A 72,089-nucleotide genomic window follows, 5' to 3' on the forward strand; every position below is an offset into this window, starting at 1 on the left:
CTTGTATTTATAGTTGAAAATGGAACAATTGATTTTACAAGTCTGAAATATGTTTACACGTAGCAGCTTCTTCTTGTTTGCAGTAGTTCATGTGTACATCTGTTCGTCATGTACATCTGCAATCCAGCAAAACAGAAACTGTGAGAAACTTGCAAAATCAAGTATTAGTCTCTCTCTACAGAGGCCAGTCATAGACATATGAGTTGTCACTGCAATTTTACTTTACCTTTTTTTTTTTTTTGCTCGTGGTCCTGCATGGACAATAAGTGCCATGAATGAGTTTACATGAAATTGTGACCAAATATGAGCTCAGTGCTATGAAATGTACCGTACCTGATTGCCAGTGGAATAATAGTGACATTGCTTCCATGTTCACTTTCATAAACGCTTCACTGGATCGTAGCTCTAGTATTTTGCTTATGCTGACTAAAATCAAAAGCATGACTTGCGTGCCAAAACAGCTTGTGTATGTGATCGCCTCATATGCTCCAGTGACTGTTTGCTGTGACTTTTGATTCAGGCGTCTGAATTGTTCTTTTTTCTGTCACCTCAAGGGAGTCACACCATGGCTTATTGCAAAAAAATGATAACAGGAGATTAGACGATGGTTTCCAATTTGGAGGGGAGTTTGGTTCCTTCTGAAGGTGGATGGCCTTTCAGTTTTCCGGGTCATGCAGCCACCTTTGCCAAAAAGAGTGCCACCTGTTTCATCAGCATCTGTTTGCTTGCACTGCTCACAGTCACGATGTATTCACCTTGGGAGGATGTCAGCAACAGGCCCTTGTTGACTGTTTCACCAAGAAGAAAAGAAGCATGAAGATTTCTTTGTGAGCAGCTTGACAGAGTTGCAGAGAAACACCAAATGGATCACTTGATGCCAGGCCCCAGCATCAACTGGAAGACAGTGTGACCGTATTCAAGGCTTGGTGCAGTATGTGTTTCACATAAGTGTATTTTGGGATTGTGAAGGGAAAAGAAAGTATTCTTGGCAAAAGACACCTTAATATGCCTGCCTTTGGAAATACGGAACAGATATATGGATTTATGCGGATTAACATTTGGGTTTTAGATGTTCCTGATTAAATAACAAAACTTTTGTAAGATTTTGGAAAATATATTTAATTTAATGTATTTCATTTTTTCAGTCCACTAAATCTCTTCTACAGAAGCATAGAGTTTCAGGAACACCACTTGTGTTTGGCTTATTTGAGCATTAACGTTTTGAGGGACCTATGAGGTCTTTACTTCTCCAAAGGAAAGAGCTGTTTATTTTTTTTACTTGTACAAGCTTATTTGATTATATGGCTTTCTTTTCTTTGACAATTACATGTTTTGAGCTACCATAGTTTTAAAAAATGGAGGAGAGAGGGAGAAGAATGATGATTGCACAACAGTCACAGCACATTACAAATGTTTTCCCAAATATATACAGTATTTGCTTCAGACTTTTAATTACTAATCTTTAATTTCTGTATTTGGAACACATTTTAATGCTTATGCCTTATGTTCATAAGACATATTTATAGTGAATCTGAGAAACTAATTTATGTTGTTTACTGTGCCACCATCCATCTTTTTAAAATATCACTGACTGTTAAAATTGGTTGCTACATTTTTATGTACATTCATGAGAATTTGTTTTTTTATGCCTGACCAAATAAGTTAAGCATGTAACAATAATAATAATGCTAATAATAATGTTATTAGGATGGAAATGTCTTTATCATGTAATCATCAGTTTCTGCAAACTATAGTACCAACTTGGAAACAATGTTAAAGTGATTACACTACCAAATATTAGCTCAATACTGCCTTATATCCATGAGTGAATAGTGTCTGCCCTAGAAACCTTAACATTTTGTTTTTACTTAAATTTCATATTTCAGAATATCAGAGCTGTCACAAAATGGACTGTATTTCTAATTTAAAACATTTTTTCCAGACTTCAGCAGACTTTTTAATGGCAGCTTTAATCCTGAAGCATTTATCTTAAATGTTTTAACAATAGTTTTGCCAGAAGTTCATTGCTGAGAGCCTGGAAAAATCAAAATGTTTACGGAGTTTAGAGAAAGGGATCTTTTTCACTCCAAATGCTTTCTTGTGTAGCTTTTTTTTATTGGAAGCTACGCCAAGTACATAGAAAAGCACAATACATTTCTTTTAAAAGTAAATTAAATAAATCAAATTATTGACAAAATAAAACTTCTAACTTTTAACAGTCCAAAGCATAACCTTACTGTATATTAACCCAATTTCTCTATAATTTATTATATAGAGACATTTATTATAGCATCCCAATATAATATGTATCAGTTTTAAATCTGAACTTAGAATAACAGCTCTTGGAAAACATCTTCTGTAAACAAGGTACCTGTAAACAGGGAAGTACATTCCAATAATTTTCTGGAAGTTTATTAATATTGTGAGTTATTACAGCTTTAGTGGCTCAATTTCTGTCTTTTGTTTTCATCTGGGGAAGTATCCCTATATGTATAAACAGAGCCTTGTTTCTGCTTTTTACCCAGCGTGCATGCTCAGGCAAGGCAGTCTGGGTGTGAAAAGTTCACATGTTCCCATCTAGCCTCTTCTCTTTGTTCTTCAGTTTATGCAGTCTCTGGAGTTGATGTAATTTGAGCACAGAGGGAGTCTAGATTGGAATACAGGACATGTGCATGCATTCCCTGATGCCTAAGATACTGCCTGTAAGCATGAGGATTTGAGGGGGCCACAGGGGTAAAACTGCTGAACTTTTGGGGGAACCCTTGGCAGGCAAGCACTACACTACAAGGAAGGATTTTACATCAGAGTTTTCCATTCTTTCAGCTCCTATTTTTAGAATGAAATTAAATTCAAACACTGTGAGCAGAACACACCAGTTGACACAAGATATATTTTGCTCAGTACATGAGCAGACCTTTGACAGGCATACAAATAAAACATGATTTGAGTATGTAGGAAATTATCATTGACATGTCTGGCTGCAATTGCAATTATGGTGGTGATTCTTCCCAGCTGCTATAATGACAAGGAAGTTATGGCAGCTGAATGGATGGTCATGAATGCTTATCTAGCAATGCTCACATATTTCTTACATGAGCCACCGTTCAAGTTTTATTTTTTTTTAAAACGATGTTGCCCATACGAATTTGGCATATATTTACATTACAGCCTATTTATTAATTTTAATTTTGATTAATTACCAATTAATTCAAATACTTTTGCTTCATGTAGGAGAACTCCATTCCATTATTAAAGTTGGTACCATTCGGTTAGATCTATGCTGCTGTAATCTGACCAGCTGGATTATTAACAGTAGTGAAAAATATCAGGTACTACAGTGGTATGTGATTCGTATAGAAATATATATTTGTATTACCTGAGAAGAGCTCAAATGTGCTCAGTTCTGCCAGCACAAACACTTTTTGAAGACTTGCTGTGCCTTTGCATGGACCTGTAATGATTATTTTGGTGCTAATGTTTTCTCTTCATACAGGATGTCGTCTCCAGTGTAGGCATTTTGGCCTAGTCATTACAGCTGTAGTAACATTATCTTTTGTGTTAAAGTGTGTGGAGTTTTTTTGCTAGTTTGATCTGTTTTCCTTTCAAAAAGTGGAAGCAAAATGAGCTTACATAGGCTCAGCATCCCTCTGCTTGTTTTTTTTTTCTTGGTGATTACTCTTTTTCTTTGACTGTTTGTTCAATACTTATCTGGTGCTTGTCTTCATGGGGTTTTTTTATTCAGTTAGTGAAGAAACAGTATACGTGAAAGCAATATTTCAGATTAATCTTCCTTTTTATTTTCATAAACTAGGAACTGTTGTCTCTGTCAAATGTGCTTCAAAACAAGTGTAAGGGATAAGATGGGTTCCCAAAGTTATGTAACAAAACATATTGTTTACTTTTTGTGATACATTAGCAGCTTTGGAATTATTGGAAAACATTACAGAAAGGCTGGATTAGATCATGAGCTCTGGTCACCTACTTCTTGGGCATGTAGTTTCTTCAGCTGCTTGTGCAGAATTCTTCCATCTACTTGTGCATTCACAGGTTGTTTTTACTTAAATTTAAAGTGGGCAGAACTAACCCTTTCACTGGAGCAAATGGATACATGGGTGTTCCATGCATGCACTGAAGCACCTCAGAGTTACAGAACTGTCAACACTGATGTCTGGCTTTGTAAACAATAATAATACAAGGACTTGAAATACATTGTCCTCTGAAGTATTATGTACAGTATTGAAAAGTTTTGGCTTTATACAGTATTGTTATGTTATTGTTTCATTTTGTGTTTTTGGTTTTCTTTCAGTTAATGACTCCACTAATAAAATGTTGCCTTCTGGTGCAATGCAAATAATAATAATAACAACACAACCCAGATGTTTCAGCTGGTTTAAAAACATACAACTGACAATCCAGTAACATTCTTGAAGGTCCCTTTTCACTATTTGGGTGCACAACTGGTTAGTTTATACAGGGCATTGCTAATTACAAGAATATGTTGTACTGGTTTGGGTTAATGAACTGTTCTGCGGGATTATTTTAAGAGTAAAAGTCACAGTAATTGACACAGTTATGTCTATAAGGTTCTTGATGATGGCTTCCATTGTCTTTAAAGGCTTCCTAATCTCCATTATTTAGGCATTTTTATCTTCATAGCTGTATATTTTAACTTAAGAAAAGCATTCTAATTTTCTCACAAGCTCTACTTTTCAAGGGATGCATGAAAAGGTAACATGATTTCCTCTTGTTCTAGACAACAATGCATATTTTTGTTCAACCAGTATATATAAACGAAAAGCTAGCATTTTTCTTGTAAGGAAGTTTGGCATGCTTCTCAAAAAAAAAAATCAATTGTTGGCTTGGCATTATAGAAAAATGCTTATCACTTTGATCCCACAACTATTGCTGTTTGAACATATTATGTGAAAAGTGCTGTCAAGTCGCAGGTGACCTATGGTGACCTCAGTAAGTGGCTTTCTAGGCAAGTGAGAAGCAGGGACGATTTGCAATTGCCTTCCACCACAGATTTTCCTAACCAAGTACTTACACTGCTTTGCTTCTGATAGGATCTGGCTTTACCATACCACCTGCCCTCCCTTGAACATATTACAAAGTTGCAAAAAGAAAACAATGAAAGGGAGAATGAATATCCTTAAGCAGATTTTGTATCTGTATTTTGTATCCTGTTAATTATGTAGCTCAAAAACAGAATTATCATTCTTTGGAGGTCAGGAGGCCCTATTTAACCTGGGACTGGTTAACTTCAGCATGGTACTAACTTACAGTTAGTACAACTTCTAGTGGAATTTCTGCTCTTGGTACATCTCTGAGATACTTTGGCAACATTTGATTTAAGGAAAAAATTATGCTTTGTGTATTGTAAATGTGGGCCACAATCCACAAGGAGGTTTTCCTGTGCAAACCCAGTTCAATGAATGAGAACTGCTCTGATGTGCACTCTAATTGGGTTGGATCCAATCAAAATTTTCACTCAACCATACCTAATTCCCTTCTTTTTAGTCTGTCTCCTACATGGCTTTCGTACATCCAGGTTTCATGATTCCCCAGTTCAGCCTATTTTGGTGATCAAAAGGGTTCCTCTTTACTTTTTCACCAGCATAAAAGGGTGGCTAGATCTAGCTCAATCATCAAGAGTGGGGCTTTGCACCAAATAACTTCTCAAGGGATTGTGCTTGCACATTGTGGATATTTTGTCTTTGTACATTTTGGGGAAAATATCATTCAGCCTAGTAACAATTTTTAAAGGTGTATGTATCTATTTTTTGCTTTTTCCTTTGGGAAAATATTATATTTTTATTTTTTACTTTTAAAAAATTGATCTACATGTTCAGTTCTTTTTGTATTTCATAATGGTCTTTCCTTAGCAACAAAAAAAAGAATCTCAATTGAAAGGGAATTTTAGCTGCTTGTTGGAAACATTATAACAGGTCATTTTCATATCATACATTCTGTCATATCACTGTAAAAATAATGTGACTATGTAAATAATTGCAAAATTTAAATTACCATTTTACATTTGTTTCACATTTCTACTTCATGATGGGCTCTTCCTCAGATTTAGTTCAGGTCTGAGCTTCATCACACTGAGTTCTTTCTCCTGATTTGTCCTGTTCGTTTCAGTTTTTAAAATTTCAGTTTATTTGAGTTTTGTATTGGTTTTTGTTTCCAGGTTGTGAGAAGTTGATCTTCAGAATTATTTTTACACTATTTATGAATTATTTTCATAATGTAAAAAGTGTGTAATTATTAAACTCTTAATCTTACCACAGAAGCTGATTTTTATTGTTACAAAGTCTTTTTCCCCTCTGTCTTTGGATTGTGAAAATTGAAAAGATGTAAATCGTATGTCCTTGCTCTCAATAGCATCCTTCTAAAGGACATCCTGTTAAAAAAGGAGTAATATATTTTTAAAATCTATTGGCCTAAAATACCATATTCAAATCATACCAATAGCATATCAGATGCTTTCTTTGCCCAGAATAAAGAATCATGAAAAGGTCTAAATCCACACATCCCATTAATTATGCAGGTGTCCCCAACCTTTCTGAGCCTGTGGGCACTTTTGAAATTTTGACACACCACAAAATGACTGTCATGAAATGGCTACTGCAGGAGGTGGAGTCAGCTACAAAATGATCACACCAGTGTAATTTAAGTTACACGGTGAAGATCCTTGTGCTTTGGTAGCAGCCACTACCAAAGCAACATTTTTAAAAATCTACACAGCCAATCAAAAGCCTTGCTCAGCCAAAGCCTCCCTTGACCCACTTATCTTCTAAAAGCCCTTGGTGCCCTGATGCCTGCAAGCACCACACTGGGTACCCTCCCAAATTTTAGCATTCTAATCATGAGCTTCTTTCATTCTTTGCTTCCATGTTAACCACAACTCTCTAGTCAAAATTCTCTCTCAAATCAGAGTAAAAGAAACAAACACAAGATGAGCCAAAACTGATAGGTGCAGTAATTTTTTTCTGTGATCTCTTCAAAAGCTCTGACAAGCATGTCCACACACATCTGATAATAAAATGGTCTTTGTTGGAACTTGATGGGAAACAATAAAAAGATCTACCATGAACAATATCAAGAGAATTAGAAAATGTGGTGGAAGTAACAGGGTGGCAGCATTAGCTCCATAGCCCCACAATGCTATTCTCATGCAGCAAATGCAGACTGCCATAAATAAGCCTGCTCTTCCATTGCCTTCCACGTTAATCTCAGGTGAGACGAAGGCTGAGGGAGTGTCCTGTCACCAAACGCTGAAACTGAAGCTCCATCAGGTGTCTGCTGGATTGTCAACAACTGCCCAGCAAAAATTCTGTAACCATTCTGGCTTCAGGTGTATGTATGGCTTCCCTTCCTATAAGGCTGAGAAGTGAACTTGGATACTAGGCAAGTCTGAGTTTTCATATCTATGCCCATGTTTTACAGCAGTCAATAAAAGAAGGATGCTTAGTTCTTGTTTTCAGCAAGAGGAACTTCACAAATGCATCATCTTACCAATAGCTAATGACCCAGTTTGTATGCATCCTAAATACTTTAAATGCAGTGTTAATTGTATATACTCAATATTGGCCCTTTAAAATCTGCAATTATGTTTTATCCTATAAACATTTAGAGCATGGAATCCTTAAAGGACTGTTGGATACCCTCTCAGTTTGTCATAAGCTTTGTAACCTTTTGTATTAATTGGACTGCACTGCATGCCTAGTGTAATATCCCAGTTTTTCATCACGGATTTTGAAAGCTGCCTTTTACCATTTTCTTCTATTCAATAGCTGCTTTCCACAGGGTATAATACTTACAGGAGCACAAAGGCCACTCTTGCTTCAGAACATCATGGTTTAATAGCACTTCAGTGAAATTATAATTGCACTGCAGTAAAGATTTCACACAGATCTGAAGGTAACTTTTTACTTGTTCTGTTCCAACCCCAGGATTGCCATCTAGTGGCTCAGTTCTAAGGCCATTCTAGAATCAAGCAAATGATGGTGAAAGGCATCCATTTGTATTTGTACATTCTTTTGCCTGTTTCTGTTATTTGCTTGGCTAATGCCCCTTCCTCCAAAACCATTCCTCCATAGACCTGACCACTGGTCTGTCAAGGTCAGGATGGTCTACACTGGCTGGCAGTAGGTCTCCAGGTTTAGGCAGAGGTCTTTTGCAACACCTACTACCAGATGCTTTAACTGAATATGCCAGAAACTGAATCTAAAGGGGCCTTCTGCGTGCAACACAATTACTCCACCACTGAGCCATGGTCACATCTCCTTATAAAACTTGGTGAACACCCATGAAGCTGCCTTATACCCAGTCAAACCATCAAGGTCACTACTGTCTACTCTGATTCACAGGAACTCTTCAGGGTCTCAGGTGTTTCAGTTCATGTACAAAGTAATCTTTTTAACTGGAAAGGCTAGATACTGGGCATGGAATCTTCTGGAAGCAAAGCAGATGCTCAACCAGTGAGCCACACACCTATGTTAAAGTGAAAGAGATCCATGTTAATGTAAATTCTAGTCAACATAAATTTCCTTTTCTGACTCCTGACTCACAAAAAGCAAAAACAAAAGCATCTGTAAAAAGATACCCTTGCATTCTTACCTCCTCTGAGGAGTGTGCAGAAACAGCCAGTAGATGGAGCAGTGAGAGACCAAAAGTCAAAAATAATATAAAATCTGCTAGATCACACACAAACGGTCCATCTTTTCAAGCATTCCATTTCCCAGAGTGATCAACCAGACACCTTGAAAGGCCTCTGACTGGCAATCTAAGCACATGGCCCCCACTGACAAGCTGAAAATTTTTTCCACTAATTCTGAAGACAAGTAGCTTTTGTTACATGCATAGTTGGCAGCTGCCTGTGGCATTTTCTTTACATAATTTGTATCAGAAGTAAATAAGCATTTGAGCCCAAATGCCGCTTCCCCAGTAGTAACAGCTATTTGTGTAGATGTTCATGTGCCAACAAACAAAAAAAAGGAGGAGGAGGAGTGTCAGTGTTTTATGTCACCAGATGGAATGGGAGCCAGCTGAGCTCAATGGCACTGCCAGTCCCTCGGTGTTTACTTCAGGCCTCTTTAGTTTGCATTGCTTCTCCCTATTCTACAAACATTTTTGTAAATCCTACCAGTTTGTTTTTAAGATCAAATTGCATTCAAATACCTTTATTCCTACTAGGAAAAGATCACAGGAAGAGCTTTGTTGGATGAAACCAATGGTCCATCTAGTTCCGCATCCATTTCCCCACAAAGTCCAACCACATACCTTGTGGGGACAAGGCCTACAAATGTAACACAGAGACCAAAGCCTGTCCCTGTTGCCGCCTCCCCCCCCCCCCCCCCCGGAAACTAGCAGTCAACAGTAAAATGGAGGTTCATTTAGCCATGGGTAGATATATCCTCTTTGAATTTAGCTAATGCCATTTTAAAGCCATTGAAGTCCAGACCATGACTACCTGTTGTGATAACGAATTCCAAGGAAGAGAGTTCACGTCATATGTGGCAAACAAACACTGTTCTCATGTTGCTACCATAGTTCTAGATCATATATTTCTGCATATGAATAACATATGACTGGGGGGAAAGAACAGGGGAACTAATATCTAGACATTCTTAAGAACTTTTTTTTTAATTCCATCAGATACTACTGTAAGCAAAATTAACTTACAGAATGATGTTTGCTCTCCCTGTTTCACAAACAAATAACATGAAAGACCTTGAATTCACTGAGGATCCAACTTGATAGGATTCTGAGCAATCTGGAAATGGATCTTCCCCAAAGTGTTGTTTTTTTTAAATGGCATACTGCAGTTCAAATGCCCCATGGAGTTGCTATTTCTTTTATTAGGAGAAACATACAGGTCACCTATTTTCTAGTTTTAAAAATAAACAGATCCTGTCAATGATACAAAATGAATTATGGGGATGGTGACTTCCTTATTAGAGACAGGGAGACCAAGGGAAGCGATTCAAAACAAATAATTCATTGGAAATTCCTTTCTGAAAAGCTGTCAAGAGTCACCTCTATGGCATATATTGTTACCTGATTATCTTAATGATGCCCTCTGTAGAACTCTTTTATTTAAAGAAGACTAACTGGAAAAGACAATAATGCTAGGAAAAGCTGAAGGCAACAGAAAGAGAAGATGCCCAACATAAAGTGGATTGACTCACTAAAAGGAGCTAGACTTCAGTCTGCAAGACCTGAGTAAGGCTGTTAACGATAGGACATCATTTGGGTCACCTTAAGGCAGAAGTGACTTGATAGCACATAGCACACAATCATCAATGGAAGTCCTATGTTTCTTGTGTTCTCAAGTTAATGTCTTTCATCAGAACTAGATTAACTCTATCAAGAAAAAAGCAAACAAGCCCAACCCCTGGAAACAAGTAACAGCAAGTTAGCATGCCACTCACTCATCTTGGGAAACAAAGTGCTCTTGTATCACTGGCTTATTTATCTATATGAATGCCTGGAAAAACACTGCTTGGCATAAGCATTTAAATTCCAGGAGGAGATCTGCCAGTAATTCTCACTTAAATTATTCTCCAAAGTTCTTTGTCAATTACTTAACATGGTGGGTGCATATTATTGTATGACTTGATGCATTTGTTTATTTTAAAAAATTATGCCACCTTCCCATCCAAATAGGGTCTCCAAGGCACTGAATATGAAAACATCTGAACATTAAAACAGCATTTAAAATAATATATATAAATCAATTAAAATATGTAAACATGCAATACCAAAACCAGGGATAAGAATCAATAGCAGTTACTGGGGGTATACCAGACAAACAAACAAAAGTCCTCACTTGCTGGAAGAAGACAATGATAGAGAGTTTTGCATGCAGAAGGTCTCAGATTCAATCTCAGACATCTCAGACTAGAGGATCTCTGGCAGAAAAGACCTCCACCTTTGAACTATTGCCATTTGCCAATCAGAACAAAGAATATTGAGCCTGATGGACCAATGGTCTGACTTACTATAAATCCCCCCACACAGCCATATCATGTTAATTTTCTCCATATAGGAAAGAAGCACCTCTGAATTTCCCCTACATTTCACTGGGACTTTCTGCCATGTTTCAGTTTTCTAGTTTAAGTCTCATGTTTTCAGCCTCTCACAGTGTTTAACCTTACACAGGATATATGACTGACAGAACCTTTTGCTTGACTCTAGCCTTGAAAAGTTTTCCTCTTCACCTTACCTAATGAAATGGGTAAATTTTCCTCAAGTTTTTATACAGAAAAGGTTTTTAAATATTTCCTCCCCACTCTAAACCCAATCCAACCTCCCAGACAGGATTTCATCATCCTTTCTCTGTCCCCTAGCTGTCATGTAGGGACTTTTTAAAATGTGCTGGTTTTAACAAGGCAGTAAAAGGAAAAACCAATGTTCATGTAGAGCCAAGATCAATAAACTTTATGAAAGAACTCATCATCCAGGCAAACCTCCCTGCACGTACAGTACACATGACAAGGGTATTTGCGCGTGTTACTTATTCCCCAGAGGTCACACTATCTTTCCCTATTTTAACCTTGCAATAAAGCAGAAATCAAATAATTAGGTCTGGAAAGTAATTTTTAAAAAACATAGTTATGGAAATGTGTGATGTGGAAATATGGGCAAGAACCTCTGTTACAGAATAACAAGTCCTGGTAAGGATGGTGGGGGAAGAACAACTGAGGAAAATGACAAAATGGCTTCATAAAGCAGAACAAGACAAAGGAGGTAGAATTATGGATAGACTGGGTTGCCAGCTCCAGGTTGTGAAATTCCTGGATACTTGGGGGTAGATCCTGAAGAGGGTGGAATTTAGAAAGGGGAAGGAGCTCAGTGGAGTATAATGTCATAGAGCCCTCCCTCCAAAACAGCCATTTCCTCCAGGGGAACTCTTCTCTGTAGTCTGGAGAGCAGGTGCAATTTCAAAAGATCTCCAGGTGCCACCGGGTGTTTGCAAACCCTAGGGCTAGACCAAAGTTTTGAGTGCCCATTACAAACTGAGAGACATTACATAACAGTGGTGTAAAGAGCCAGCTTGGGATAGTGGTTAAGTGTGTGGACTCTAATCTGAGAGAACCAGGTTTGATTCCCCACTCCTTCACATGCAATTGCTGGAGAAACCTTGGGTCAGTAATAACTCTCTCAGAGCTGTCGTGAGTTTCTATCAGAACTCTGTCAGCCCAACCTACCTCACAGGGTCTGTTGTGAGGCGGGGAAGGGAAAAGAGATTGTAAGCCACTCTGAGACTCTTTCGGGTAGTGAAAGATGGGGTATAAATCCAATAATCATCTCCTCCTCTTCCTCCTCTTCTTCCTCTTCTTCTTCCAGGAGAGGCAGGTGGTAATAACATGGAAGGTGAAAGAGCTGAAACTGCAACCCTGAGGATGTTACAGGGAAATTGTTTCATCATAGTGTCTTAATGCAATCCAACAGAGAATTTATTATGAACAAAGGGGAAGTAAAAAGGATGGGAAAGTTGCAACATGGCTGACAGTCACCAGGAAGTATGGAATAGCTCTTTAACTTACTGGGAAAGTTCCCAGGGGGCTGCTGACCTGGGGAGCTGCTGACAGCCTACACCCATCGTCCATGCCATCAAATCCCAGGTCTGAGCAAAGTATGCCTTCAGCACAGCAACAGCTGCTTGGCTCAGCATCTTCCTGGACTGTTTTAACTGGTGGATTATTGTTAAATTGTTCCCTCATTACTGATATTCTGGGGAACAGATGCTATATTGCACAGCACATAATCACTCAATTTGCACTATTCCCCCCCCCAAAAAAAAGTAAAGGGGAGGGACTCAGTGGAAAAGCTGAGTGGACAATCCCTGGCATCTCCATTAAAAGCACCAGGCAGTAGGCAATGTGAAAGACCTCTACCCGAGAGCTGCTGCCAGTCTGAATATACAATACTGACACTGGTGGATCAAGGGTCTAATTCAATATAAGGCAACTTCATGAATATTCATGTTTAAAAGGTTTCCGAAATCAATCATGTGAGTAAAACTTGTGCCTTGCTGTGATGGATTGTCAAGAGTTAATGCCTCACAGAATGTGAGAACCTCTGAGTGGAAGGCTATTCAAATGGAATTCTGTGGAGAGCATCAGTTAATAAATGGCAGTTGGGAACTGATAGTTGAAGAAGAGGGAGTTTAGCATTGGCTGTGGACTGGGAAGGAGGAAAAGATGGTGCGAATGAATCGACAAGGATTCTCATTCAAGCTGAAAAAGGAAATTGCTTCTAGTTAAGAAAAGTAATTCCTGCCCAGTGAAAAGGAAGCTAGCTTTTGAATGAGGGATCCCTGATGTATTTATAGAGAAGGATTTTGGGAACTTGGTTGTATGTTCCTGCCTTCTAAACTGGAATATAGTCAGTGAAGTTTAGAAAGCTATGCTTGCGAGTTAAAGCAGAAACTGAAAAGAAAGCCTCTCTCCTCAGTTTCAAAAATCTTGTTGAAAAGCAAAAATGCTTTCTTGTTGACAATACATCTAGATTTAGTGTGATTACAAAGTTTTCTCGGTTTTTATTATTGGTTCATCTCATACATCCTCCCCCTGATTACACCTGACCTTTCTCCGTCCAAGTTAAATAAAATATGCTGTTTATTTTGAAATTTCAAAAGTCTCTTGTGAGCCATTTCAGAAGTAGAAGATAAGAAGGTGATTTTGTCTTTTCCCTCAAGTCCCTGGGCTGGGCCAGCATCAAAATATATAATAACATGACAGGGTAGGACAGCCATAAATCAACAAATTAAAAAAAGGCTGCAAACAAGAGAGAAGGGGAAATCCTGTGTGAGGGAGGGAAGAGGGCGAGATCACTATACTTGCACAATTATGAGAGATGCAGGTTAGGAGGGGTGCTCATGTGCCTGCTTCCCCATAACACATTGACACTTCTTAATTCAGTGAATGGGTAAACTGATGAGACCAGATGGAAATTGTGTTGAATTTTGGATGAGTTCCAAGACCTGTGTTACAATCCCAACTTTTCATACTGATCAGGCAAACCCGATCCATTGCCTTAACCTCCCAAATACTTACCACAATTTTTGTGTGTATATGGAGGGGAAATCTGTACACTGTAAACAAGAAGAACTGAAATGCTTCAGTGCTAGCTGATGGACCTTTCTAAATTGGCAGTGTAACTGGCTGGTGGTGCCTTCTCTATGTTTTCACAGGTCCTGGGTTAATGTTGCCATTTACCTACAGAGGGCAGATAGTGGCAAGAAAATATTTTTGTCCTTATGTGCCCCTTCCAGTTCCTTCACAAGCTTATTTTCATAATAAAGCATGGAAAAACAATGCCTGGGCTTTGTTCATCTGTGTTTACATTGAGTTTCAAAAGTTTGGAACTGGATCAGCAGCAAGCATGTGAGGCCACATCTCTTGCATCGTAATGCAGTTCTAAGGTCACTCTTCTAAAGGATACTGAAAAGTGGAGAGGAGGAAATTACAAGCAGTAAGAACCAGCTTGAGGGAATCTCCTTACTAGACTGTAAATTGTGTTGCTTTTGGGTAGCCTGGAGCAGCCTAGCCAAGCCCTGGGTACATTGCTGCTGGGAAAAGAATGATGTGAGAGAATCCACTACACAAATTGTTCTTGCTTCCTCATGATATGATGGCAATTTATAGATTATATACATTTTGTTTGCAAATTCTTATATTTTAAAGAAGGTTCATGCTACCTCTCAATGGGTGAGATAGTGCATGCACCAGGAAAAAATGGAGAGAGAGAGAAGGGGATAGGAATAAGGATGGTGGGGGAGTGGACTTTTTGTGGAGCTAAAAACATGATTATCTAGGTTCTGTACTAACACTGAAAGCAGATACCTAACCTGAGCCCCAGCAAAATCTACTCAGTGTATGTGAGTTTAAGGAGAGAGATCGGGGGGTGGGGGGATGACTTTGTGAGGGCTTGCTATCAAATATAATATAGTGTGATTACCACTACCATTCTCCTGAGCCATGGTTCAAAGTGACGCTCTAGGATTCACCAGAAACTCCACAGTGAAACCACAGACATCAGTTTGGGCTTTGCCTCAGAAAGAATATGCTTTAAGTGCCAGTGCAGACCCTAGAGAATCACTCCTTAACTTTACAAAATGATTGTTAGAAGTGACTGTCAGTTGGGGGCCCCCACGTCTCTGCCCCTCAGTCTCCAACTAGGTGCCAGCCAGTGGCTGACACCTCATAGTGTTATCAATCCCCAGTTGGGGACAGGGAATCCCCCAGTATAGAGACCCTCCCCCTACAGGGTTCTCAGAAAGTGGGGGCAGGGAGGGAAATGTCTGCTGGGCACTCCATTATTCACTATGGAGACCAGTCTCCATAGGGTATAATGGAGAATAAATCCATGGGTATCTGGGGCTCTATGGGGGCTGGTTTTTTTGAGGCAGATGCACCACATTTTCAGCATAGCATCTGCTTCCACTTCTCAGAACACCCCCCCCCCCAGTATAAAAAAGATTAGACCAGAGAGTCCAATTCTTTGAGCCCCAAAAGAAGGTGCTCCTATCCGCCATTATTTCCAATGGATTGAAGGCATTTAAAAGGAGTGTGTTCCCTTTAAATGTGATGGTCAGAACTCCCCAGTTGTGCTTGTCACAAACTTGCTCCTGGCTTCACCCCCAAAGTAGCCAGATATTTCCTGAGTTGGATGTGGCAACTCTACACCTCTGTCTACCCACATACTGATAACCTACAAGTTATTTTTTCTCAAACCAACGCCATATCAGGATAAGAAAACAGCTTAAGCCCCCACATACTGCTCTGCACTGGGCCTCTGCATATCTGGTAATTGTTTCAACATGGAGTTCTCAACACACATCTGGTTTATTGGACCTGTATTTGGTGTAGGTCAGCCCCAAGATGGACAGTTCTCTGCTGTAACAAGGGGACTATATTGGAGCAAGAGATAAGGTCAACAATTTGTAATTAAATGGGCCCAGCATTCAGAACTTCATTCTTCTGTTGTCTTTCTGCACAGAAATCTGTTGAGCTACCTATACATTTTTTGGATTACTTTATTAAATGTCAGTTGGCTAAGCAACACAAACAAGGTAGAAACAGGAGATGTACTGAATAACCATACTAGAGCTAAGCTGGACTGCTAAGCCTTGCTTAAACTGTGTTTGCCTTACCATTAGGCTTGCCAGTCCCCAGGTCCCAGCGGGGGTTCTTCCGCTTTCCCAGGCTTCTTCCCACTCCCAGTCAGTTGGCCGGCAGGGGGGGGGGGAAGCCTCACCCCCACAGCCACCATGTGACTTTCCACCTCTGGAGCCTTCAGTCTCTGATTGGAAAGGCTTCCTCTTGGGATGGTGTGTCTGTGTTACTTTAAAGAAGTTGGCAGCAACTCGTGAGTAGAGATGCCAATCCCTTGCTTCAGAGTCACCAGAAATGGGGCGGGGGGGAGGGAAATGTCTGCTGGGCACTTCATTATTCCCTATGTGATCGATTCTCATAGGGTATAATGGGGAATTGATCTGGAGGTATCAGGGGCTCTGGGGGGGGGGCTGTGTTTTGAGGAAGAGGCACCAAATTTTCAGTATAGCATGTAGTGCCTCTCCCCAAAATACTCCCCAAGTTTCAAAAAGGGGGTCCAATTCTATGAGCCCCAGAAGAAGGTGCCCCTATCCTTCATTATTTCCTATAGGAGGAAGGCATTTTAAAAAGTGTGCTTTCCCTTTAAATGTGATGGCCAGAACTCCCTTGGAGTTCAATTATGCTTGTCACACCCTTGTTCCTGGCTCCGCCCCAATGCCTCCTGGCTCCGCCCCCAAAGTCCCCAGATATTTCTTGAATTGGACTTCGCAGCCCTACTTCCCATAGGAAAAAGATCCCATCTTGAGCTTATTGAGCAAAGTCACAAATGTACTTTAGTACCCTCACATTAGCACCAAAATAGGTATTTTCCTATAAAGAAAGGAAGCTTAGCTATTGGAATTCCTGTCTGTGAGTACCAAGCACCCATCAGTGGATTTTCTGGCATCCATTTGCTTCTTCCTCAAGGCATCTCTCCCTGAAAACAGAACTTTCCTCCATCTCATTGGAGCTAAAGGTGCATCAGAAGAACTCAGAGGCATCCCCTTTGTACCTGCAAGAAGCACCCATTCAAAAACAGCCACTTCCACTGTAGGAAAATCCTTGGCTTGCATCTTCCCAACGTTTTGTGATTGGCCCCAGTACCCCATGGCAGTCATTTTGTGAATGCCCTCCATTGATATTTTATAGTGGAGTCCTCTAAATTCCAGAACTACCCTCAGAATGAATAGGATTGGAAACATCTGAAGTAAGGTAGAGCCTTTAAGAAGTTACCATATGAACCACTGTGGCTGAGGTAATATAACAAAAACATGTGTGCTTTTATTTGCCATTGCTACAACACCCTTCCATTGTACTTAGTAAAGCAGTTTAAATAAAAAATGTAACTAGTAATGTGTGCAGTTTGACTTGATCCCAGTGGGGTGCATCTGGAACACTTTGGACTACTTGAAGCAGTGCAGTGAGTGTAACAAGAATTGTCATACCAAGTTGTTGGAATTTCTGATTGGTGTAAGGCATCATATAGGGCTAAAATGTTTGGACTAAAAGGTCATTGAGCTCAAGACTGTTGATGGGACCAAAAGGAAATTGAAGCAGGGGGCTCCAAATATAACAAGAACACTGGCAGAAGGAAAAAGAGATTATTCTGATCATGGATGAGGTTGGAAATGAATACAGCTTGTAAACAAGCCAAGCTAAGGAGACACAATTTGTATGCATGGAGGAAGTACTGGGCACTTCAGACCCACTAGATGAGCTTAAAAAGCACCGGAACATCTGTGTGCAAACAGCTGAGAGAACGAATAGGGCTGTGGTTTGAGGATGCTAGAATTCCAGGTAAAACCAACAGGCAACAGTAGCGCAGCTTCACACTCAGTTCCAGGAGCTGGCAGCTGCTGTTCATACAGAGCCAGGTTTTAAAATGAGGTGTTGCAAGAATTGGTGACTGAACAGAATACTAAGATTAAAGAAGCACAGGAAAACCACAAAAATGCCCTGCTGCCAAGACAAGTTTGTCAATGATGCCATCTGAAAAGTTCACCTCAAGAGGTAGATTTCCAGGTACAACAGTGTCCCTTCTGCCTTTCCACTATGGAAATAAAGCCATCAGATGGGGTTCAGCTTCTCGGAAGAAGACCATGAGCCCTAGAGGCAGAGAAGGTGGTTATAGAAGACAAAGATGGGAGGGGTGTAGGACATGTTGGCCAAGGGGAACTGCCTGAAAGAAGATAAACTGTTGAGAAAATCAGAATCCTGGTCAAAATTACGAACTGCAGGGAATGAGTAGAGAAGGGAGGAGGGGTGGACAATCAGAGCATGGATAATCAGAATCAGGGTCTCTGAAACAAAGACTCAAGAAACAATGGATAGATACAGGGGAGACCAGGCAGTTAATAAAGGGCACCCCCCTACATTTCCTATTGCTGCCATAAACCCCCCCCCTCAATACTATTGGAAGAAATGGGCACAAAAGCTTATACCCAGAATTAAACTTTGTTGATCTTAAAGAAACCACTGGACTCAAACTTTGTTGCATTGCTTCAAACCAACATAGCTACCCACCTGGAAGAAAAGAGTGTTTACATACTATTGCTCTCATCCACTATTAGGGAATTGAAGGGGGGGGAAGGCCTCATTGCGACACAGTGAAAGCATTATCCTGGCACGCCCTATGCAATATTTAATTGGATACTGTGTGTAAACACATTTGCTCTAATGACAGTGTATCCTAGCTATTACACTTTGCTTCACATTTGCTATATGTGGCTGGATGAAGAAGCACATACACATGTTACAAAAGCACATAGCTTCCACTGAGTATACCACCCTTCTCAGTATTAATGATGACATATTTTACATACAATAGAGGAGATGAGTGTAGTGTAGTAGTCAGAATCCCTAAAATGAAGGTTCTGAGACAGCATTGGTTACAAGCTAAAAAGAAGCCCAAGAGATTCTGAACGAGGCTACAGCTGAGATGCTGGCCATTTTCACAAGTCCATTCCTTTTGTAGAGTAGGACTAGCTGATAATGCTTAGGCCTGTGTGAATCACGCAGTGTGGTCTGAATCATGGGCAAGAAAGGGGTAAACTAATTAAATAGAGAGGAAAATGTACACTCTATAATAATTTAGTCATAATACTAAAAACATTTTGGAGTGTAGAGAGACAGTGTCAGCATGACATATGAGGATCTAGAAAACCAAGGTTCAAATCCCCACTATGCTGTAGAAACCTGTTGGGTGAGCACATGGTCCAATCACGTACTATCAGCCTAACCTACCTCACAGGGTTGTTGTAAGAGTAAAATGAGAATGATGTTAATGCTGTTTTTGACTCCATCATTGAAAAAGGCATGGTATAAATGAAGTTAATGAAATTTTTTAACAATTAGCTAGGTGAGTGAAAGTATAAATGAAGCTATGGGCAGAGCATTATATTTTCAACGGACTGGGCTTTGTTTGAGGTTTGGGGTTTTTAACAACAAATTTGTTTGCACATGTGAATCCCTTAATTCCCTGAAGGAAATCTAAATCTTCAAAGAACATGCCTGTAATTTGATAGTAAAGTGGACTGAAAGAAAATTTCCCATCCAGTCTAGCAACAGAAGCTTTGTAGTGTTGGCACCAGTACAGTAGACCCACAATGGAACCTGCGGACTGGTTTAGGATGAAGGTACCCAGTGAGGTTCAGGCTGTATTTTACATGTTATTTAGAATTTAGCATCCCAAACACTGCCTACAAGTGGGAGCAAACTGGGCATTGAAGTGACTGGGAATTTTTTCAATGGGTTGCTCCTTTGAAGGGTCACTTGGGCCTGTACCTGCTGCCCCAGGGGAGCCTTCTTCTATGTAGTAAGCCTTGTATTTCTTGGAGGTCTCCCATCCAAGTACTGACCATAGCTGACCCTGATTAGCTCCCAAGCCCTGACAAGCTCAGGCTAAACTTGACTAATCAGGATGCTTTTCCAGAAGTATAGTAGAAAAGCTCAGCATAACTCAGTGATGTACTTTGGATCAGAGTTGCCAAAAAGTAGGAAATAGGCTCATGGGGTTAAATTCTGAGATCCTTGTTTGTCTTGGGAGCCAATGGTGCATGGTTTCCATTTTTATTAGAAGCGGAAAGTATGATCTCTTGGGTTAGTTAAGAAGAAGAAGAGATTGGATTTATACCCTGCCCTTTACTACCCCAAGAGTCTCAGAGTGGTTTACAATCTCCTTTCCCTTCCCCTCCCCACAACAGACACCCTGTGAAGTAGGTGTGGCTGAGAGAGCTCTCCTAGAACTGCTCTTGAGCAGAATAGCTCTGTGTGAACTGTGACTCAAGGTCACAGCAGCAGCTGCATGTGGAGCAGTGGGGAATCAAACCCAGTTCTCCTAAATAAGAGTCCTCACAATCACTACACCAAACTGACTCTCAGCCTAGCCTATTTCATAGGGCTTTCATGAGGATAAAATAGGGGAGTTTCTTGGAAGAAGGGTGGGGTGTAAATATGAGGTATGAGGATTTTTTTAAAAATCCATGCTATATATAGAAAATTAGCACATTCATACTAACATGAAATCACATGATTTGGTTTCATAAGACTTTTGAGCTGGGTCTGGGTGGTGTGGGCAGGGCCTGGCCTGAAGGAATCTTTGTCTGAGGGCCTGTGATGTTTTTCTGCAGCTCTGTTTGCGATTGCCATTCCCCACTTCACTGAGTCATCTTGTTTCTTCCAGATTTTGGTGGAACATTTAGTAATACTTCCCTTTTGAGGGCCTCACGTCATAACTTAAACTATAAACCTTAAAATAATGTGTTCACAGATTAAAATTCTTCCATACACTGGCATTCTTGACAAAACTTCACACCCAGATTAACACATTGTTTAAATGGAGCCAAATGTCTTTCTTATTACAGTCACAGCTAATCCAAGCATACAAAACTATGGCTTCAGAATGCCATCTTAAACAGAGTTAAAATAGTAAAGGTAGTCCCCTGTGCAAGCACCAGTTGTTTCTGACTCTGGGGTGACGTTGCATCATGACGTTTTCATGGCAAGTTATCTTTTCTTTATGTAACTTGAAGCCGTGATGTACTAAACTGCAAAGCTAGAGCCTTGGCTGATTAAAGTTTTTGAAACTGAAATGGTCCCTTGAATTGACTTGATTTTTCTATTGGATTTATTTACATCTTGACTAAGACAACCTTTGTAATGAGATTCTTTATGCAGCATGACGAAATGTATTTCTAATTGGATATAGACGTTTCCCTTTAAATGTCATAAACAGGTGAATGACAATAGCAGGTGTGATTGGATTAGGTGTGATATGCAGAGGGGTAGGGACTACCTTTTTTAGTAGGTGTGCAAAATCAGCATTGGTAATGAGACAGGAAACTTAGGCTTCAATGTAGTCCAAGAGGATGTCTTGAGCTTAATTGTCAGTTGCAATTCAGCAGTCTCCGTTTCTAATCTCCTTTGAAATTCCATTGTAAGAGAACTGCTGCTCTTAGATCAGCAAATCAATATCCTGGAAGATTAAAATGTTCCTCCACTTTTAAAAAAAAAACATTGTGGTTTCTAATGTCAGATTTATGTCCATTTATTCTTTGTCATAGGGACCGGTCTCTTTGTCCAACAAAGAGGGTGAAAGGGCATTGCTACTCTCTTGATGGCAAAAATCACACCAGAGAATGCAGAGGAGTATGCATCTGAGATGGTAGGGCTGATGTTGCTGGGTCTGGTGATGCTGTTGCTAGAATCTAAATGAGGACAAAGTTGGCATCTTGGTTTGCTGCAGGCCTTGGTGCCAGAGTCTGTGTAACTGTGAAGTAGTTTATCACTGTGGGTGGGAAGTTGTTTTCGGTTAGCAGGCTGTCTGTAAGCAAGAGAATAAATAATTTATTGTATAATTGTGGAAGGTTTTATCTATTATTTTAATTGTATTTCTAAGCATTGTGGGCTGCCCTGAGCCCTATTTGCAGGGAAGGGTGGGATAAAAATCCAACTAATAAAATAAATAATAAAAAGCCACACATACCCAGAACTAAGTGTCACTATCCAGCATGGATTGTAGGTCATTAATAATAGCACAGCGCTGTCAGTCACGTGTATCTGATGCATCCTTTCCTTTGCTTTTCATAACTGCGTATGAACTTTGCTTAAGCTCAAACTAAACATGTTGTAACCATGTCTTCCTGAAATGGGTTTTGTTTTGGTTCTTTGCTTTAAGAAGCAGCTGAGGAGAGCTGATTTAGATCAAGGAAGGCACTGGGCAAGAAAAAGATTGACTCTACCCACCACCACATTTTCCTGATCAGCACCCCAGGCTATGCTTGCCCTGGCAGAGGGAAAAGATAGGCAAAAACAACAACAACAACAACAACACAGGGAAATCTCCTCCTGTCTTACCTAGCACCATCTGAATCAACTCCCCCCAGTGTTCCCTCTAAGTTGAGATAGCATGAGCTAGCTCACAGATTTTTAGCCTCCAGCTCACACATCGCTGACATAGGGGTTAGGGGGTTGGCCTTACAATGGCTTTCCTCCTTCCTCAAGGGTCGGGGACAAAGGGTGGCGATCGGGAGCGAGCGGTCCCAGAGGCGCGCACTAGACTGTGGGGTGCCCCAGGGAGCAGTTCTCTCCCCGATGTTATTTAACATCTATATGCGCCCCCTTGCCCAGATTGCCCAGAGGTTTGGGCTGGGTTGCCATCAATATGCAGATGACACCCAGCTCTATCTGCTAATGGACGGCCGATCTGACTCCGCCCCAGGGAATCTGGATCAGGCATTACAAGCTGTTGCAACGTGGCTTAGACTGAGTGGGCTGAAGTTGAACCTGACGAAGACAGAGGTCCTTTGCATGGGCTGCGGTGCTCTAGGGAAGGAAATACCTCTCCCGGTCTTCGACGGTGCGCCATTGAAAGCAGTGCACCAGGTAAAGAGCTTGGGTGTTTTACTGGAGCCTTCATTATCAATGGAGGCCCAGATAGCAGCCACTGCCAAGTCAGCATTCTTCCATCTGAGGCGGGCAAGGTAGTTGGCCCCTTTCCTAGAGCGTCGAGACCTAGCAACAGTGATCCATGCGACGGTCACCTCAAGATTGGACTACTGTAATGCCCTCTACATGGGGCTGCCTTTGTGCCAAACCCGGAGGCTGCAGCTAGTGCAGAACGCGGCGGCTAGGCTGTTGTTAGGACTCCCAAAGTGGGAGCATATACAGCCGGGGCTACGCGGACTGCACTGGCTGCCGGTTATGTACCGGGTTCGCTACAAAGTGCTGGTCATTACCTTTAAAGCCCTATATGGCCGAGGACTGGCCTACCTGAGGGACCCTCTTTCCCCATATGAGCCCCAGAGAGCACTGAGGTCAGCAGGGAAAAACAAGCTGACCATCCCTGGGCCAAAAGAGGCTAAACTTCAGAGCACTCGCATACGGGCCTTTTCCATCGCGGCCCCATGCCTATGGAACCAGCTTCCGGAGGAGGTGCGGGCCCTGCAGAGCCTTGACCAGTTCTGCAGGGCCTGCAAGACCACCCTTTTTAAGCTGGCTTTTACAGACTGCTGATTTATGATTGTTAAATAAAGGGACCCGCCAACATGATTTTGCTTACTGAATTGTTTTTATATGAATTGAACTGAATTGCTTTTAAATAATGTTAATTTTAAAGTCTGTATATTTATTGTATTCTATACCTATGGATGTTGTTAGCTGCCCTGAGCCTGCTCCGGCGGGGAGGGCAGGATATAAATAAATTTATTATTATTATTATTATTATTATTATTATTATTATTATTATTATTATTATTATTATTATTATTATTATCTTTGTCTTAGCTCAAGGAAAATGGTCCCAGAGCACACTAATTTATGTAGTAGCTCACAACATACTTGCAATACCACCCCAATGTGGTGGTGCAGGTCAGCTGCCCCATGCTAAACAATAAAAAGTCCCTATTCTTTTTCACCTGGTGATTCTCTCTCAGAAATTATGTAATACTTTTCTTTTTATTCAAATTCATTCTTGGTAACAAGGAATATGTAGGAGTGCCTGGGATGGAATGCAATCAATATAATCGCCCAAAGCACTTGAGGAGGAAACTGGAAAGAATTATATAGATGACCAGCAGGCTAGTTAGGCTGTATCATACAAGAGCTCTGAAAAAGATAAGACACAAGTAAATACTTCCCACAAGGCAATTGGAGAGAAGGAATTCTGAGTGGACAAGTCTGGCCTTAGATGTTTGAGCACCAGAAGTGAAATGACTAAAGAACATTCTCTTAAATGACAAGAATCAAGCAGACCATGGACTTAAAGAGTGAAGCCACCAAAGCCAAAGACAACAAGAGACAGATGGGCCACACCATTATGCACAGCACAAATGACAACAGAATCTGATCAAAAGAAGAAATGACTAAATCAGAGGAGGGGTGGAGGGCCACTTCCTGAAGATAAGGAATGGGAAAAGCAATCAACAACAAAAGACAGAACAACTTCCAGCCTCAGAATGAGCACAAGTGGTGTTAACTGAAATCAGCCAGCTGACTGCCTTATCAGTGACAGGTTCATCACTGATTTTGTTAATGCTAGAGTAATTTATCATTTTGGGATACGGAATGTTATGATATAGCCCAAACTTCTCAGTTCTCAGAAGCTAAGCAGGGTTGATACTTGAAAGGGAGACCATCAAAGAAGACTCTGCAGAGGAATGCAGAGTAGAAGAGCCTCTGCATGGCATGCAGAAGGTCCCAGGTTCAATCCTCAGCATCTCCAGTTGAAAGGACCAGGCAGTAAATGATGTGAAGGGCAATGGCAAACCACCTCAATTTCCCATTTGCCTTGAGAGCCCCTTGCTGGTGTCATCATCAGTTGCAACTTGATGGCTCATACATATATTTTATCATTTTAGTAGTATTTAACTCATTGGCACATTCTCAATATATAACTGCAGTTGTACTACATTCAAACACTACTCATAATAAAAGGTAGATGCCTCTCAAAACTGATGGCAAGCAGCAGTGTTCTTTAAAAAGGCAACTTCCCCCGAACGTCTTAGTGGCCTGAACACTCCCTTTGCTATCTGGGCTTCCAGCAGCATTTTCCTTTTTTTGCCCTGAAAACCCTGATTGTTTTTTTCACCCCCACTCCACACATTCTAAGTTAGCCAAACATATAAATAAAGCTTTATTTAACAATTTGCTGAGATAGGAAAAGTTTCTTGTCACAACTGGATCGAATATGCAGGACAGCGGAATATGAGGGACAGATGAAAACCTGCATAAATTGTGGGTCAGAGTTTGAATACCCCTTTCTGCTACAGAAGCTCTCTGAATGGTGTCGGGCTCCTGGGTCTCTCTCAGCCCACGTTGTCCAACAAGGTTGTTGTAAGGATAAATGGAGTTGGTGAGAATGTCCTCCTGAGATCCTTGGAGGAGCCATGGAATAAAAACATTCCTGACACATAGCCTCTGTAACAGGAGAGAAGTTGGGCAGATGCTGCACCTATCAAAACTCCCTCTTCCAGACAGAGCGCTCATGCATGGCTTTACAGAAGAGGGATTCAGGTGGGTAGCCGTGTTTGGTCTGAAGCAACATAACAAACCTGGAGTCCAGTGGCACCTTTAAGACCAACAAAGTTGAATCCCTTTGAAGCATGCCCGCACAGGAAGGCTTATAACAGAATTAAAGGTGCCCCAGGAATCAAGCTTTGCTTTATAGAAGAGGGAATTTCTTCAGTCAGTCCTGGCCCTCTGTACTTAACGAATTTGAAGTCGCAGCTGTCGGGGCAATCGCCTGCCCGTCACCCAGACTCGATAGTGCTGAGCGAGATGGACCAATGCTTAAATTCGGTTTAAAAAACAACAACCGCACTTTCTGATAACAATGGGGGGGGTGTCCTCCACCCCTGTAAATGATACAAGTTGTCGCATTTGAAACCTGCCTGGTAAGGATTTGGAGCCGGGCAGTAGCCGAGGGCTTAGGCGGGAGTGCGAAGCCGTGGCTGCTGCCCCGTGTTTGCGGCCGGGCAGGCGTGGGAGGCGCGCGGTGCTGCGGCGCCTGGCGGGGCGGGGTGTTGCCAGCGAGCGAGAGGCGGGCCTTGGCAGGTGGCCGGAGCAGGCATGCGATAAAAGGCCGAGGGCCCTGCCCGCGCCTGGCCCGGAGCGACCCCCAACCAGCAGCCCCATGACGGCAGCGGCAGCGGCGGCGGCGATGTACAGCAAGGCAGAGACCTTGGAGCTGCGGAGGAAGCACATCGGGTGAGGGGCGCGAAGCGGGCACGCCGGGGCGGCTTGAGGACGAGCAAGGCGGAGGGCAGTGGTCGGAGCCCGGGAAGCCCACAGGCTGCCCTCGCACTGGCTCCTCCGCCCCCCCCCCCAAGCGGGGCCCTTCAGGCATCCATCCCGCTTCCGAAAGCCGGGGCCAGACGGTGCGCCCCGGAGGCGTCTCTCTCCCTCGAGGGGAATGCAGCGGCTGCAGAAGCCCACTTGATGCGGGGCACGAAAGCCACACTTGGCAGGACAGACTGCCAGCCAAAAGAGGGGCGGGCGGGCGGGCGGGCAGCCGAGCGGCCCAGGAGGACGCTCAAAAAAGACCTGGCTCAGAAACAAACGACAGAGCTTAGGGATAGGAGTCGTTTCAGCGTTGCCTCACTGCTTCGGCACCCATCCGCCGCTGCGCAAATCTGTTGATAGCATGAGCTCTGCTTCCAGATCGAGGGTGCCCTACAGAACGGCTTTAAAACAAAAACAACTCCTCCTCCCCCCCCCCCCCCCCCCCGCTGAGCTGTCAAATTTTGTGCCTGGTCCCATAACAACGGACGTTTGTGGTTAGTAGTTAAGGATGTCTATTTTTAATTTCTCCCCTTGCAATCAGAAAAGTCGAGCAGTATACCTTTACTACAACTTGCTGCTTGGAATTATGCATAGGATTGCAAAAGTGCTGAACTTTGTTTCCTTTTTTTGTTTACTTAAATGTACAGTGTTTTAATATCGTTATTATTAATGATACTTTTTAAAGTTCCCCAAAAAGCAAGCAAGTGGAGTTTTAGCCTTCTAAACCCACTGACTTTGATAGACTTAAAAGGGTTAGGTCTATTTTGGATTGTTCTTTACAAAAAAAAAAGTTAAGCTTGCTATGAAACAACAGCAACCCCATGGCACTTTCAAAGATGTTTACAGTCCAACACCCCCACCCCCTCCATGCAATCAGATGAAGCTCGCACTGTTCTCTGGGGCTTCTGTGATACTGCAGTTTAAAGCCCAGCTTTTGAAACTGACGGGCCATTTGGCAGCCCTCAGACTCCTTTCCTGCTTTTCTGCTCTGCCCTGATCTAACCCCTTGTATAAATAGTCAGATTAACAGCCGGCCAGGTGGATCTGTGTGTTTGACCTTCCTAAGGAAATGTAGACAAGTGTAGCCAATTATCCAGAAGTGCATATGCTGAGCATGGCTATAGGCTGCCAGTCTACTGTTAGCATGCAAGGTTGTGTAACTGTCAGGACACTGTACTCACAAGCCTTGCATAACCAAGTCTTGTTATATAAACCAGGCTTGCAGAGAAGAAAGAGTTCTGCATAACTCTGAAACTTCTTGTTCTGGTCTGGCCCATTTCAGTCTGGCTGCAAATGTTATTTTGACTCCCCTGGCACAAACATTGCAAACAGAGACTTGATTAATACTTCTCGGCCTTTCTGACTATTTTTTTTTAAATAGTGAGGAATGGCATTCAACACATGCCCAGAAGAACTGCGCTGTTTATTCCATTTACACTGAGAAACAGTGCTCTGTTGACTCAGATTAAGGTGTGAGGAAAGACGTACGGTACTTTCCATAGTGTGAGGAAAGAAGTACCAAGCTTCCCACAAGCTGAGCTGTGGTTCAGTGGAAGAGCTTCTGCTTGGCATGCAGAAGGTCCCAGGCTCAATCCCCAGCATCTCTGGTTAAATGAGTCCAGAATGAAAGACCTCAGCCTGAGACACTGGACAGCCTCTGCCAGTCAGAGTAGGCAATACTTACCTTTATGGACTAGTGATGTGATTGAGTATAAGGCAGTTTCATGTGTATGTTTAAGATGTTCTCTAAATTTCCAATTGAAGTGATACGACAAATACTGTGGCAATGACAGTGACCAGCATCTGGAGTGGAACTGGGCCAGTTTGTGCATGGTTGCATCGGTCTGTCTCAGCTGATGGAAAGGATTTCCAGCAGTGGAGCAAAACTTCCTCAGTCCCACCACCACCACTGCAGCCTCAAAGGTCGCATGAAATGCTGTTCCTGGAAGACATGAGGGGGGAGCTGGAGGCTCGCAGCAGGAGGGGGAATTGGTGAAAATTCTGCTTCCTTTCCACCAGTGGAAATTTTCTGCTGAATCCAACTTTCTGTCTTATCACTCAGTGCAGTCCTAAATAGTTACCCATTTGTAAGCCTATGAACACCCATGGACTTACACGGGGGTAACTCTGCTTAGGACTGCAGGGTTGACAAAAATGTTTTCATTGCAAAGTAATATTTGAGTTAAGGTCAAGTGACAGAGCAGCTGTTTCTGTGATGCTGCGCTTATTTCTCACATGCAAACCTTCAGCTAGTAGAGTTATCAAGCCACAAACATCCTTGTGTACAATGGATTTCAAGCTTCAGTGCCAGAAAAATGACACTGGAAAAAGCTCCATGTACCCCAACAGGGCACACTTCTAAGGAGACATACCATGGGGGAGACCCAGACTACTAATCTCCTGAGTTGTTGGGGAACCCTTGTGAGAGTAAGCTGCATTTCAGGTATTCTAAGCAGGTAGGGGAATACCGAATTGTCCAGGAAAAGCTGTCTGGTTGACTGGCAATGAACCAATATAATTCTGTGTATTTCAGGCCATCATGCAAAGTTTTCTTTGCTAAGGATCCCATTAAGATTGTGAGTGCTTATGGGCAGTACATGTTCGATGAGAATGGAGAGAAGTATTTGGACTGCATTAACAACGTAGCACATGGTAAGAACTGTAATGCATGGTGTCAGTTCTTTTAAAGCATCTGTTTAGTTTACAGTCTGCTTTGATGGGCTAGGGAGTGGGCAGGTTGGCATGTTTTCAGATTCTCTGTTGGATCCCATGACAAATGCCCTTTTCCTATCCTTTTTAGTGGGGCACAGCCATCCACAGGTGACCAAGGCAGCAACAAAGCAGATGGAATTACTCAACACCAATTCTCGATTCCTGCACGACAATCTGGTGGAGTATGCCAAGCGTCTCACAGCTACCTTGCCAGAAGAGCTCTCTGTTTGCTACTTTGTGAACTCTGGGTATGCCTGGGGGACGTCTCTTCATTTCAATTATCCATCCCAGCATAGCTTTCAAGAGAAAGGGGCCTTTTTTTTACATGTTGCATAACTACAGACACTTGCGGGTGAATCAGCACAGCTGGCATGGAATTTGCATTGTAATTGTAACTCCCCTGTAGCTGCAAACTCCATCAAAGCACCTTCTCTGCATTTTTAACATATGATTGTTTTGGTCCAGCAGACAGAAATAGTGTGCAGGAGTCTCTGCTGCACTGGGTACAGAAAATGTTGTTGATTGAGAATCAGCAGGTTGCATCTGCACACATAATTCCAAAGGTTACACGTCTGCATATGTTGGTATGGAAGCCACAAGAGTCATCTTCAGGTTTTCAAATTACTTGTTCATTATATGCATACAGGAGAACAGAACTGAAACCACTGATCAGCCCCCAGATTCCATACATACAGTGGAACATCTACAGCAAAGTATCTATGCATATAAGTGTACTTTTGTAGGTTTTGGAGCATTTCCAGGTTTGTAAGCAAACCATGTTCCTGTATATTTGCAGAACTTAGTGTTTGACTGTATGTACAGATATGCGAGCCAGGGAAAGGATCCCACTCCTTAACATACACAAGCCCTGTTCACACATTACAGTGAATGCATGTACATCCTGCATGAACACGTATACATCTTTTTGTGAGAAGCAGCCAACAAGCATTCAGTTTACAAATTAAACTGAGGACCAGAACCTGGATAAATGTGTGGTTTTTATCATCACACATTTAGCTGTACACACAATGAATGTAACATAAGAATCACTCAACCCACAAATAAAGAAATATCAAGTGTACACAGTACAAAGATTGTGTGTGTATTTACAGCAACACATAAAGAGGGCTACAGCATTCATGTTTTGAGTGCCTGAACAGGCTTAAGTTTTTGAATGATGGAATTTTATCTGGAGATGCCACAGTGTCCATGCAAACCCCTGTTACTCCTGAGGTTCTGTAGATCAGGCTACTTGCTACCATTCACCAGTTCCAAATGTGTGTTCCAGCTTCACTTCTCTATTTGCCTCTGTTAGCAGGGAATGTTTTGAATGCACAGTGGGGAACCCTCATAACTGTTTCTTTTCCCTTCAAGACATAGAATGGGAAGCCCTACGTGCATGGACCATTAGATCGCAATCGGCACGCTCTCATGTTTTCTTTAGTAGACATCACATGTAGAAAAGGAAACAAATCCAAGGCCTTCATGCATTGATATTTTATGTCCAGCTCTAGATATTGTATAGTTCCAAAGTGCATAATTCACAGAGACCAAGCTGTGAAACCTGTATTTCAGATGTTTGTGAGTGTGTACAAGTATGTGAAGCAGCTGCTTGTTTTGTATAGTAATAGAGAATTCTGCTGTCCTTCAGTACTGATGCTCTGAATCAATAGAATCCTAATGTGTAAAACTAAGGTATAAATGGTTTGTAGGAATTGTTACTAGATACAGGTTTTCTTTAAAAAATAATAATAAAATCTTTTTCTGAAAAGACTAGTGCGCCTCTCACAATAACTTGTCCTTTTATAGGTCTGAAGCCAATGATCTGGCATTGCGCCTCGCTCGGCAGTATACTGGCCATCAAGACGTGATTACTCTTGACCAGTAAGTATGCAGGACTGAATGTATGGATGAGATCAGCAGGTAGCAACATTGGAGAGATGGATAATGTGCAGCATAGCCAGGCACTCTGTCATAGCCAGGCACTGTGAGCCTTGCTCTGATGCCCAAGGGGGAGCTTCCCTAGTTGGAATGTACTTCAGAAGAAGTTGCATCCCTTGGTGCATCTAACACTGCCATCCTAAGCAGAGGGTCTAAGGGAGGTGTGTATGTGCAGGTCTGCACACTGGGATCACTAGCTAGAGATGTGCTAAAATATTTGTTAATTTCATCAATTCAACAGGAATTGCTGCACTTAATTGAAATGGGGAAACATGCATTTTGAATCTGCCATGTATCAGAGAGAGAGAGAGAGAGAGCATTTGAAAAGTTGACATGCAAGGTTTCAGTTGCACTTTCATGACCAATGCTTCACCTCAGGTCAAATTTTGTTTTTCTCACCTGTGCAAAACTGACCTGTTGTTGTTCAGAAGCAGAAGACTTCATAAAAGATTTACACCCTGGGTTCACTTTGGGTTATCTCCAATTTCAGTGCTTATCATGGCCATGTTACTTCCTTGATTGACATCAGTCCATATAAATTTAATCAGCTGGGGAAGGAGGGGAAAAAGGATTTCGTACATGTGGTGAGTAGCACTTATTTCTCATCTTATTTATTAGTGCATTGGCCATTCATTTATCAACCCATCCCTCAAAATAAATGATTTTGGAGGGCTTTTGCGTGCATTCCTATTCTTCAATCAAAGCCCCCCCCCACTGAGTATGACATAGATGCAGACACATAGAGGCCATTTCCACAATGCTCTTGGCCAGCAGCATGTTCTGAATGGTGACTGTGTGCCTAGGCCTGGTTTGAGTTGGCCTCAAAATGTCCCAGTCATGACCTCCTACTAAGTTTCATTCTGCACCACCTTGCATGTTTGATTAGCTGCATGGTTTAGATACTCAAGTTGCAGATAGAAAAAATGGTAAATTACTGAGTCATAAGGCCATGAAATGCAAGAATTACCCTGTGATGTTTCTGGAGGGGTAATTGCAGAGGGACCTGACTTGATTAGTTCAATCTCATCAGATCTCAGAAGCTCAGCAGCTCTGTTTAGTAACTGGATGGGGATCTCCAAGGAAGTCCAGGGTTGCTACCTAGAGGCATGCATTGAAAATCCCAGGGCTTTTTTTGTAGCAGGAACTCCTTTGCATATTAGGCCACACACCCCTGATGTACCCAGTCTTCCAGGAGCTTACAGGGCTCTTAGCACAGGACCTACTGTAAGCTCCAGGAGGACTGGTTACATCAGGGGTGTGTGGCCTAATATACAAAGTAGTTCCTGCTACAAGAAAAGCCCTAGAAAACCCTATGGGACCACCAAAACTCAGCTGAAACTTGCTGGTTGCAACTTACACACACACACAGAGAAGGGTAGTTGTGTCTGTAGTAGCAAACTAAAATAAAACCCAGTGGCACCCTAAAGAGTTAAGAACAGGCTTTGGTAGACTGTTGCAACTAAAACAAACAGGAGTCTTGTTACATCAAATTCAAGTGTAATCAAGTACTGTGACCATTCACAATAAGAATAGCTGGTGATAACACAATCTCTTGTGTTTGCAACATTCTCCCAGGGATTCCTCAGCCTTTGCAGGTCTTAATTAGTGTTTCAAAACTAGGGAGACTGTGCTATCACCAATCGTTGCTATTGTGAATAGTCACTGTACTGTTCTTGATTACATTCAGATTGTGCATAATAATGGCTTAGGTGTGACCAGTTTTTTCCTCTGATGAAAAAAGCAGGAGGAGCTCCTTTGACCATCCAGAAAAGCTATGCTGACCATCCTGAGGCCTTCAGGAACAAAAGCAATGTGATAAGAACTGTAGCAATGAGGAGGATTGGGGAAGTATGAATGATAAAACTGGCTGTGTCCAACCCAGTGTTACACCCTGTAGCTGTGCATTTCATGGCTTAATTGGCTTACCTTTCTCAACACTTCAGTCAATGATTCTATGCATGTATATATGCCAGCTAAGGATCCACCTCATGTATCTGATAAGATGGACTGAGTCCAGGAACTAATTGAATGAATGGATAGCATTGTGCCAGCTCTGGGACCCAAGATGTGGTGGATGGAGCCTGGGAAGGGCTGGGTTTGGGGAGGGGAGGGATCTCAGAGTCAGTCAGCAGGGTATAATGCCATAGTGTAGCAGTGGTCAAATTGTGGCTCAGGAGCCACATGTGGCTCTTTTACACATATTGTGTAGCTCTTGAAACACCCACCATCCTGTCTTGGTCAAGGCATTTCTCTCTTTAAACCACTTTGCCAAGCCAGCCAGCAGTTTGGAAAATGCACTTAAAGTTGCTTTCTTTCTACTTCTTCCTCCCTCCCCATCTTCCTTCCTCCCTCCCTCTTGTGGCTTTCAAACATTTGACGTTCATGTCTTGCGGCTCTCAAACATTTGATATTCATTCTGTGTGGCTCATATGTTAAGCAAGTTTGGCCACCCTTGCCAAATACAGTCCCCAGGGGGGCGCACCTCAAAACATTAAGACAACTCCACATTAAAACAGCATTTAAACAGTTTGATAAAACATATACACTCACCAGTGTTCCCTCTAAGCTGAGTTAGTGTAAGCTAGCTCACAATTTTTTAGCCTCCAGCTCACATATTTTTGTCTCAGCTCAGGAAAAATGGCCCCAGAGCAAACTAATTTATGCTGTAGCTCAAAACTTTAATGCCAGTAGCTCACAAAGTAGAATTTTTGCTCACAAGACTCCACAGCTTAGTGGGAACATAGACACTCACATAACAATGCAGCCAGGGAGGAGAGTCAATAAAAGTTGCTTTTTGGTAGGAGATGCCCCTCCCCCCATTAATTGCTCTCAGGGCTGTTTTTTTGTAGCAGGAACTCCTTTATTTGCATATTAGACCACACACAACTGATGTAGCCAATCCTCCAAGAGCATACAGGGCCTACTGTAAACTCTTGGAGGATTCGCTACATCAGGGGGTGTGGCCTAATGTGCAAAGGAGTTCCTGCTACAAAAAAGCCCTGATTGGTCCTGTGCTATGTATGTAAAAATAAATAAATAAAAAGGTCTGTGACACAAATGTGGGCTGAAGCGCACATTAGACCATATAGATGCTGTATTTCTTTTTTAAAATGGTGCTTTTCAAGCAAGCTCCATTCAGACACAACACAAAACAGTTTAATTAAGCCATGGAGAGTGTGCTTGTCAAAATGCTAGTTATGGCCAGATAGGGCATGTCAAACCAGATATTGAAGATGGTTGATTAACCGTGGTCAGTCCTGCTTATGGTTTTATGGTGATGTATGAATGCAGATCTCTGACTTAGTCCCAGCTTGTTCCCTTACACATTGCACAACTACAGAGACTCCTGGCCAGAATGAGGGTGATGACGCCAGCATTCGTTGAGCAATATATATATATATATATATATATATATATATATAATTGTCATTATGACAATTGTGCTTTATCATTTCATCTCCTCTATGGCACTTCTTTGAATAAGCCACATACAGATTTGTGGAAAGGTCTCCAAACCTGTCATGCAATCTGAGCAACAAACGCTAAAAATTTAGGATCTCTCATTTTTCATAATGCACAAATTGGCTATTAATTTGCTGTGGCAAGATCTGTGTAGAAAGTAAGTTTTATGTTTTAGAAACACATCACATGATTTTTAAAGAACTTTGGAGGAAGATAGCCCAGGATTCCAAGGATCTGAAATGGTCTCTCATTACTGGAGAAGGACCTTGGCATAGTGGTGAAGCATCTTGGCATGCAGAAGGTCCCAGCTATATCCAGTTAAAAGGATCAGATAGCAGAGCTCCACCTGAGACCCTGGAATGATGCTACCCGTCTGTAGTGAACACTGACTTTGAGGGACCAAAGGTCTGATTCAATATGAGTCAGTTTCATATGTTCATGTGTACTTTTTAGGCTCCTTCTCCCGATATCTACAGAGGAAAATACAGGGAGGACCATCAAGATCCAGGAAGTGCTTATGCTGATGATGTGAAAAACATTATTGAAGAGGCCCAGAAGAATGGCCACAAGGTATGTACCGCAACCAGTAGAGAAACCAATTTTTATCCTGAAAAAAATGCCTCTGTATAGAAGGGGAACTCAGCTGCTTTGTATAACTGAAATTTCCTTCATTTTTAACGGATTCTTGGATTTTAAGGCACTTTCTTGCCCTCCTGCTTAATTCAAATCAATAACTCCCATAAGCTCTAGTGCAAAGAATACATGTGAAGAGGACAAATGGATAGAAGCTTAATTCTCTTATCAGAAACCTATTGACATCCATGGAAGATGTATATAGCAAAAAAAAAAAAATGCAGGCACAAGACTGTGACATGTACATCCTTTGTTGCCACGGTAAAAATGTGCTTCAGCACACATAGCTTGAGTGTAACTGCTCCAAAGTGTAACAAATATTGGAGGAAGACTATTTTAAAAAAAACTTCACAAAATCTTTCTTGTGGTATTTTTCCCATTGCAAAGCAAAATTGCATAAAATCTGTGTGATATGGTGGATATATTAACCCCAGGAGATGTGAGTTTAAGGGAAGTAGGCTGATTCAAAAGCAAGACCCCTTTTATTCAATAGAATTTTCTCCCAGGAACATGTTCTTAGGATTGCAGCCTAAATCACAGCCATTCTCTAGATAAGGAGGAAGGCCCTGTTTAAGGTCATATCTTTCAACCTCAGTTCTTTCCTTGTCTGTCAGATGGGAATAATCAAGATTAACCACTAGGAAGGATGTGAAGTTAGACCTTCATATATAATTTATGTAAAGAATAAGTGCTATTAATTTGATTAGTTGAGAGTGTTGCCTTTCTGAAGGAAAAGAATCCAGGGGATTCTCATGCCAGCAAGCAAAAGATACACTGACAATAAAATCAGTTGAAGATTAAAAACATAGTTGGTAATGTAAGTAGTAACATAGGCATGATAATTATTTTTGGTGCATATACAGCTTTCATGGATGCTCATATTTTTAGATGTTAAACTTTTTTTTAAAAAAAATCCACCCCTTACCTTAAATTCCAAAGGAATCCACTACCTGTCTTTAATTCCTTACTGAGATATTTAAAAGAAACTAACGGTCAGTTTCTATTTTTCCCCCTTCTTCTGTTTCTCCCCCTTCTTGCATACCTTTCTTCATAGGTTTTGGTGCCGTAAAGCTGTGGCAGGACAAGTTGCTAACGTTTCACAGAGTTTTGGGAGCCTTCTACTGTTTGGCTGTAGTGTACCCTCCTCGAATGTAGTGTTGGCTTCTTTACACGTTCGACCTTCTTTCCAGGAAGACGGCACTGCCCTGATGCTCAGGGAGGGTTGCAGAAACAGAGTGGGAGGCAGCCTGTTAAATAACAGTTTGGGGCTGACCCTCCAGGCAGACTTGGGGGAGGACAAGGCATATTGCTGAGAGGAAAATGTAAGCTTCATGTTCCAGTTCTCTCTGCTGTGGTGGTATCAGTTCCTGTTTCAAAATAATACATTTTCTTGTTTCATTCCTAGCAACAGGAATCATTTCAGCTGTAGGCTCTTTCTTTTGACAAGTGTTGTGTAGTATGTGGAGTTGTTTTCTCACGCAGGGGTGCCCAAACTATGACTTGGGGTATTTTAAAAATCCTAGCCTTACTTTTCTTTGCCTTTTTGACCTAAAAAAAGAGTGCAAATGTCAGTTGCCACAAAATGTCAAATAGGGTGAAACCAATAAGAACTGTGAAGTTCTTTGCCAATTAAAATATCAATATGTGAGCGATATTAGCACTTGAAGCAATTAACCTTCCTGCCTGTCAGGTGAACTGGAAGCAGATCTCATTTCTGGTCTGCACCAACATTTTGAGTAAAGTAGAGATTTACATGCTTTTGAACTTAGATGGTCTGATCCAATGTGGTTGGGACAAGGGGTTTTACACTAACAATCGCTAGCGTTAAATTGGGCACTTGCCCCGACATTGAAGAATTGGGCACCCCTGACCGTGTTCTTTTGCCATAGCTGTTGGAAGATACATAACAGCCGCCCACCCCAATTGTTCTTGTATCACCTGTTTTTTAAAAAATTCTTGCCTATAAGTGCCTCATTTGCACAAGAGTAGGAGGACCACTGTTCTGATATCATCTTCTCTTACTTAGATTGCCGCCTTTATTGCTGAGTCCATGCAGAGTTGCGGAGGCCAAGTAATTCCACCCGCAGGCTACTTCCAGAAAGTGGCAGAGTATGTACAGCACTTGGGAGAGGCTAAAATAATAGTGGTTTAGGTAGTAGAAAAAGTTTCAGTCAGTTGATGAGGTACAGGAAAAGCCTAAAGCTGCAAGTCTGTTATATTGATTTGGAAACAGATGTTTTACCTTCCAGCTATGTTGACTGAAATATTAAGCAGCTGTTAGTTTTAAGTGTATTCATTTATTAAATATAGATCAGCTAATAACAAAAGAGTAGCCTATTTAAGAGTGGACTTTTGGCATGCAATTCAATCCAGTTCCACAGAGGCATACATGTCGAACTGGGTCATCTGAAGAAGTCCAAATATGCAATGGACACCAGGGTTTCTTATTGCACAATGACTGGGAGCTGATAATACCTTAAAAAAGAAGAAAAAAGAACCCCACATAGTATGGTGTCCTAGTGCTGCTAGATTCAGATGGGTAGCCATGCCATGTTGGTCTGAAGCAGCAGAACAAAGGCTGAGTCCAGTGGCACCTTTAAGACCCACAGAGTTTTATTCAAGGTATAAGCTTTCATGTGCATACACAAAGAAGTGTTCTAGTGCTGCTAGATTCAAGTCCAGTAGCACCTTAGAGACCAACTAGAATTTGGGGTATGAGCTTCTGAGTGTCAAAGCTCCCTTTGTCAAGTTTCCAAGGTGCTACTGGACTCAAATCTAGCTGTTCTACTGCAAACCAACACGCCTGCCCTCTGAAACTCTCCTGGTGTCATATCACTTCAGAATGCAAGGGGCTTAATCTCAGGTTGAAATTATATCTTTCCTATAAAAAAAATGATTGTTATATGTGAGAAACTGGCATGCCCAAGACAAGGCCAGACTAACTTTCTGCATGCATTCAAACCTGGGATTCCCTTATCTATATCTTGGAAAAAAACATTCCTCAAGAGGGGTAATTGCATTATTTTTCTAGATAATTATTTGCAACGTTTTTAGTCATTTTTCCAAAAATGTTGAATGTGAATACAATCTTATGAACTTTCAAAAGAGCATGAACATACTGAATGACACCACCATCACTCCCTGATTTCTGAAAGCTTAGGAGCTTTGTGTATGTAAAAGTGTTGAGTTCCATTTGATGTTTCACCTCCACATAGATCTTTCTATGGACTGGTACACCAAATTCAGATTAGCTAAATATAGCTCCAGGGTGATTAGGTTTCTCCTTAAATATATTTTTCTTTAGTTTCCACTATTGTGGGTCTGTTCAAAGTCTTCATGTATTGCCTATTTGTTTATATGATTTTTGGCTTTGAGCAGAAGTGAGAAATGACAGAGTCTTATAAGGCAGTGACGGATCTGGATTGTTCCTTTATATTTTCAGAACTGTCCACAAAGCGGGTGGTGTGTTCATAGCTGATGAAGTCCAGGTTGGTTTCGGTCGAGTTGGGAAACATTTCTGGGGTTTTGAGCTACAAGGTGAAGATTTTGTGCCTGACATTGTCACCATGGGAAAACCAATTGGCAATGGCCATCCAATGTCTTGCGTAGTTACAACGAGACAGATTGCTGAAGCCTTTGGTGCCTCTGGATTGGAATACTTCAACACTGTGAGTACCTTTTCTGTTATTACCATAATACTGCCTGAAATGATGGCAATGTCTAGATTAAGAGCTAGTTCACCCAGGTGTATATCTAATTGACTTGCACGTGTGTGTGAACCATCAGAGATCACCACAGACATTTCATATCACCTGCTAATATCTACTGGTAATTTTGTGCCTAATGAAACTTATTATTTATTTTCTGACAAAGACAGATATTAAGCCCTGTTGTGTTCACTGCATGCATAAAATTCTCTGAGTAAGACCACTGAAGGAACAATTGTCTTACCCATTCTTTCTTGCAGTTTGGAGGTAATCCAGTATCCTGTGCAATTGGCCTGGCTGTATTGGATGTCATTGAAAAAGAAAATCTCCGAAGAAATGCCACAGAAGTTGGAAATTACCTCACAGAGCTATTGAAGGAACAAAAGGAAAAACACCCACTGGTGGGAGATGTCAGGTAAGCTCTGTGGAAGGATGATTCAGAACAGCCTGAAGGAAGAATGATCTGGGTACACATCAGGGCTTCTAAATATCTGTTTTGAACAGCAGTGGTGGAAAGTGCCATCAAATCTGTAAGGTTAAGGCAAGAGATACACAAAGGTGCTTTGCCATCGCCTGGCTTTGCATAGCAGTCCTGGACTTCCTTGATGGTTTCCCATCCAAATACTAACCAGGGCTGATCCATTCAGGAAGTACTTTTTTTTTTTTATCCTGAGCTTTTCCAAGGAATTTAAAGGAGCTCACACAGTTCCTACATTCTATCCTCTTAACAACCCTGTTAGGTTAAGAGAATGACTGACCCAGCATTTACTGGTACACTTTATGTTGCTGGTTGGATTTGTAGCTGGAGCTCCGTGGTCTTAGTTCCACACTAACCCACAATTCTACACTGGCTCAGTCCACACAGCTGCTACCAGCTCCCTTTTCTACAGTTCTTTAAACAGACAAGATGTGCATGTAGAGGTACTCTACAGTAATGAATATGTGTTATGTTTTATTTTTTTCCCAAATGTTCACAAGTCTTTACAAAGGCTCTTATATTACTCTAGTATCGGTATCCCTAGTGAAGTAATTTAATGCACACATTTCAACTTCTTATGGAGCCGGGCTTTATTGTGGTCAAAAATGAGTTTATTGCTGCATAAACTGCTCCTCTTCACAATTTAGGCCTAGTTTTCTCACTCATTGAAAAAGATAATAATGCCAGGAGGTTGAAGGCAGTAGGAAAATAGGAAAACTCAACATTAGATGGATTGACTCAATCAAGGAGGCCTAGACTATTGTTAATGACAGGATATGTTTTAGGTCATTAATTCAAAGAGTTGCCGTAAGTTAGAAGCAACTTGACAGCACATAACATACAGTTTTCTTTAAGTATGTAATCCTATGTGGAGGCTGTATCCTTTTTAACTGTAGGTGGGGCACACCTGCAGCTGCCAGGATGATAGTGTGCTCTTTTATTTCTAGAAAACTAGCATGTTAAGGAAGAGGCTAGGCCAGGCCAGAACCCTTTCCCTTAATATATACCTTTCTCTATGCAGTATTTTCTTTCTTTGGAATGAAGGAGCATTGTAATGTCTTGGACTCAGTGAGAATTAGGTTAGCAGTGAGAGACTGCCAGTGCTTACAAAAATACTCTAGGGCAGGGGTGGCCAACAGTAGCTCTCCAGATGTTTTTTGCCTACAACTCCCATCAGCCCCAGCCATTGGCCATGCTGGCTGGGGCTGATGGGAGTTGTAGGCAAAAAAAACACCTGGAGAGCTACCGTTGGCCACCCCTGCTCTGGGGGAAAAAATGCAGCATTTGCTTGCATTTTGCTTTATGTCACAGAACTCTTGGAATAGTGTGGTACCTGCAGAACAGTGATGGTTGATGACTGCTGATCTCACTGTATCCCCCCTCTCTATTTCTCTTTGTATTATAGAGGAGTTGGTTTGTTTGTTGGAGTGGATCTAGTGAAGGATCAGCAGAAGAGAACACCTGCCACTGCTGAGGCTCAACATATCATCTACAAGTAAATATCTTGTACCCATTGTTAGCCATCCTTTTTGTTGATTAGACTTTACCAACTGCCAAGATGGAAGTCTCTAAGCTGAACATAAGTTCATGGCCAAGCAGGGGCTGGTCATTTAAGATGTCACCGTGGCTCTTCCATATAATTACCTTTACCAAGAAATTGTTGACATAGACTTGTTAAGCTCAGTTTCTGGCTATGGTTGCTTGTAGATCTCACACCTAGGCATGGTTAAGGAAAATGTGAATGAAACCAGTTTGTTATTGGTCTCATGAGTGCGCTCTCTCTTCTTTCTTCCACTTTCACACCAAGAATCATGGTTAAAAGTTAACTCTAGTTAACCATAATAGATGTATGCATCCAGGTTAACTAGAGTTAGTTTGCCCCCCACCAGCTGAGATTCTGAATTTAAAGTACACTGTGACTGAGGATCCCAGTTAGTGGTGGGAAATGCTAACTCTGGTCCAAAGTTTTACAAGGGAGATATCATCAAGTTCCTTTAGATGACAGACTCTGTTCCCGTGGAGTGAATATTCCCGACTCAATTCAGCATATATTGCTTGATTGTTCCTTTTATCATAATCTCCGTAAAGATTTATTTTGCAAGCTTTCTTTCTCCCCAGATTTGTCTGTTCTGCCACCCTGTTATTATTTATTGAACGATACTGAGGGGGAGGTTAGCGAGGCTGTGGCAAAATTTTTGGCTGACATCCTTAAATTTAAATCTGACCATGTATGAATGCATCTGTAAGCTCGATTTCATTTTGATTTTATCTCCAATGTTTAAATTTTTATATTCTGTTTATTTTTATTTGCAACTGTTATGCCATTAAAGGTTTGGTATGGTATGGCTAACTCTGGTTAATTTGTGTGGACAAATGCATCTGTATGTTACAGGTAACTGGAGTTAACGTTTAAGTGATATTCTTAGTGGGAAACGCGAGGAGAAATGTGAGACCCTGGCAACAAGCCAGGGTTTGTACACTCTTTCCTTTACCATGGTTACATGAGATATCTCAGTGCAGCATATGTAGTCAGTCATTTTGGAATGTGCAAAAGTCACATTGGCAAAAGGTGATTCTCAGTATATGAGCACCCGAAAGGATATGGCTGACTGCTGATGTTTTGGTCTTACATACCGTAGGTGCTACTTATAGTTTTGTTTATATGGGTAATTTACTTGACATAATTGGGCTATAATTCCAACACATAACATATCAAATCAAGAAACCTGACCATTCAATTTAAAAAATGTATTATCTCCTATGAATATGCCATAACTCAAAATGGAGAACCTTCAGTTCATCTATACCGAAGTCCATACCAAAAAGTACACAAATTTGTTTATAAAACACAGCATTATGCAGAAAGTTATCATGTAACTTCATATCTGTGTGCATCCCAGTGTTGCATTCCAAAGCTGATTGACCTTTCTATCTTCCTGCTAACTAGGCTGAAGGAACGGAAGATTCTTTTGAGTGCTGATGGGCCTTACAGAAACATCTTGAAATTTAAGCCACCTATGTGTTTCTCTAAGGAAGATGCAAAGTTTGTAGTCGATCAGATTGATGAACTCCTCACAGGTAAGCACAGTTGCTGGACTTCAAGGGTTGGATCTTATGATCCTGATCCAGCAAAATGACACTGCATCCTCAAGTTCCACCACAGGGATCCCATGGCATTTTAGAACCTAAACCATTAAAATCACCTGTGACCTGATTGTGCTCACAACGAGGGAAGGAGGTGCTGATGTCTCCCCACCTCCCTCTCCATATTCAAGAGCTGAAATGGTGGAAACAGTGAGAAAGAGAGAGATAGGAGCATCTCATTCATCTGAGATCCCCAGCTGGATCAGGCCTTGCAACAATTTTTAAGTTTTTTAAAACCCAGCATCTAAAATGTCACCACACACCCCTGGTGCACTTGGGGACACCGTAGCACCTTGTGTTTACCTTCAGTAAAGAAAGACTTCCTCCAACTTTTTCTAATGGACAAAGGCTTCTGTGGATGAAGAAAAGGCTTTTTTTTAAAAAATGGCTTTCTCTGTTAGAAGAAATCTGTGTGGAATGGAATTATAGGATCCAACTTAGCAGAAGGGAGTCAAAGCATCCAACCCCAAGCCATTCCTACCAGTTCATTTACAAAGCAGGTATCTATTTTTGCCATAACATGCTTATGGAAAGCCTGTGGATTTCCAGTGGCATCTAGCAGGAAGCTGTTGAGGCATATTACTGTACTAAGTCAGCCTGGGACTGATCTAGAAAGGCAATCCTTATATTCTTATTACTTACAACTCATAGAGAATCTCTTTAGGTTCATTCCAGTAGCTGCTGGAATGGCCTTTGGTCAGCCATAGCTCTCACAGAGGTTGTCCTTGAAAGGGCAGCTGCTGTGAGAGCCCTCTCAGCCCCACCCACTCACCTCACAGAGTGTCTGTTGTGCGGAAGATAAAGGAGGTTGTAAGCCGCTCTGAGACTCTGATTCAGAGATAAGGACAGGGTATAAATCTGCGGTCGTCTTCTTCTCAAAGTATGTTTGAAAGGAAGTTCTAATGGAATTAATCTACCATTGCTAGTACAATGCACTACTACTTAAAACCTTATCTAGTGGAGGAAAACCTGCTTTTGTTGTCTTCTGTTATAGATCTAGAAGAAGCAACTGGAATCACGACCAGGAACAGACCACCTACAACCACACAATATAAAAGAAAGGTAAGTTTGAGAGCTATGTCGATGACAACATTTTTTTATTGGGGGTGGAGGGGGAAACCACACAATGACTCTGTCAGAGTCAAAAAGATGAAATCTCCTGACCCCTCTCCTTGTTCATAAATTAATGAACTGCTGGGTTTTAAAACAGGAGTGTGATAGGGTTGTGTCCAGTGTTCCCTCTAAGCTAGCTCACAGATTTTTAGCCTCCAGCTCACACATTTTTGTCTTAGCTCAGGAAGGATGACCCCAGAGCACACTAATTTATGCAGTAGCTCACAACTTTATACCAGTAGCTCACAAAGTAGAATTTTTGCTCACAAGACTGCAGCTTAGAAGGAACATTGGTTGTGTCATGTCCCAGCGATTCAGAAGAGGGCATGGCTCAGTGGCAGAACATCTACTTGGCATTCCAGAAAGTCACAAGTTCAATCCCCATAATCTCCAGTTAAGGATCAGACAGTATAGGGGTGGCCAAACTTGCTTAACATAAGAGCCACATAGAATAAATGTCAGATGTTTAAGACCCAGAAGACATGAACATCAGATGTTTGAGAGCTGCAAATCAGGAAGGAAGGAAGATAAAAAAGGAAGGAAGGAAGGAAGGAAGGAAGGAAGGAAGGAAGGAAGGAAGGAAGGAAGGAAGGAAGGAAAATAGATGGGGAGGGAGGGAGAGGTAGAACGAAAGCAACTTTCAATGCATTTCCCAAACTGGCTAGCTGAGTGGTGGAAGCTTCAACAGCCACACAATATGTGTGAAAGTCACATGTGGCTTCTGAGCCACAGTTTCACCACCCCCAAGATAGTAGGTGATGTGAAAGACCCTAGGGAACTGCTGTCAGCCTAAGTTGAAATACTGACCTTGATGGACCAATAGATTTAGTGTAAGGCAGCTTTATGTATATGTATAGAAGAAGAAGAAGATATTGGATTTATATCCCGCCCTCCATTCTGAAGAGTCTCAGAGCGGCTCACAATCTCCTTTACCTTCCTCCCCCACAACAGACACCCTGTGAGGTGGGTGGGGCTGGAGAGGGCTCTCACAGCAGCTGCGCTTTCAAGGACAACCTCTGCCAGAGCTATGGCTGGCCCAAGGCCATTCCAGCAGGTGTAAGTGGAGGAGTGGGGAATCAAACCCGGTTCTCCCAGATAAGAGTCCACACACTTAACCACTACACCAAACTGGCTCTCCAGTATCTGCTACTTCCAATATCTGCTGATGCCAGTATTTGTTTACTCAGTCAATGTCTCTGTTTGCTGTAGGTGCCTACTGAAGGAAGCTCTCAGCTAGAGGGTCTCAGTGAGAGCATCAGCCATATAAATGGAAGTGCCTGCAGGCAAGAAAATGGGTTTTGTGCCGAAAGTCACACAGTGCCTTGCAAAAGGATCAGGACATGAAGACTTAATTAAAAACGAAATAGCAACATGTGGTTGGGAATATTTCATGGATGAATGGAAGTCTGCAATACTTCTTCTTTTAATATGTCTTATGCACAGCTGCTTGATTATTCAGGGCCAAATCCAGCTTGATACCCTTTTGCACCCTGGTTCAGCTAGTGAGATCTGCATACATCAGCATATTTGTGAGTGCCTCTCTCTTGCTGAATCAGAGGAAATAACTGAATGTTCATCCAGGCATACACTAGAATAAGGATCACTGTGAAGTGAGGATTCCATTTATCTGTACCACATAGGATTCAACTGAATGTACATTCAAATACTAAGGCCTCAGATTCAGTGGAAGCTCACAGGAGCACAGCTCCTGAACCTTTCTGAGAGTTCCACCTCCTCCTTCTGCGAGTTCCATCTGCTTGTCCATTGAATATTATATGCAGCTGCATAACAATCCCTGGATGAGCTCCACAACCTGTTTTTCTACAAAATGACCCCTGCAAATACCCATCAATTCACCGAGCTGGACCAGGGTACTGGGCTGCAATCCTACATACAGAAAGGATGGCAAAATTAAGCAAAATGTTACATTTAACAGGATATTTATATACCGTTTTCACTGTCAGACTTGACACACACTGAAGGTATATGTGTATATGTATATGTATATAGATAAAGACAGCGACTTAATTGTATTAACATGATAGGAACTGATTTCTGTATGATCTAAACTTCAGGGAGGATGCTCTGAAGCTGCAATACAGACATTATTTAATCCTTTCGACCAAGATGCCTAGCAGAGATTTTGACTCATCTGTCATCTTCTGAACCCTCAATGTATAACATTGAGATATGAATTATTTCCCATGTTTTAATGGCTAATTTTTTAATATTATTAAATAATATTATGACATTATTAAACATTCATGCCAGGGCTCAAATAAAATAAAATGTATTAGTAAAACAAAAACAGGTAATATTCCAAATTCCCACATTCAGATTCAAAGCAGGTAAATAAGAATAAACCAGTTATTGCCCTTCAGTCCAGCAGACTGTGCATGGAACAGCCGGGTCTATTGGTATGTAGCTTTTTAAAAAAAATGCTGCAGTCCCACCATTCCGCTTTCAAGCAGGACAGGGGAATGAATCCAGGTCTTTCCTTCTCTCTTTTGGGAAGGGCTGCCTACAAAGTTCCTTTTCCATTGAACTGTACTGTGGTCCACTCAGCACCATCTGCATGTTTGATGATACTCAGTTCAATGTTTCCGATACACATACAATCCCTTAATGGGATATGTTTTATACTGATCACTGAACATTTTTGTATTATTGGTTGTATAATATGACTAGACAGCTTATTAACTGTATATTATGACTGAATAATGTATGCCTATGTTTAGACTATGCGTTTTAATTTTTTATGTTTGGGAATTGTTACTTTAATGGTATCTGCCTTCCTTATGGACTTTGGTAGCATGCCAGTTAAGTTTTTCATTTACCAGTAGATATTGTTTATTCCAAAGAATAAAGGCTATTTTAATCTCTGAGTCCTTGTGTTTTCAAATGAATAATTTACTTTCTTTATAATAATTACTTGGTGTGGTTACATTCTTTGACCTTTACTTCCACATACTCACAACAGACTAGGCTTAGCTATAAATTGCCATGATTCCTGTATGGGCATCACTTTCTAAGATAATCCTGTTGTTTGGTAGCTGAGTCACAGTCTGGAGGTCCTTTTTGCAATCACTAACTGTTGTGCACAGGCAAATTCATTTTAAGCATAAGGGTTGGGGACCCTCGTCCTACAGCATTAAAATGGTGGTTCTAAAGAAAAAGACTAAGCCCACTCATACCTGTGGTTCTATTTCAACTCTGATCAAGGTGTGTTCATTATTTTAAAGGCTATTCTGAATCCCAGTGAAGGGAAAGGTATGCAAAAATGCCATATGTACATACCTACATAGATTGCATGAAACATATTCCATACAATTAATTTGATATGTCATTCTGTCACTCAAGCTGCATGCTGAAAATCAGTATTCCACAGATTCACAATTGTCATCCATTTCTTGGGGATAGAAATGACTGTTGCTGTCTCCTTCCCCTCCCATATTAGCACTGTCTCACATTGATCTATAACCCTGTATTGATATTTCAGATTTCCTCCTCCACAAGCAAGTTAATTCCTTGCAGACATTAGTGATGGAAAGTGCCATCCAGTTATAGCTAACTTACGGCTACCCATAGGGTTTTCGAGGCAAGAGATGGTCAGAGGTGGTTTGCTATTGCCTGTCTCTGCGTGGTGACCCTGGTATTCTTTCAAGATCTCCCATCCAAGTACTAACCGGGGTGGACCCTGTTTAAGAACATAAGAGAAGCCATGTTGGATCAGGCCAACGGCCCATCCAGTTCAACACTCTGTCACACAGTGGCAAAAATTTTTATATATACACACACACTGTGGCTAATAGCCACTGATGGACCTCTGCTCCATATTTTTATCTAAACCCCTCTTGAAGGTGGCTATACTTGTGGCTGCCACTGCCTCCTGTGGCAGTGAATTCCACATGTTAATCACCCTTTGGGTGAAGAAGTACTTCCTTTTATCCGTTTTAACCTGTCTGCTCAGCAATTTCATCGAATGCCCACAAGTTCTTGTGAGAAAGGGAGAAAAGTACTTTTTTCTCTACTTTCTCCATCCCATGCATTATCTTGTAAACCTCTATCATGTCACCCCGCAGTCGACGTTTCTCCAAGCTAAAGAGCCCCAAGCATTTCAACCTTTCTTCATAGGGAAAGTGCTCGAGCCCTTTAATCATTCTAGTTGCCCTTTTCTGGATTTTCTCCAATGCTATAATATCCTTTTTGAGGTGCGGCGACCAGAACTGCACACAGTACTCCAAATGAGACTGCACCATCGATTTATACAGATCTGACAAGACTGGGCTAGCCTGGGGCTATCCAGGTCAGAGCAGACATTACTCATGCAAAATTTATCTGTGTTCCTCTTCTATAAACAGCTTTAAAACATATTTAATGAAATAAAATTCTGCTAGCCTAGTGATTGTTTAATGCTTGCTAATTGTCTTGTGATGCCTGAAATAAAAATGAGTGCTTATAAAAAAACTTAATGCTGATGATGGTAATAGCAGCAGGGAAGTATTTACGTGAGTATGAAGCAACTGCCCTATACCCTTGCAGAGTATGAAGCAACTGCCCTATCAAAAGTTCTGCTTATTCAAGCAAGTGTGATGCAACAAACCTTTCCTTTTCCAAGAATGATTACAGGAGCAAAAACTTCACTTGTGCAGAGCAAAGCAGATTAGTCATGCAATCCTAAACAGAGTTTTACACCTTCAAAACCATTGGGCTTTGAAGGGTGTAACTCTGTTTAGGATTGCAGTGCTAGTCTGGTATCTAACATAAAAAAGGGATGATGAGGCACTTCCACAATACAAACATTTGGCTGAACTAGTAAACTGTACATGTAATATTTCATAAGGGTTCATTTCAGCAGTTACTTCATCCCAGTTTCTAAAAATCAATATGATCAAGGTGAGAGTGGGGTTTTCAACATTCCTATTAAAGAGCTTCTTACTTAAAATACGAGTATAAAACACACCTTAATTGTTAAATAAGAGTTTCTGCTTAAAGAAGAGATTGGATTTGTACCCCGCCCTTCACTACCTGAAGGAGTCTGAGTGGCTTACAATCTCCTTTCCCTTCCTCTCCCCACAACAGACACCCTGTGTAGGGTTGCCAATCCCCAGGTCGGTGAACAAACAGGAAACCACGGTGTAGATATTAGTACAATAAAGGGAAACACTGTGTAATTAACATGCTTTAAACAAATGCTCTATATACTTTTTTATGTGCAATATTCATCATAATTCTTAGAAAACACTTAACAAAATTTATATGACTCTATCTGAGTTCAATGGCCACAAAATGAAATGATTCCGATGAAATAAATGATGAATGCTGCAAATAGTAGGTACCACCTCCTGTCTTTACATCTCTCTTTCTGGTAGACACAGGTTGTACCGTAGTATTTGAAAAAAATCCAGAGGTAGCAGTCCTCTATCCAACAGGTGCAGCTACAGGAGTCCCAGGTTTAATTCGTGTTCCATTTGCCACTTCCAGTGACAGCGTATTCTTAATCCAGAACCCATTGCTAAGGCAATGGCTCACATCCAATTTGCTAATGACTCTAGTTTGCATGAATGGTTCTTCATTCACCAGAAAGCAGATTTATCTAGTTTTGCTCGTGTGCTGTTATAAACTCCTGATCAAAATGTATCCATGTGTTCTGCTGTGCACATCAGTGTTTGGTATGGGTACATGTTACCTTTACTGGGACAGAGAAGAAAAGCAGTTAAGATATACTAAGTGCATGCTCCAATCTAAACCAGCAAAGTTTAATTTTGATGAAGTGTGCATGCACACATAAGCTTCTACCCAGAATCAAACTTTGTTGGTCTTAAAGGTGCCACTGGACTCAAACTTTGTTCTTTGCTTCAGACCAACATGGGTCAGCTACCTACCTGAATCCACTTCAATCTGCTGTAAGGTCTAGGCTACATGTTACCTGTGTTACATTAGCCTCTTCACTGTGCCCATTCTCCTCAACTCCATTTTATTGTGCTTCTCACATAGAAACCCCACACTCTATTCAATTTCATGACCCATTCCAATCGCCTTTAGCATGATGTGCTCAACTGTTGTACAGAAGTTAAGACCACAATTTACAAGATGGAAGCTCTGGTTCTTTGCAAAGAACGAAGCAGAAGTATAGGCCAGCTTCTTGGCACAAATATTTGTTCTAAGTATCAATATATATATAATTGCAATATATATATATATAATATATATATATATATATATATATATATATATATATATATATATATATATATATATATATATATATATATATATATATATATATATATAACTGCAAAATAATGCTGGTTTCATAGGCTTCAAGGACCTGAAAGGACTCTTAGGGCAAGGTGATTAAATGGAAACTATTATTCACAATTAACATTATCAGCTTTTTGTTATCATCTGTAGTTATGTAGAATGAATGCACTGAATAAAGCGCATAACACATTCATCCATAGGATACTTCATGGACACATGAAGATGCACAGAGCAGTCTGTGCAGATATATTTTATTGAAAATACAGTGTAACTTTTGCCTACCCATATAGGACAAATGTGCTATATATGCTCTTCCTAATACATGTGATCACCATTTCTTCAGATTCTAGTACTTTAAAATGACTAGTTCCCATCATGGCATCAGGATGTTCTCAGGGGAGTTCTAAGCATTACAATGTCACTATTCATTTTCTGTTAGAATAACTCTAAGATTACATAGTTCTATAAGTCAGTGTTCTGGAATCTGCCTTTTTATATAACACTTGATTGTTGAAATCATGCCAGCCTTCTTAAGAAATGTACTCATAGTGCAAGGTCAGGCAGGAAAAAAAAGCTTGCTTTCTTGCCAGGCTTGAAACAGCTGTTTAGAAAGTGTGTTCAGTGCCAACTCAATTGATGTCCAAACAATTACATTCAGATTGACAAAAATAAAAGGCGAAATGCATCTTTTGTGTAAGTATGCTGTATACCAGTAATAAACATTTCAAGACCACCATCATATTCAGTTCAAACCACTTCTTCAGTGCAATTTAAATAATATTGTTGAAAACAGGATTTGAGTCTATGCTGAAAACAAGCATGATTTAAGTGACCTAGAGAGCTTTGCCAGACCCCTCGGGGGATGCAGGGGTGCCTTGCCACCAGGCCTTGCCCTCAGCTGGTTGGCAGGGGGAAAGTAGAAAGAGTAAGAAGCCGGTTCTATCACAGAGTTTTGTCCAAATACCAGAGTGTCACCCATAAATTGCTGGCATGATGACATTACATCCTGTGTAATTCAGGCAATGTGGCCTGGGTAGGGCTGCCAATCCCCAGGTAGGGGCAGGAGATCCCCTGGTTTGGAGACCCTCCCCTGCTTCAGGGTCATCATAAAGTCAGGGGGGGCAGAAAATGTCTGCTAGGCACTCCATTATTCCCTATGGGGACTGATTGCCATGGGGTATAATGGAGAATTGATCTGTGGGTATCTGTGTCTCTGTGGGGATGTTTTTTGAGGTAGAGGCACATTTTCAGCACAGCATCCAGTGCCTCTCCCCAAAACACCCTCCAAGTTTCAAAAGGATTGGACCAGGGGGTCCAATTCTATGAACCCCCAAAGAAGGTGCCCCTATCCTTCATTATTTCCAATGGAAGGAAGGCATTTAAAAGGTGTGCAGTCCCTTTAAATGTGATGGCCAGAACTCCCTTTGGAGTTCAGTTATACTTGTTACAACCTTGCTCCTGGCTCCACCCCCAAGTCCCCAGATATTTCATGAATTGGACTTGGCAACCCTAGGCTTGGGCCTTTTTCTTTCTCGTAGTAAGCCCCTCCTATCTCCTGCTGGTTGCCAGAGTTCAAAAGAGATTCAGTCAGCACGGGGAGAGATGCTAAGTGCTTTGACACAAACACAATTTCTAGCAGATCTTACCTGGATCAAACCATTTACTCTTGGGTGGAGCCCTCTCACCAGATTGCCTCCATGTTCTTGTTTGATGTTCAACCTGCACTGTAACTACTTGTGCACCAGAGTCATGGCCTAGTCATGCGTAACTTTCCTATCACAACTTGCGGCCTCTTTTGTGCTTGCAAATGAAATATTCTCAATTACAGGTCAGCTAATTAAAGTGATCTATTTACAGAGAATAGAATTAGCCACAGCTTGCTCCATCAGATGCATCTTTTAAATGACCAACATTATCTGTGTTTTATACCTGCCCTGTAGGCAACATCATTCTGTTAAAAAATGAACAGTACTGATTGTAATATCCATAGATTAAAAAATATTGGCCTGAGATACATCTCTTTTAGTAGTGTAAATTTTTTAAAAACAAGAGGGTTTTTTTTAATGAGATGGGACTACAGTGTTCACAAGGCATACCAACTTTTCTCAGTTTCTGCTGAGCTTGACACTACTAGCCTCAAATCAGCAAATGAATTCCAACTGAATAGCTTCAGAATGGTGTCTCCCTTAGAAGCCTTTTTGTTGAAGCCTCCCAACTTTGAAAACTATGACAATCAATTAAATCTCATTTAAACACCATGCAGGGCAGGTTAATGTCCCCATCTCTCCCCTCTTAAAGCCATCCAAAATGCTCCCTTGAGGACAGGGGGCTCCCAAGAGCAACATGAGGGAGAGGTCTGTCACAGATGATGGGAAATCCCCCGCCCCCAAATATGCAGATTTTTTCTAAGGGATCCGAGCTCATATTTTTCTAGAGACTGAAATGATTTCTCAGTGATTTCTAAGCAACTCTATTTTACAAGTGACTAGAAATTTCACCTGAAAGAAATCATTTGAGCATTTTGAATTTGAAGGGAAGCAAAAAAAAAAAAAGGTGGGAAAGAAGTTTAGCTTCTAGGAAAAGTCAGAACAAAGATTATAAAATGAGCAGCAACAGCTGACTCAGGTTAACAACATAAGAGATTTGTAATCTTACAGAACAGATGACCATACAACATCTGACTCAGGGCACCAACAGTAAAGAATGGCATAAGAATTTGCTTGCTCGTCAAGCAGATAAAGACTGATTTGATATTATATCAAAACAGAGCCATATTTCAAAAAGATAAATTTAGAGTGAACCAAGCAGGTAGTTGTTTTTTATTCACAGTCTGGGATCAAACATTTTCCTCAAGGATCTTCCCAGCCTGTATCAACATTTTTGCCTGAAATGCAATTACACAAATATTATGGACATCTAATGAACAGGATTTATAAGATCCTAATGATATCACTGCTTGCCCATGCCTATGTAATGGAGAGGTACTGAGAGCCAGTACGGTGTAGTGTTAGATTGGGATCTGAGAGACTCAGGTTCAAATCTCCACTTTGCCATGGAAGCCTGCCAGGTGCCATTGGGCCAGTCACTTTCAGCTTAACTAATCAGCTTTATTCTCATAACAGGGGTGCTGTTATGAGAATAAAAAGGAGAGGGGAAGTAGAATTCCTAGAGGATACTCCTTCAGTAGCCACTGAAGACCTTCTGTTTCTCCTAGACTCTCCTTGAAACATGTGAATGAAGATTATATAGGCTCTCACCTGATTGGAGAAATCTTGGTTGGTTAAACACAGGAGTGATGATTGACTGACTAAATTTGCACCCGAATAACAGGTCAGAAGAAACAAACATAATCCACTTTTAATGGCTCTTGGGCATGTTTCAGCTGGTGTCGTTCTAGAAGTATTTCCTTCCTATGCAAGAGAGCAGCATCTTCTAAGACAGAACCTGCTAACCAGTATTTTTGGGGGGGTTATTTTTACGGTACAATTTTATCATCCAGTGACTCGGTGACAGTGTCTTAATCACTCAGCACTTTTTCATTTGATAATTTTAACCAAAGAATTGACCAAATATACAGCCCTGGTTTATTATCTGTGGCACTTTCCAAGTTTGTTCATTCACAGAATGTGTCCCCTGCACCTAGGTAAGTGGGAGGTAATATAAATTTCTGAAATAAACAAAATAATGAGGACCATTGTGGCTTAGTGGTTACAATGCTGAACTAGGTAGTTGGAGAATGGTGCTGCTTCCACACAGCAAGGGTTCTTTGTAATGCTCTCATTGCTGTGAGACTGTTAGGGCCCAGACATTTACACTGGCAATAAATCATACACTGTCTATGTTTTCCTCAGTATCCTCTCATGTCCTTTTTACCTGTCCCTGCAACACAAGACATTTTTTTTGCTATCTTAAAAGGACAAAACAAAACAAAAACTGGTATTAGCTGTATTATTATAGTGTTATAGTGCTATAATCATACAGCAACTAATAGGAACTGTTATTAAAGAGAAAATTATTAAGCACTTTTGAGGAACAAAGTCTGCTAAGGGAAAATCAGCATGGCTTCCACAAACAAAAGTCCTGCCTCACCAGCCTTTTGTTCTTTGAGAAGGTTTACAAGCATGTGGATAAGGGTGATTCAGTAGACATATATTTGAACTTCCAAAAAACCTTTGACAAGGTACCTTACTAAAGACTCCTGAGTAAACTTAGATGGATTAAAAGTTGGTTAAATGGCATGAATCAGAGAATAAGAATAAATGGATAGTAATTGCAGAGGAGAGAAGTGAGCAGTAGGGTTCCACAAGGATGACAGATTTGGGATTGCTATTTAACTTGTTCATAAATGTTTTGGAACTAGGGATAAATAGTGTATTATTCAGGATGGTGAAAGCCAAGGCAGATTGTGAAGAGCTACATAAAGATCTCTCTAAATTGAGTGAATGGGCAACAATATGGCAAATGAAGTTCAATGCAAGTAAGTGTGAACTGATATATCTAGGAACAAAACATATATACTAATTTTAAACATATACTGAGTGGTCTGAACTGGCTGAGTAAGATCTTGGCATTGTGGAATAAAGTTCGACGTAAATGTCAACTCAGCATGCAGCAGTGGTGAAAAAGGCAAACTCCATGATAGGAATGATTAGGAAAGGGCCTAAAAATAAAAATGGCCAACATGGTAATGACCTTATAGAAAGTGATGGTGTAACCTTATTTGGAATATTGTGTGCTGTTCTGGTTGCTGTATCTCAAAAAGGATATTGCAGAGCTGGAAAAAGTACAAAAAGGGGCAACCAAGATATATTTGTGGGTTGGAACACCTTTCCTATGAGGAAACACTGGAGAGTGTGGAGCTTTTCAATCTAGAAAAAAAGATGGCTAAGATGAGATGTGATAGAAATTTATAAAGTTATAGATGAGGGGGAGTGGATATTGGGAGCTTTTCCTCCCTCTCCCAACATACTAGAACTCGAAGGGCACCCAATGAAATTGTTGAGAAAGAGGTTCAGGACTGACAAAGGGAAATGGTTTTTTACTCAATGAGTAATTAATTAAACTGTGGAATTCACTGCCAGTGGAGGTAGTGATGGTTATGAGAATATATACCATTAAAACAGCCTTAGATAGTTTCATGTAGGAAAGGTACATCGGTGGCTACTGGTCATGATGACTGAAGGGGAGCCATATAAAGAGTCAGCAATACCAGTGCTGGGTGACAGCAGCTGGGCAGCTTGGCCCCCCTGGGAAATTAGCTGGCCACTGTGTGAACCAGTTTGCCAGACTAGATGGATTACTGGTTTGATTCATCTGTGTTCTTCTTGTGTTCTAACAATGCAAAATGTCCTGAGATCCTTGGGGAAAGGGCAGTATAAAATCCAATCAATTGATCAAATATGTCACTTTTTACCATTGGGGAAGGGACTGTGGTAGAGTATCTGCTTGGCATGCAGAAGGTACTAGCTTCAGTCACCAGCATCTCTAGTGAAACAGATCTGGTAGTGGATAATCTAAAAGATCTTCATCTGAGATTTTGAAGAGCCACGACTAGTCTGAGCAGACAATACTTACTTTGATGGACCAATGGCCTTATTCAGTATAAGGCAGCTTCATTTGGGAAGTAGAGCAAGAAAAGGACAGGGTTTTAAAACTCCCACCTTACAGCATTCTCACTAGAGATGATCCCTGTGATACCTGATATCTATTAACATATGTTTTAGTGGGATAATTAGCCCAGCTTCAAAATAGTACCATTTTTAGTATATTATAACCAATTATTTCCACATAAAGGTACAGATACACATTGTAGGATCCAGAAAATGCACATAACTGATGCTCTCAGGTTCAGCCCAGTTCAGTGAACTGTCCAATGTGGCAGTTTATGGTCATCCAAAGCCAAGCCGCCACCACCCTGCTCCTCCACCATTTCAAAGGGAGACTGAAACAAATCATTCCTGCTTTCATACTCTACTTTGCTGGTCATAAATGACTGATTCACTGCTAAGTAATTTTACTGTCTTTTCAGATGCCATCTTTCCTTCACAGCCACCTATTTAGGATACCCTAGGGGGGCTTCTTTCTGCACTGTGACACCTTCCTCCCTAAAACAAAGTCCATATCTTTAGGGGGTGCAGCTCGACCCATAATTCCTGTTGGATGAACAGGCACCAGGAGTGGCCAGAGAAGCCCTCCACCAGCTCCAGTTGGGCATTCTTAGCTGTGGTGCTAAAACTTTAGAACTCCTTCCCCAGGGAGATTCATCTGGCTCTCTTTATTGTTGTCTTCCGCTAGCAGGCAAATACCCCCCCTCCCCCCACATTTTACATACCCCCAGGAAACTCTTATAATCCCCCCTCCATGGTCATGTTATTTTTATATGGCTCTACATTTTTATGGCGTTTTTAGATATTTTAAACATAAACTTTAAATGCAATTTTACTGTTCACCACTTTGGAGATCCTATTCGTGTAAGGGGGCACAGAAATGTTTTAAATAAATAAACAATAACAGATGCTTATATCCACTCTACTAATTAAGCATCACACATCTTCACTAGGATCCATTTATGTAATGATTACAACATATTATTTGGCTTTCATCAAGACCTTGGCAATAAGCACTTTGATCATTCTTTCTGCCATCATATGGCTCAGAGCAATAACATTCATTGCTTGTTTTAGTATAATGCTATTCAGTGCTTGTAGGGATGAAGTAAACAACCAGCTCAGCTCCTTCCAAGAACCTGATATCTTTCACATCTAAAACCTTAGATGAACCTAAATGTTTTCCTAAAATGGTGTCCCAGTTTCATACAAGACATATGACAAGCTGAAAACAAGTTCTAGTGGATAAGCAGCTATATATGTACTTGCAAAAGTATTTTCAGCCCACATGACCAAAAAAAAAAAGTTGTGGTGCTCAGTGAACCTGAGCCTGGAGGAGTCACCAAAAGCGAGAGGAATGGTATAAAATCCATAATTGCTAAAGGTCGAGTTGCCAACTCCAGGATGGGAAGTTCTTGGAGATTTTAGGGTGGAATTTGGGAGGGAATCTCTGTGGGGAATAATGACATAACAGTCCACCCCCAGAGCATTTTATCCAGGAGGACTAATCTCGGTATGTGTTCCGTCCCTGTACTGTGCCTCCAGCCTAATGTCATTGGTTTTGCTTACTTTCTGGTCAAAGCTAGTGGGAGCAAAAGCATTCTGATGTAGTCGCTCTGCTAATCACCCAGCATTCTAGTCTCATAGAGTAGATCATGTAACTGGTTCCTGTGATGTGCATGTGTGCTTATCTTCTGTCATCTGATTTGGAATACTATAACAAGAATTTGTAGGATCATGCACTTGGCATAACAGCAGTAGGCTTCACCTGTCTACCACTGAAACCAATATATGGGGGCACTTAACAGGGAAGGACAAGCACAAGTGTACTTCTATTAACATACTGGAAGGGACTTGAGGAGAAGAAATGGCAAGCCAGGAAAGGTTGCTGAAAAGCCAGGAATAGGTTGTTGAAAGAAAAGCTGGCCAATGATCAATGCAGAAAGTGCCCTTCAGCCATTTAGCTTAGATCCAGCTTTCCATCAGGGCTGAAAAAAAAAATTATGCTGTACTGGGAGCCCTGTATAAGATGCACTTAACTGACTTACAGCAGATAGTTTGCTAAACAGAGATCTACCTTCATAAACTGGCTATAGTGTTAATAGAACTCATCTCCCAATGGGAGGGAGATGTGGAGAACATGCAACCCTGATTTTAAGTCACCTGCATCTACTGTGTCTTGCTTCCAATCAAAATTCGAAACTTGGTGATGAAGACGGGGAAATCCCTATATAGTACAGGACCATATCTTACTAGGACACACCTCCTCTTATACGGACCTTCCTGGACCTTGAGGCCTATGGGCAAAGCTCTTGTTCAGAATCCTGTGGTTTGCAGAGGAATGGGATTTCTGTTGCAGCATCCACATAAGATAATGGCTTCATTACAAGGATGAATATAGCCTCCTCACTTACTGTTGACATGTAAAAAGAGCTCTCTCTCTCTCTGTATAAGGTGTCATCAAGTCACAGCAGACTTATAGTGACCCCATGGGGTTCAAGGCAAGAGACATTCAGAGGTGGTTTGCCACTGCTTGCCTCTGCATAGAGAACCTGGAATTCCTTGGTGGCCTCCCATCCATTTACTAGCCAAAGACAACCCTGCTTAGCTTCCAAGATCTGAGGAGACTGGGCCAGATTGGCCTTTTCAAAAGTACCTGTTCCCCATCTGCTCAGCCCCATTTGTAAGGGGTGCACTACTTTAATGCAGCTGAGGCTGTTTTATTGCAGACGTGTCGTAATATTTATTGAGATGTGCAGATGTAAACTCATTTTTCTGAATTTGTTTTTGTAAGCAGTTTGGAATTTATCCTACTGTCTAAAAGTATTACAACTGTGGGATGCACTGAATAGTCACATATGGGGCCCAGGCTGGGATCTCCCCCCCCACCCCAAGGCTTTTTAAATAACTGCATTAAGAGGATGCTGTTACAAAAAAAAAACTTGCCCTCATTATTATTACTCTTATAAGCAGTCATATTGAATTTCCGGTGTCCAATGAGCTACACATACATTGTCACAGTCATCATACAACAGCTCTGTCAGAAATCAGATTATTGTTTCCATGTTACAGACAGAAGACTGGGAGAGAGAGTAATGCACCTAAGGCAAGCTAGTGAGTTTGCAGCTGAATTAAGTTTTAAATCAATGATCTCATGCATCACAACTGTTCTCTTAACCACAGTGCAGCTCCAGCTTCCTCTCTTGAGCACATGAAGCTGAATCAGATAACTGGTCTAGCAAGGCCAGCTTCATTTACTTTAACTGGCAGTGGCTCTCCAAGGTTTCAGGTCGAGGTCTTTCACATCACCTACTTACTACCTGATCCTTTTAACTGGAGACACCAGCGGCTGAACCTGGGACCTTCTGCATGCTATATAGATGCTCTGGAACTGTGTCAAGGTTTCTCCACTTTGCTTAACATATTCATGCCACCTTAAATATCCACAGCTGCTTAAATTAATAAGTACATTTCTATTTATGTAAGTATACTAGTAGATAATAATGGACAGGTGTCCATTATATGACAGGTGTCATGAGCAATATGGCTAATGTACACTAAACAAAATATACAAGCATTATTGAGGTTTTGATCAAATAAATGAAACTTCCTAAGCTTGTAAATTGTGCTCAGATTAAAGAGATGTATTTGCTTCCAGGCTGAGAGTCTCCATTTCACATAAGGACGAGTGTTAACGGATTAGGTTAGTTATGCTTGCTAATTATAAATAATAAAACAGCATAGGTGAAATAATACTAATGAAATATAGGACACAAGTCATTAGATAGGTATAGGAAATGTGGTCTGGGAAAGAACAGAGAATAATGAAAATGTCAGAAAACCACAAAAGTTCTAAATTGCAATACTAAACATACTTCCTGAAAACAAATTCCTAAAAATCTGCAGAATTACACTGCAAATTGAATGTATGTATAATTAGGGTATCCATTTTTAGCAGTCACTGACACCCACACTAAAGAGTATTCCTGCAACTAGGTGGTCTCCTGATATCTGCTGCATGAAAAAAAAAACAAAAAGAGGAAAGGCCTTAAAGTTGCTAAGAATATTATTCAAATGATGATATCATTCATATAATGACATGTACAGATTTTGACTCTCTCATGGATTGCTGCCTTGATGTGAAGAGAGGGCTTGCGTGATTCAGTGAGGCTGTGGGCTATGCCATGCAGGGCCACACAAGATGGACAGGCCACAGCTGAGAACCCAGACAAAATGTGATCCACTGGAGAAGGAAACGGCAAACCACTTGCCAAGAAAACCCCATGGACAGTAACAAAAGGCTAAAAGATATGGTATTGGAAGACAAGCCCCTCAGGCAGAAGGTGCCCGATATGCTACTGGGGAAGTGCGAAGGGCAAGTCCAAGCAACCACAGAAAGAGTGAAGTGACTGGGCCAAAGCCAAAAGGACGCTCAGCTGTGGATGTGTCTGATGGTGAAAGAACAGTCCGATGCTGCAAAGAACAATACTGCATTGGAACATGGAATGTAAGGTCTATGAATCAAGGTAAGCTGGATGTAGTCAAACAAGAGATGGCAAGACTAAACATTGACATCTTGGGAATCAGTGAACTAAAATGGACGGGAATTGGTGAATTTAACTCAGAGGATCACTATATTCATTATTGTGGACAAGAGTCCTGTAGAATAAATGGTGTGGCCTTTATAGTTAACAAGAGAGTGAGGAAGCCAGCAATGGGATACAATCTCAAAAATGATAGAATGATCTCAGTCCGTATCCAAGGCAAACCATTCAATATCTCAATAATCCAAGTCTATGCCCCAACCACTGATACAGAAGAGGCTGAAGCAGACCAGTTCTATGAAGATCTACAACACCTTCCAGAATTAACACTACAAAAAGATGTCTTCCTCATCATAGGGGACTGGAATGCCAAAGTAGGAAGTCAAAAGGTAACTGGAACAACTGACAAGTTCGGCCTTGGAGAACAAAATGAAGCCAGGCAAAGGCTAACAGAATTTTGTCAAGAGAACAAGCTGGTCATAGCGAACACCCTCTTCCAACAACCTAAAAGGCAACTCTACACATGGGCAACACATAGGGTTGCCAATCCCCAGGTGAGGGCAGGGGATCCCCCGGTTTGGAGGCCCTCCTTCCGCTTCAGGGTCATCATAAAGCGGGGGGAGGGGAGGGAAATGTCTGCTGGGAACTCTGTTATTCCATGGAGATTTATTCCCATAGAAAATCATGGAGAATTGATCCGTGGGTATCTGGGGTTCTGGGGGGCTGTTTTTTGAGGTAGAGGCACCAAATTTTCAGTACAGCATCTAGTGCCTCTCCCCAAAATATTCCCCAAGTTTCAAAACGATTGTCCAGGGGGTCCAATTCTATGAGCCCCAAAAGAAGGTGCCCCTATCCTTCATTATTTCCTATGGAAGGAAGGCATTGAAGAGGTGTCCCTTTAAATGTGACGGCCAGAACTCCCTTCGGAGTTCAATGATGCTTGTCACAGCCTTGCTCTTGGCTCCACCCCTAATGTCTCCTGGCTCCACCCCCAAAGTCCCCAGATATTTCTTAAATTGGACTTGGCAACCCTAGCAACACAGAAATCAGATTGATTATATACTCTGCAGTCAAAGATGGAGAAGCTCCTTACAGTCAGCAAAAACAAGACCTGGAGCTGACTGCGGCTCAGATCATGAGCTACTCATCGCAAAATTCAGGCTTAAACTGAAGAAAACTGGGGAAGCCATTAGGCCATTCAGGTTGGACCTTGATCACATCCCTTATGAATATACAGTGGAGGTGAAGAATAGGTTTAAGGAACTAGAGTTGATAGACAGAGTGCCAGAAGAACTATGGACGGAGGTTCATGATATTGTACAGAAGGCAGCAATCAGCACCATCCCAAAGAAAAAGAAATGCAAGAAAGCAAAGTGGCTTTCTGATGAGGCTTTATAATAGCTGAGGAAAGAAGGAAAGCGAAAGGCAAAGGTGAAAAGGAAAAATTCACCCAACGGAATGCAGATTTTCAGAGAACAGTAAGGAGAGATAAAGAGGCCTTTCTGAAGGAACAATGCAAAGCAATAGAGGAAAATAATAGAATGGGAAGGGCATGAGATCTCTTCAAGAAAATTGGAGAAATCAAGGATACGTTCCGTGCAAAGATGGCCATGATAAAGAACAAAAACGGTAGGGACCTAACAGAAGTAGAAGAGATCAGGAAGAGGTGGCAAGAATACACAGAAGAATTATAAAAGAAGGATCTCAATGTACTCGACAACCATGACAGTGAAATCGCTGACCGTGAGCCACACGTCCTGGAGTGTGAAGTCAAATGGGCGTTAGAAAGCATTACTAACAACAAAATGAGCAGAGATGACGGTATCCCAGTTGAGCTATTCAAAGTGCTAAAAGATGATGCTGTTAAAGTGATGCACAAATTATGTCAATAAAATTGGAAAACGCAACAGTGGTCACAGGTCTGGAAAAGGTCAGTTTATATTCCAGTCCCAAAGAAGGGTAATGCCAAAGAATGTTCAAACTATCGCACCATTGCACTCATTTCACATGCCAGGAAGGTCATGTTAAAGATCCTACAAGCTAGGCTTCAGCAGTATGTAGATCGGGAACTACCAGAAATTCAAGCTGGGTTTCGGAGAGGTAGAGGAAGTAGAGATCAAATTGCCAACATTCGCTGGATTATGGAGAAAGCACAGGAGTATCAGAAAAATGTCTATTTCTGTTTCATTGACTACGCTAAAGCCTTTGATTGTGTGGATCACAACAAACTGTGGCAAGTCCTTAAAGAGATGGGAGTACCAGACCACTTCACATATCTCCTGAGAAACCTGTATAAGGGTCAAGAAGCAACTGTCAAACGGGATATGGAACAACTGATTGGTTTAGAATAGGAAAAGGAGTTCGACAAGGATGTATATTGCCACCCTGCTTATTTAATTTATATTCAGAGTACATATGAACATATGAAGCTGCCTTATACTGAATCAGACCCTTGGTCCATCAAAGTCAGTATTGTCTTCTCAGACTGGCAGCGGCTCTCCAGGGTCTCAAGCGGAGGTTTTTCACACCTATTTGCCTGGACCCTTTTTTGGAGATGCCAGGGATTGAACCTGGGACCTTCTGCTTCCCAAGCAGATGCTCTACCACTGAGCCACCGTCCCTCCCCATCATGCGGAATGCTGGCCTGGATGAAGCACAAACTGGAATTAAGATTGCCAGGAAAAACATCAACAACCTCAGATATGCAGATGACACTACTCTAATGGCAGAAAGTGAGGACCTAAAGAACCTCTTGTTGAGGGTGAAAGAGGACAGCACAAAAGTAGGCTTAAAACTCAACATCAAAAAAACTAAGATCATGGCATCTGGCCCCATCACACCTTGGAAAATAGGAGGGGAAGACATGGAAGTAGTGACAGACTTCACATTTCTGGGATTCAAGATCACTGCAGACGGTGACTGTAGCCATGAAATTAAAAGACGTTGCTCCTTGGGAGGGCAGCTATGGTGAACCTGGGCAGTATAATAAAAAGTAGAGACATCACCCTGTCAATAAAAGTCCGTATATTCCCAGTAGTAATATATGGCTGTGAGAGCTGGACCATAAGGAAGGCCGAGCACAGAAGAATAGATGCTTTTGAGCTGTGGTGCTGGAGAAGAATCTTGAGAGCCCCTTGGACTGCAAGAAGATCAAATTAATCAGTCCTAAGGGAAATCAACCCAGACTGTTCCCTGAAAGGTCAGATGCTGAAGCTAAAGCTCAAATACTTTGGCCACCAAATGAGAAGGGAGAACTCCCTGGAGAAGATCCTGATGCTGGGAAAGACAGAAGGCAAAAGAAGAAGGGAATGGCAAAAGATGAGATGGTTGGACAGCATTACTGATGTAACAAACACGAATTTGAGCAGACTTTGGAGGATGGTGGAAGACAGGAGGGCCTGGTGTGACTTTGTCCATGGGGTCACAAACAGTTGGACTCAACTGTGCGACTGAACAACAAAAAATAGATTTTGAGCATTGCTCTTCCTTGGGGAAACTAGGAAAATGCAACACAACAATTTTATTCTAGTAGAGTTATATGTACAGGTCAGTGATCCATGGATTCATCAAAGAGATTTATGAGTGAGTCAAATATCCACCTAGTAGAAAACATTTCAGTGCTACATGCATAACATTTAAGGGGTATAAATATAAGATGGGACTGGATTGCCTGTAACCCCACCCCTGCCACACAACTGAGATCTCTTTTTCCAACTTACTGGTATTCTAAAAAGTTATATATTCAGCAAAATATCTAAAAGGTTTCCAAAGAAATGCCTAATTGCAATAGCACCTATTCTTTTAGAATCAGAGTTGGAAGGGACCTCTAGGATCATCTAGTCCAACCCCCTGCACAATGCAGGAACTTCACAACCCCCCCATACACACACACATCCAGTGACCCCCACTCCATGCCCAGAAGATGGCAAACAAAACCAGGATACCTTGCCAATCTGGTGTGGAGAAAAATTGCTGACCGACCCCAAAGTGGCAATCAGCATTTCCTTGGGCATGTAAGAAAGGGCCACAAGAACTAAGCACTAATGCAACCCTTCCTGCCCTCCTTCTCGTGATCTCCCTAATTCACAGAGTTAGCATTTTAACAGAATAAACTATTGCATAAGGCCAAACAAATTGGGCCATAACCTCACAACTGCCCTCTTGTTTTGTTTCAAATTTGCAGCCTTTTTATAATTATTACGGACACTGGAAATAATTACTAGCCATAGGGATTTTTTTTATTTATGATAGCTTTTTTTTTGCATAGAACTTGTGTATGCTTTTTTGTATGCATTGCATAATGGAAGGTTTTCAATTTGAGAAGAGACATAAACACACTCTTTTATATATGTGTATGATTAAAATGTCATTGTCCGCCACCATATGCCTTAGGATTGCCAACCTCCAGGTGGGGCCTGGAGAACTTCCACTTTTACCACTGATCTCCAGCTGGCAGAGATCAGCTGCCCTGCAGAAAATGGCTGCTTTGGAGGATGGACTCTATGGCATTGTACCAAGCTGAGACCCCTCCCCAAATCCCACCCTCACCTGGATCCATTCCCAAAGTCTCCAGATATTTTCCAACACACATCTGGCAACCCTAGTATCTCTTCAATGGAGTGCGGCAAAACATAAAGCACAAACAGAGGGGCACAGTTGGGAAGCTCAATTACTCCACCCGTATCCTCTCTCCTTCTCCACTTTTAATGGGGGGGGGGGGAGAGAATAAGACTGAGAATCGCTCTGGCTGAAAGTAAAATTACTAAAAACAAAAGGGTTGGGATGGAAAAATATGAGTGACATGCGTGCTATAGCCCTTTCTCCGAGCAATACTGAGTTGGATCTTGCTGCCATCTCATCTGTTTGCAGCATTTCAGTGCAACCCTAAAGAAAGCCTTTGACAACATAAAGTCACAAGTGTCTTAAGCCTATTCAACTGAACATATTTAGAAGAGCGTAACTACATTTAGGATAGTCCAGTCAATTCCTCTGATTGTTTGCCATTCTCTAGTTATTTAGTAGATAGCACACTGCAGGGCACTTTTAACACAAGTCATGTTTCTTCTTTTCCATTTGAGGCTGTTGAGATAAAATACTTAATGAAACTGTAACATTAGCCACTGAAATCTTCCACTGACATGCAGACTGATAACTTTCACAATTTGCTCAGCGGAAAAAAAAAAAATCAATTGTTCTGGCACATTCATGATTTTGCAAGAACTATTTTCTTTCTCCCCACCCCAGCCCTCATTGTCAAAGAAGGTGCAGGTTGTAAAGATATAATCAAACAACGGAGAATAGTCAGTTTAAGATGTTGACGTTATCCATATAAAATGAAAATTATAAAAGCCATTTTCTTGTAACTAAAAATCTTCCCTACTTATTTCTGAGAAGTTTTCTTTTTACAGAAAAAAAAATGCTTGTCCTTGGGAGGGATGTTTGTGTTACAAAGCCAGTCATGTGGCTTCCTGACAGGCACTGTCTGCAAAGGCCTCAGGCCTATCACAAAAATCAAAAAAGGGGGTGGAAATACTGCATTGTTGCCAGGACTAGCTGGGTGAGGCTGGTTTCTCAGAGAGGGTGGAAGTTAAGGAGGATTCAGGATAGGTTCTAGAATCCTCCTACCAAGCATATAGTGTTGCAATTGGTGTTTTTTTTTAAAAAATAGAGTACATAAGCAAATAGACCATGGAATATTCTGTAAGAAAAGTCAGACGTGGTCCTGAAATTGGGCAGATTCTTCCATTTGACTCCTGATTGGACACATCTATCAAATATGCCACATACTCAACTATTTTCCTGAGGTGGTTTATAAGTAAAAGCAGACTACTACATTAAAATAAAATCATTACAATGAAACAGCAACATAAAACTAAAATATTTTCATAGCATACTGCTAGATCTGAATGAAACTCCCTCAATGTGCATTGCTTGTTAACTGGAATAAAGAGAAGATTTCCTTCCGTTCTAGACAAAGCTACAAAAATGCTCTTAAACATTAATATTCAGGGCTTTTTTCAAGCAGTTCCGGCTGGCTTGGTGGCTTGGTGCAAAGGGGTGTGGCCTAAGATGCAAATGAGCTCCTGGTGGACTTTTTCTTTTTAAAAAGTCATATGTTAAACAATGGTGATGTCAGAGGTGTGGCCTAATATGCAGATGAGTTCCTGCTGGGCTTTTTCTACAAAAAAAGCCCTGTTAATATCCAGTGTGAAGGAAATTCTTCTGTATAGTGAACTTCTAATGATTTTTTTTTAAATCCTCCAAATTTGGAAAGCTGCAATGCCAATCTCTGATAAATACAGACTAGCTTTAATGGTGTTGAAGGGCAATCTGGCAAACAGCTACGAACCAGACCAGTGAGAATAAAGGAATTTGCCTCCCCTCCCAATAAAACAGTCTGAGGTTTCAAGTGTTTTGCTTATGCCCCATGCTTGAAAATTTCTATCTCCCTAGCTTACCGGAAAGATGGCTAGAATTCAGATGGATCAACTAACAAGTCACAGGATACATCAACAAGAGTTACAGATGTATATATAGAATTGCTTACGTGCATATGTTAGTACTGATATTACTAGAATGTCACTGTAGTTAAGGTGCTGGAACATGCACCCCTTATCAGTAGGGCAAAGGTCCATATCTGGTCTTAGACTCAATGGAGTCATAGCACCTACATGAAACAGAGGTCGATAACTTTATCAAAGCTACAAATGGCCAGTTCCTATGCAGGGAAAACCTCCACTGAAGTTGCAAGCTTAGTTAGACTGAGTCACATAAACTAGTGCTAGAACTTTTTTTAAAAAATGAAAAAGAGCCTGATTAAAACCTAGACATGGAATTAGAACATATACATTTCTTCTGCAGAATGGCTGGGCCTTCTGGTGGTAGAACAGGTATGGTGTGGCAGAAAATGAACCCCCTACTAGCACAGGGTACAGCTCGGATTGCCAACATTCATGGTCGGAAATTACTGGAAATTTGGTGGTGGAGCCTGGGACAGGCAGGGTTGGGGAGAGGAGGGGCCTTAGCATGGTATAACTAAGGTTCCCAATCCCCAGTTGGGGGCATGAGACCCCCTGGTTTGGAGGCCCTCCCCTACTTCAGGGTTATCAGAAAGCGGTGGGGGAGGATGTCTGCTGAGCACTCCACTATACCCTATGGAGACTGGTCCCCACAGGGTATAATGGAGAATCAATCTGTTAGTATCTGGGAGAGATAATCAATTAATGGAGAATCAATCTGTTAGTAGTATTTTTGAGGTAGAGGCACCAAGTTTTCAGCATAAAATTTGGTGCCTCTCTTCAAACCTCCTCTCCCCCCCCCCCAAGTTTCAAAAAAGATTGAACTAAGGAATCCAATTCTATGAGACTCAGAAGAAGGTGCCCCCATTCTCCATTATTTCCAGTGAAGGGGAGGCATTTAAAAGGAGCAAGGCCCCTTTAAATGTGATGGCAAGAACTCCCTTTGGAGTTCAGTCCTGCTTGTCACAACTTTGCTGCTGGCTCCAACCTCAAAGTCTCCAGGTATTTCCTGAGTTGGGCCTGGCAACTTTATATAATCCTGTAAGTATACCCTTATTTTCTCCAGGAGAACTGATATCTGCAGTCAGGAGATCATCTGTAATTCTGGGAGATCTCTAGATCCTCCCTGGAGGTTTGGAACCATGGGTACAGTCCAAGGAGTTACAAAATAGATTAGCAAGGGGGAAAGGAAACAAAACGACAAACTTTTGAGAGAATCTCTATAAAACAATACAAGCTTTTGAATCTGATGCTGAATCAAAGATTTCAGGTTTTCACGGCTGGTAACATCATTAGGGTTTGTAGAATCTTTCGGGATCAAGTGCCGTGTTCTACTGGAGAAAGTTTTCCTTCCAGACGTTTCGTTCTCAGCTGCGGAGAACATCCTCAGTGGCGTTGCAGCCGGAGCAGGCGCTCAGACCTTCTTGGCTGCTGTGTATTGAGTGGGGCCAGGGCTGCTGGAGAGCTGCTATTTCTAGGCTGGAGGGGGTGTGATGAAAGGGCAATTGGTTTGTGGATGTGCCCATTGTTTGGTGGAGCTTCCTGGAAGGGTAGTGATAAGGAAACTGGCTGCTGAATGTGACCATTGTTCCATGTTAATTGCTGGGAGGGTTGGAAGGGGTTTGAAGATAAGGAAGATGGTTGTTGACTGTGCTGATAGTTCTGTGGAATTTGCTGGTTGTTCTGAGACTTTCTGCAATTTATAGTCTGTAGGGTGTTTTGCAAAGCTGGGTACCAAGATTGGTGGATGAAAATGCCTTCTTCCTTTCTGTTAAAATTGTGCTGGTGTTTGTAAATCTCAATAGCTTCTCTGTTCAGGCGGGTATGATAATGTGAGACCGTAGAAAGGACTTCAGTTCTTTCAAAGTGGATGACGTGGTCTCCTTCTTGAAGTGCATGTTCAGCTACACTTCAAGAAGGAGACCACGTCACCCACTTTGAAAGAACTGAAGTCCTTTCTACGGTCTCACATTATCATACCCGCCTGAACAGAGAAGCTATTGAGATTTACAAACACCAGCACAATGTTAACAGAAAGGAAGAAGGCATTTTCATCCACCAATCTTGGTACCCAGCTTTGCAAAACACCCTACAGACTATAAATTGCAGAAAGTCTCAGAACAACCAGCAAATTCCACAGAACTATCAGCACAGTCAACAACCATCTTCCTTATCTTCAAACCCCTTCCAACCCTCCCAGCAATTAACACGGAACAATGGTCATATTCAACAGCCAGTTTCCTTATCACTACCCTTCCAGGAAGCCCCACCAAACAATGGGCACATCCACAAACCAATTGCCCTTTCATCACACCCCCTCCAGCCTAGAAATAGCAGCTCTCCAGCAGCCCTGGCCCCACTCAATGCACAGCAGCCAAGAAGGTCTGAGCGCCTGCTCCGGCTGCAACGCCACTGAGGATGTTCTCCGCAGCTGAGAACGAAACGTCTGGAAGGAAAACTTTCTCCAGTAGAACACGGCACTTGATCCCGAAAGATTCTACAAACCCTAATGATGCTGAATCTTTCAAACTTCTGAAAGGAACAAACAGTCATGACACTAAGTTCAAGAAACAATTTAATGGTGGATTTGCAACCATGCTAAACCCAGATTTAAAAACGCAGCATAACCTGAAGGGTGCTTCTGCAGATCAAGCAGGTTTCATAAAGGATGCCCTTTGGACTTTATGCATGCAGAGACCTTTGATGTCAATATAAAATTATGCCATTGTGTTAAATCAGTGCTCTACACTTTCTGTTCCATTCACAGAAGAATGCTGGTGGTCGTCAGCTCCTCCCCCACCCTCAACATTGTGATCACACGCAGTGTTTGACTCCTCCCTTCCAATAAGAATGAGTGGCTACCATTCATTTATATGGGTAAGGACATGCACTTCTCAGCAATCACACAGCAGAGATTTCTTCTGCCACCTCTGCTTTTAGAACATTAACAGGGAAGTGAGGCAGAAGAGAGGACTTTCTTCCTTCCTCCCTAGATGCACATCTCCAGGCACTTTCTACTAAGGGCTCTCAAAAGGCAGCAAAATTATAAAGGAGAAGGCACTGGGGAGACAAAGGAAACAATGTTGGTGTGTGAAAATGAACAGATCCACAGAAAAGACATTACATACGCTCTGCTTCAAATAATCCCAATGTTTGGAGTGGAAAGCAGGTTTCATCTTTCTCAACTGTGCCTTGATTCAATACCATTCACATGGTCCCATAGAAGTCAGCGGGCTGAACTAATTTTTCTCTGTGGCTGAATTTGATGGTAAGTTACAAATACGAGTTAGTAGATCAACAATCGCTCATCTGAGATCCCTAAGAATGCCATCCGGACCTGGAGATGAAATAGTTTTTAATTTCCCCAGTAGGTCTGGAACTGCATCTCGTCACATCAATCTGACTCAGTTCTTCAGACTCTGTGCTGACCTTAATCAACACAAGCCTGCATTGAGAACCATGCTGGAGTGTGACAGATAAAAGTATGGGAGGGCTAGTATTATATTGTGCACAGAAGTTGTTAAATTGTTAGTTTAAATATCTCGAAAGCTAGAACTTGAAAGTCAAGAAACCCCCCATCTAAAATGATGTCTCTCTCACTTTGTGCTTCTTAGTCTGGAAAACAGTAAGAGAGACAACCAACAGTGGGAGGGGACTTGTTTTGTGGAAATAATTTATGGTATTATAGACACAGAGACAAAAGAGTACATTCTAGATAACTCTCAACAGAAAGGTGTTTTTATTTTTTTGTGAAAATCCTAATGTCACATTAAAATCCAGTCAGAGAAGATATTATTTATGATGCCAAATAGCAAGAGGGCTTTCCCTTCCTTTAAGGCTCAACCAGTTTCTTTGGGCAGTGAGCCTTAAAGAGGGCCTTAAGTCCAGATTCATAAACAGGTGTTTCTGAAGAATATCAATCACCAATGTTCACCTTCATGAAAGAACTGGCGGTGGCTGGATATGAAGGAACAACCAGATGATCATATCTCGTCATCAGATTTCCTCCAAAACAAGGCTTGAAGTCACAACCTATTTTAGGAGCATTATGAAGGGCTCACTAGTCACTAAGGTAGTTCTCTTCCTCTTGTGCTATAATCTTGTAATGTAAGCTGTTCCTGGTAGTATTGGGTTGTCAGTTCTTTGACCTTTCGGCTGCCTGCTGTAAATGTGGCAGTTCTATCCTTTCTGGGATAGCTTCAAGTTCAGTTACACTGATAGACTTTCATCGCTGGAACACAACACAACACTTGGGTCTTATTAGCTTTTTGGGAAAACAATATATAAGATAAACATGTGCCTTAAACGTAGCCATTTAGTATTCCAAAAGTTAGATTATGTGAAGGGATTTCCCCCTCTGGATGATAATAATCCATTCAGCAAAGTCACAAAACTACATCTCTCATATCTTTCTGCAGGTTTCAGGCTTTTGAAAAAGTTAAATGCAGCAGAGAATGGGCTGGTTTAGTTCTCCAGAAAGGAACACAGAAGTTCACATGCTTCTGGTAATTAATTTAAATGTCTGCACATTTTAAATGTGCTTAATACCTAACATTTAGGCTTCGTTCAAGAAGTGGCCCTAGGCCTATTGGGCTTGGTGAAATTCCATCACTTGTCACCTGTCAGCATTAGGACCTCTCTGTAAATTTAAAAAACAAGGACCAATAATCCTATGTAATCACAAAACTTCACCTCACAGATCTTAGATACACACCTTTCACAGACCCCCACCCAGGTGATTCCCTATCTGTTTTGGCACACCTGGTCATGAGACAATGGTTCAAAGAGACTAAAAGCAGGTTAAGATGGCCTACTTTCAGGTGGCACCTCAGATCTAAAGAAATAACTGTCATAGAGAAACCCCTTATTATCCCATCTAGACACACTATAAATAAAGCCAGGAATTAAAATATTCTGGATTTGCTGCAGTCAGAAAACAGCTGCATGCCTCCTATTGATTCTTCCAACACAATTTGCATCCTGCATTCCTACTGCACTAACAAATGCCTAGCTAAGTAGTGATCATGAAGAAACATCCCAAAAAACATCCAAAATGACCCCGGGTGGCTGCCTCATGCCAGTAATAAGTAAGGAACAATTCTGTTCTGAGAAAACAGGATAACTTGTTCGGTACAGCATGACCCAGAGCTCACGGTGTCATGTGCAGGAGATGCTATACACGGATCTGCTGAGGGTGTATCTGTATACAAGAGACACAAACACACTCAAGTACGGATAGTAGAAAGGTTTGATAGGGAAAATTATATTCCAAAGCGAGGCCAAAGGCTGAGCAATCCCAGAGGTAGGTACACTGCATCCACATGAAAAGGTCTAATCAAAAGAGTGACCCATTCCCAATTGGTGATGGATGAATAATGTACATAAAGTTCATAAACAGGGCCATTTCCTAGGAGGCTGAAGTTGGTTCCTTATTCCCAGTTCCTTATTCCTTATTTGTGAATTCAACCAAAACTACTGAGAGAGTCCAAAGACTGTTTTGGAGCACAGCCTGGCCCCAGTGTCTGCTTGTGTGAGTGTCCTGCGGGCAGTCTGCTTTTGAGCTGTAGGCATGAGAACTACTCT

At 41.4% G+C, this 72,089-nt stretch overlaps 2 protein-coding genes across 2 annotated transcripts in view; both read left to right on the forward strand.

Moving 5' to 3' along the window:
* COL25A1 (collagen type XXV alpha 1 chain) overlaps positions 1-1,890 on the forward strand; it is a 491,250-nt gene extending 489,360 nt beyond the window's left edge. Inside the window, exon 37 of the mRNA XM_060246951.1 lies at positions 555-1,890. Within this exon, the coding sequence (XP_060102934.1) occupies positions 555-587 (33 nt within the window). The 3' untranslated portion in view covers positions 588-1,890. The remainder of the gene's footprint in view (positions 1-554) is intronic.
* A 24,321-nt stretch (positions 1,891-26,211) lies between these two features.
* Positions 26,212-46,459, forward strand: ETNPPL (ethanolamine-phosphate phospho-lyase). Its single transcript, XM_060246950.1, has 13 exons — positions 26,212-26,309; positions 28,918-29,036; positions 29,185-29,344; positions 30,906-30,980; positions 31,528-31,621; positions 34,953-35,069; positions 37,159-37,241; positions 38,575-38,800; positions 39,100-39,254; positions 40,723-40,812; positions 42,265-42,395; positions 43,456-43,523; positions 44,784-46,459. The coding sequence occupies exons 1-13, from the start codon at positions 26,236-26,238 to the stop codon at positions 44,916-44,918; spliced, it is 1,527 nt and encodes a 508-aa protein (XP_060102933.1). The 5' UTR covers positions 26,212-26,235; the 3' UTR covers positions 44,919-46,459.
* Positions 46,460-72,089: the final 25,630 nt, after the last annotated feature.

This window comes from Heteronotia binoei, chromosome 9 (genome assembly GCF_032191835.1).
Source record: "Heteronotia binoei isolate CCM8104 ecotype False Entrance Well chromosome 9, APGP_CSIRO_Hbin_v1, whole genome shotgun sequence".
NCBI lineage: Eukaryota > Metazoa > Chordata > Lepidosauria > Squamata > Gekkonidae > Heteronotia > Heteronotia binoei.

Excerpts from the sequence above, each read along its gene's own strand:
- ETNPPL (XM_060246950.1), top strand. The coding sequence starts at position 26,236 with ATGACGGCAGCGGCAGCGGCGGCGGCGATGTACAGCAAGGCAGAGACC. Across the intron at positions 38,801-39,099 it reads GATTGGAATACTTCAACACT|TTTGGAGGTAATCCAGTATC; the intron begins GTGAGTACCTTT and ends TCTTTCTTGCAG. Across the intron at positions 42,396-43,455 it reads GATTGATGAACTCCTCACAG|ATCTAGAAGAAGCAACTGGA; the intron begins GTAAGCACAGTT and ends CTTCTGTTATAG.